Source organism: Oncorhynchus nerka, linkage group LG9b, assembly GCF_034236695.1.
Source record: "Oncorhynchus nerka isolate Pitt River linkage group LG9b, Oner_Uvic_2.0, whole genome shotgun sequence".
NCBI lineage: Eukaryota > Metazoa > Chordata > Actinopteri > Salmoniformes > Salmonidae > Oncorhynchus > Oncorhynchus nerka.
The window spans coordinates 12,613,873-12,685,012 of NC_088424.1; the positions used below are offsets into that span (position 1 = coordinate 12,613,873).

At 45.0% G+C, this 71,140-nt stretch overlaps 4 protein-coding genes across 5 annotated transcripts in view; 2 read left to right on the plus strand and 2 right to left on the minus strand.

Annotated features, from left to right (window-relative positions):
• The first annotated feature begins 28,387 nt into the window (after positions 1-28,387).
• On the plus strand, positions 28,388-32,530 carry pdca (phosducin a). Its single transcript, XM_029642382.2, has 4 exons — positions 28,388-28,529; positions 30,758-30,816; positions 31,143-31,276; positions 31,513-32,530. Exons 2-4 carry the CDS (start codon positions 30,768-30,770, stop codon positions 32,032-32,034), a joined length of 705 nt encoding a protein of 234 aa, XP_029498242.1. The 5' UTR covers positions 28,388-28,529; positions 30,758-30,767; the 3' UTR covers positions 32,035-32,530.
• An 89-nt stretch (positions 32,531-32,619) lies between these two features.
• On the minus strand, positions 32,620-41,637 carry odr4 (odr-4 GPCR localization factor homolog). 2 transcript variants are annotated; one of them, XM_029642380.2, is made up of 14 exons: positions 41,557-41,637; positions 41,047-41,150; positions 40,442-40,588; positions 40,199-40,294; positions 39,962-40,068; positions 39,730-39,766; positions 39,473-39,616; positions 39,111-39,206; positions 38,967-39,023; positions 38,268-38,399; positions 37,996-38,080; positions 34,304-34,489; positions 33,631-33,765; positions 32,620-33,409 (listed from the first exon to the last, which is right to left on the minus strand). In XM_029642380.2, exons 2-14 carry the CDS (start codon positions 41,143-41,145, stop codon positions 33,342-33,344), a joined length of 1,389 nt encoding a protein of 462 aa, XP_029498240.1. In that variant the 5' UTR covers positions 41,146-41,150; positions 41,557-41,637; the 3' UTR covers positions 32,620-33,341. The 2 variants fall into 2 exon arrangements, with proteins under 2 accessions (XP_029498240.1, XP_029498241.1); XM_029642381.2 differs by having other exon boundaries at positions 41,491-41,580.
• Positions 41,638-42,227: 590 nt separating this feature from the next.
• On the plus strand, positions 42,228-53,311 carry LOC115113914 (nucleoprotein TPR-like). The gene is made up of 10 exons (XM_065013338.1): positions 42,228-43,524; positions 43,779-43,941; positions 44,117-44,203; positions 44,442-45,687; positions 45,986-46,059; positions 49,221-49,424; positions 49,671-49,866; positions 50,285-50,754; positions 52,290-52,483; positions 52,800-53,311. The coding sequence occupies exons 1-4, from the start codon at positions 43,427-43,429 to the stop codon at positions 44,478-44,480; spliced, it is 387 nt and encodes a 128-aa protein (XP_064869410.1). The 5' UTR covers positions 42,228-43,426; the 3' UTR covers positions 44,481-45,687; positions 45,986-46,059; positions 49,221-49,424; positions 49,671-49,866; positions 50,285-50,754; positions 52,290-52,483; positions 52,800-53,311.
• Positions 53,312-67,983: 14,672 nt separating this feature from the next.
• Positions 67,984-71,140, minus strand: part of rxrga (retinoid x receptor, gamma a) — a 31,576-nt gene continuing 28,419 nt past the window's right edge. The window contains 5 exon segments of the mRNA XM_029642383.2: positions 67,984-68,485; positions 68,961-69,066; positions 69,333-69,424; positions 69,638-69,770; positions 69,989-70,118. Coding sequence (XP_029498243.2) covers positions 68,338-68,485; positions 68,961-69,066; positions 69,333-69,424; positions 69,638-69,770; positions 69,989-70,118 — 609 coding nt within the window. The 3' untranslated portion in view covers positions 67,984-68,337.

A 71,140-nucleotide genomic window follows, 5' to 3' on the forward strand; every position in this document is an offset into this window, starting at 1 on the left:
TGGACAATTGTTCATTTATGATCTAGTCAGGTCATTACATTGGTGTCAGAAGTAAAAACGTTGATACAAGTTAGCCAGCTAGCTAGCTGACTTATGTGGCTAGCTACCGTAGGTGAGAACGGGGATTGAAAATGCTTCGAGGGAATCCGAAAGTGAAGGTGGAGGTAGGGGACGATTATGGCCAAGGAGGTGCGTGTGAATGGACGTCGGGGTTCTGTCTGAGGAGATCGCCAGGGCGTCGGAGCGCAGAGGCCGCTTGAGGGAGGACGTTAGAGCGATGGCGGCTGAAGCGGGCATGAGTGCTTCGTCGACTGTATTTGCGCGGATTCTGGTGGGCGGACCGAAGTGGCGGCGTCGACGCGGCGTGACGAGGAATCTGGGGCTCAGGATGTAAACAAACATGGCGGCGCCCAGTTCCCGGCTGTGTCCGTATCTGTTAAGACCCGAAGTATTCCGGTAAGGCGGATTGGGAAGCTTTTCATGCTCAGTTTGAACTGTTAGCTCATTTTAGGGGTGGTCGGATGAAGAAAGGGCACTGCAGTTGGCTTTATGCCTCACGGATGAAGCTCTGGCCTGTTTGATATTGATTAGCCCCGAGGACAGGCATGATTATGGTGCTTTAGTGGGAGCACTGAGGAGGCGCTATGGACAGTGTGTACAGCCCGGGCTACTGCGCTCCGAACTGAGTAATAGACGCAGGCAGCCTGGAGAGCCTCTACGGGTGCTAGCTAATGACATTGAGAGCCTCTCTCGGCGGGCATATGCTCACATGCCCCCTCCGTGCAGAGCGAGCTAGCACGGGACCAGTTCATACAGGCGCTCTCCCTACGGAGCTGCGCATACAGACCCAGCTGGCTCATCCTGAGTCATTGCAGACAGCCTTGGAGATGGCTTTGGAGAGGGAGCTGGTGTGGGCTGGGGCTTCAGCTGGGGCTTTGGTGGGGGTGCAGGAAGACACACCCTCTGTGCGAGCTGGGGGGCAGAGCAGCCCGGAGCCGGAAAAGCCTGCTTGGGTGGCCGAAATGACAAAACTCATTCGGGCTGTGTCGCTACAGGCGGCACGAAACACAAGCCCTGGTCCCAGGGTCTGCTGGGGTTGTGGCCAGCCAGGCCATCTGCGCCGAGATTGCCCCATGTCCCCCAGAGCTCAGGGAAACGGCTCGGGGTCCGCATAGACCGGGTAGTGCGGACCCCTGGCTTTCTATCCCAACCACCATCATCTTCAGGAGGAGCCCACCGGCACAGACGGGAAGCAAGGCTCCACTTCCCCCAGAAGCAGACGAGGGCAAGCGGATGGAGCCTGTTGTTGTGGTGGGCCGGACCTGTGTTGGGGACTTTTGTCATGTCCCTGTCACTGTGGAGGGGGTGCCCTGCTCCGCCCTGGTGGACACTGGGTCCACAGTAACCCTGGTGAGGCCAGATATTGTGCCAGGTTGGACTCAGTGTGAGCCTACAACTGTGCAGCTCCGCACAGTCACAGGTGAGCTGGCACCCATGAAAGGGAAGGGAATAATGACTCTGACAGTAGGGGCAGGACTGTGCGTCATCCTGTGTGGGTGGCGGCTGTGCAGGACCCTTGTATCCTGGTGTTGGACTTTCTTAGGAGCACAGGCTGCCAGTTAGACCTAAATAGGGGCACACTGAGCTTCCAGGGAGGGACGGAAGTCACCATGGCCCCCCCTAATGTCACATTCACTCAACCCAACAAACCCTTTACTCCAACAGTTAAAGCAGCAGAGACTCATGGCTGCGCCCCTCCCCCACAGCTGTGTGTGACTTTTCCCCAGTCCCCCTGTCACCTACGGCGGTGTGTTACATTCCCCAGCTACCTCCATGACACAGCCCTCTGTGAGCCCGGGCCGCACCCCCCAGCCCAGCTACCCCAGATGGGAGAGGAGAGGACACTGTCAGCAGTGAGGGAGATATGGGGAGGAACTGTGTTGGTCTTGACCCTGAGCAGCAGGAACGGTTGTGGCAGTTGCTGTTTGAATTCAGAGACAGCTTTGCGTTGAGTGAGGAAGAGGTGGGTCAGACTCATCTGGTGCAGCATGAGATCGACACAGGTGATGCTCGACCCATCAAGATGCGTCCCCGCCGTATCCCGCTGGCACGCCAGGAGGCGGCAGACAAGGCTGTGTTGGAGATGCAGCGGGCAGACTTCATTGAGCCCTCAGACAGCCCCTGGGCGCGCCAGTCGTCATGGTTCCGAAGAAGGGGGGCAAGCTGAGGTTCTGTGCGGACTACAGGCGGCTGAATGAGGTAACCAGGAAGGACTCATACCCCATACCACGTATCGATGAGTCGCTGGACCTGGTTAGGGGGTCCTCCTGGTTCTCCTCACTAGACCTCCGCAGCGGCTACTGGCAGGTGCCCCTCTCCCCAGAGGCCAGAGCCAAAACTGCGTTCTCCACTAACAGAGGACACTGGCAGTTCAAGGTCCTGTGCTTTGGCCTGTGCAACGCTCCAGCTACTTTTGAGCGTTTGATGGACAGGGTGCTGGATGGCATCCCCCGACAGCAGTGTCTGGTAAACCTCGATGACATCCTGGCCCATGGCAGCTCCTTCCAGTCAGCCCTGGGGGCGCTACGGCGTGTGCTGGAGAGGGTGGCTGCCGCAGGTCTGAAGCTCCACCCCGAGAAGTGCCACTTCATGAGGAGAGAGGTGTCCTTCTTGGGCCACCGAGTGGGGAAGGAGGGGATCAGCACCATGGAGGACAAGGTAGGGGCTGTCAGAGACTGGCCCACCCCCACCGACCAGCGTCAGCTGAAGAGCTTCCTGGGCCTGGCCTCGTACTACAGGAGGTTTGTACGGGGCTTCTCAAGCGTTGCTGCTCCACTGAACCGCCTGCTGCCGAAGGACAAGGCTTTCACTTGGACAGTGGAGTGTGAGGAGGCGTTCAACACCCTCAAACGTGCACTGATCGAGGCCCCGTGCTCACCCCCTGACCTCACCTTGCCCTTTATCCTGGACACAGACGCGAGCAATGTGGGCATGGGTGGGGTGCTGGCCCAGGTGGGGCCAGAGGGGAGAGAGTGGTGGCGTACTTCAGCAAAACATTTGACAAACATGAGCGCCGCTACTGTGTCACCCGGCGGGAGCTCTTGGCTGTTGTGGCTTCCGTCAAACACTTCAAGTACTACCTGGGTGGTCTGCCCTTTACTGTAAGGACTGACCACTCTGCTCTCCAGTGGCTCATGTCTTTCAGAGAGCCAGAGGGGCAGGTGGCACGCTGGTTGGAGGAGCTTCAGCCGTATGACTTCACGGTGGTGCACAGGGCAGGGGCACGCCACTCCAACGCCGACGCCATGTCCCGTCGGCCCTGTACTGCAGACGGCTGCCGCCACTGTGAACGGAGAGAGGGACGGGAGAGAGAGCTGCGGGCAGAGGAGGGTGTCTGTGCCACAGTGTGTCGGGCAAGCGGGCCTGTCTGCTGTGAGCTGCAGACTGTCGACGTGGCTGAATGGTGGCAGCAGCAGGGACGGGACACAGACCTACAGCCAGTGCTACAGTGGGTAGAGGCGCAGGTGAGGCCACCATGGGAAGAGGTGACAGCGCTCTCACTCGCGACCAAAGGGTTGTGGTCGAAGTTTGAGAGACTGCGGCTGGCTGATGACGTGCTACAGCGGGCATGGAAGGAGTCAGCTACGGGAGAGGAGAGGTGGCAGGTGGTGGTCCCAAAAGCATTGCGGGAGGCTGTGCTCCAGAGTACTCATGGGGGGTGGGGACTGGACACTTTGGGGTCACAAAAACACTGCGCCGTCTCCGTCAGGGCTTCTACTGGGGGCAGCACAAGAGGGATGTGGAGGACTTTTGTCGCCGCTGTGACAACTGCACGGCGAGAAAGGGCCCCCCAGGCCGCTCTCATGCTCAGCTCCAACAGTTCCCAGTGGGGGCTCCCATGGAGAGGGTGGGAGTGGATGTAGTTGGGCCGTTCCCCACCACAGACAGTGGAAACCGCTGGGTGCTCACGGCCATGGACTATTTCACAAAATGGCCCGAGGCCTATGCTCTGCCTGACCAGGAGGCAGAGACCATCGTCGGCAGCCCTGACAGCGGGGATGTTCAGCAGGTTTGGAGCTGCAGAGTCCATCCACAGCGACCAAGGCAGAAACTTTGAGTCCCGTGTGTTCGCCACCATGTGTGAGAGGCTGGGTATGCACAAGACCCCCTACTCCTCTCCATCCTCAAAGTGATGGCCTTGTGGAGCGCTTCAACAAAACGCTTGGACAGCAGCTGGCCATCGTCTCTTCCAAACACCAGCGTGACTGGGACAAGCACCTGCCTATGGTCCTCATGGCATGCCGCTCCGCTGTCCAAGACTCCACCTCCTGCACGCCTGCCCTCCTCATGCTGGGGAGAGATCCGCACCCCTGCGGAGATGGCGTTTGGTCGGCCCCTGGATAGCCCTCATGTTCCTCCGGGGCCGGAGTATGCCCGGAGACTCCAGGACCGCCTGGAGACAGCCCACACCTTCGCCAGAGAGCAGCTGGTGAATGCAGGTGTGAGGCAGAAAAGGAACTATACGTGCACACCCGGGAAGGCACTTTGTGGCTGGGGAGCTGGTCTGGGTCTACAGCCCCTAAGGAAAAAAGGCAGATGCCCCAAGTTGGACAGTCACTGGGTGGGACCCTGCAGTGTCCTGGAGAGGGTAGGGGAGGTTGTGTACCGGGTGCAGCTTCCTCCCAGGGGAGAAAGGTGGCACTGCACCGGGACAGGTTAGCCCCATACAGAGGGGCCTCTTCTCCCAAACCCCAGGAACCCCCACAATTCCCCTCTCTGGCAATGACATTCTCCAGGCACCCACCCTCGGGTGCCGCAGACAAGGCTCCAGACAGCCCACTCCCCTGTCTCCCCCTGTGTCACCGCGTGGTTCCCCAGAGCCACGGACTGTATTACCCGTTCCGCTTCCTTGTCCCCCATATCCCTGCCTTCATCCCCTGGTTCCCAGAGGGGCACTCTGCGACCATCACGGCCACGCAGGCAAAGGAGACCTCCGGGTCGCTTCAGAGACTTTGTTTGTTCCTCGGGGACGAGGGACTTTGTGGTGGGGGGCTGTGTAGCGACCCGCACAGACAGCTGTGTGTTATGTGCTAGGCTAGGAGGTGGTTGTGTTGTACTGACCAGTACCCGGTGTTCGCGGGGTCCGACATGTCAATCAACCTGCTATCTGCCAATCACGGGAATGCCTGGAATGTTCTGATGCCGGGCATCCTGGTGGTTGGCGGAGTGGCGTGGAGGGGGGTGGAGCATTGGAAGTTAAGACCAGGTTCAGCCTTTGTTCTCTCTCTCTTACGTCTGGGCTTCACAAGAGAAGGTCACGATTGGCTTGTGGGTTATCTGTCATCTATTTGGCGTGTGCTACGGCCCAAACAGTAGCCTGTGTAAAGTTGGTTTAATAAACCGTCAATTCGCAAACTCAAGCCTCTGTCTGGACAATTGTTCATTTATGATCTAGTCAGGTCATTACAATAGTAAAAAAATAAAGAAAAACCCTGGAATGAGTAGGTGTGTCCCAACTTTTGACTGGTGCTGTGTAGATATATTACATTTTATGTCCTTTTTAACCAAGTACAAGATGTCAAATTACTTGAATATGGGAAAGGTGTAACAATTGTTATTGCATCAAAAGTTACTGAAATGTACCAGAAAGGCATTGGAAAGTTTCGGTAAAACATACGGGAAGTTCATCAGGTAATAAATGTGTGTAAAAAAATAAAGATTTGCATTGTTGTTAATTTGTCACAGTCCCTTCCAACTTGTCCTGTGCAGCATGTGAGCGATGTAGAGGGAAACTAAAGACACATAGACTACTTGTTCCGGAGAGTCTCAGGTTTCAGGAATGCGGTCATGAAAGCTAATAGCCCCAACCGTTCATAACCTAGAGCCAAATATGGAGGAAAAAACCTAAACTGCTCCGTTTGTCCAACTGCTAATAGCGGACATCGGAGGTTAATCACGTAACCGCGGTTCTGTGAACCAAGTGGCTCAGGCACTTTCCTTTCACTCCTCTGTCATCCTCGGGTCTGTCCCTCTGCATTAACTTTTTTTTGCAACCCTGACAGTCCACTTGCAGGCAGCGCTTCTGGGAAAGTTGCAATAACCATCTCTGAATACTGGAAGAGGCATTAGAGGGTACATGGAAAATCGCTGTTTCTCTCCTCCACAATCAGCGTTACTGCACATGTAGTAGCTGTTCAGAAATGACGAAATGATAGCTATCACCATAACCAAGCAAACCATAAAAGCGCTGGAAATGTATTGTGGTGTACATGGAGGCTACACGTTGCTGTATGTATGGACCCAGTAGCGGAAATGTGGTCCCATTTCAAAGCAAGAGATTAAACAAAATAATTTTCCAAACGATTCCAAACTAACCAATTGATTACAACATTACCCCCAAAAATGGAGGAGGCGGGAGGCAGTGGGAGGAGGTAGGGAACTGGTCTGTCTGCCCAATATAAAGGATTAAAACTAGCTGAGGAATAAAAATAGCATAAATAGGAAAGTATACCAGTTTCATTTGAGGACCAGGATTTTGCCATCCTAGCCATACAGATTGCAAAATTGTTGGGGAGAGATTTTTATTGTACCGATTCCATGGTAGAAGGTATATGAGTTGATAAATAAAACAACGCAAGATTCAAGACTTCGTGCTTTCATCTAAAATTATTATACAGAAACCTTGCCACCAAAAAAATGTTGAATATTTGGGGCATAAAATCATTGAAGCTCTGCAGATTTTGTTATGAGGATACAGAATCAATAGATCATTTATTTTGGTATTGCCCTCAGGTAGCCTGTTTCTGGTCTCAGGTTCAGGAATGGCTGAAAATGCATAGCATTGATCTAAAATTGACCCTAGAAATAGTACTGTTAGGAGATCTGGAGAGACTGGGTCAGTCAATTACTAATATACTAATACTCTTAGTATAAGTATTTATCTTCAACTCACAATCTGTGGATTGTAATTGATTAGATTGAAATTGTACGTTAAACATCACATCACAGTTGAAAGATAGATGTTGCGTAGAAATTTACATTTACATTTAAGTCATTTAGCAGACGCTCTTATCCAGAGAAATCCGAAGAGGATGACCAGCAGAGAAAAAAAGTACATTTGAATGACACTGAGAGGCAGTGTTTTTACAGCTAATACCGGTTTGCCTGATGCTGTGCAGGTGTTTGTACACATGCATATACACACACTCTCATTCAAATAAACACATACAAGAACAGACATGTACATGGAATAGTGCCAGACATACACACAAGCCTATACAGTTGGCATTACTGTTGTGATTTTAAGATGTCCTTGATGCCCTTTGTTTTGTTTTTGTTGTTGTTGTTCTTTGCATTGTTGTTTGCTGTTTTCGTCTGTTTTTTTCCTCTTTAGTTAATTATTTTGGTTGTTGGTGCATTGGGGGGTTCTTGGGGGTGGGGAATGGAATTAATTTTATTTTTTATTATTATTTTTTTCTTCATGGGGGGAGGACTGTGGTACGGGTCTCGAATGGTTGAGGGACAGCTATTGGGGAACTGTTGGGGGGGGATCTTGGAGGATTCGGGTTCACGTTCTTTTGGCCTGGTGGGAGATCTGTCAACGTGCCCTTGAGCAGGGCGTTGACCCTGGATGTTTCTGTGTGTCGCTCTGAATGGGAGTCTGTTGGATGACTGGTATGGTGTAGTTGTTGAGCGGCTTCACTACAAGTATATTGTATGTTTGGATATTCAATAAAATAAAATAAATAAAAATAAAAATATTATTTTTAAATAGTAGGTTCCCACAAGTTAATTCCATTTCCAATGAATAACATGGTCTCTTTGAAGCTATGGAAAGTTACAGAGGACCTGTTTTGCTTGGGTTGTCACAAACAAAGGAAATCCGTCAACCAAGTCAAATTGTAAACTTTCATAGTCATCTACATTTAGACAAGGTCCTTTGAGATAAGGTATGCGCTCACATCAATGACTACCTACTGCCTATTCATTAACGCTTGACTTCCTGGGAAAGCACGTGTGCCACCTTACAGTAGTCTTAAAAGACCTCGAACTTCAAATAACTCTCTATATATTTGATAGATAGGACAGGAAGTAGAGGGGACAGGAAAGACAAGAGGAGAGTATGTCAAACAGGCAGTGGGACGGATTCATTACCATGCCAACAGCAGTAGGCTATACAGTGCATACAGTGGGGCAAAAAAGTATTTAGTCAGCCACCAATTGTGCAAGTTCTCCCACTTAAAAAGATGAGAGAGGCCTGTAATTTTCATCATAGGTACACTTCAACTATGACAGACAAAATGAGAAAAATAAATCCAGAAAATCACATTGAAGAATTTTTTTCAGGATTAATGAAAAATAAAACACTAATTTACATTTACATTTAAGTCATTTAGCAGACGCTCTTATCCAGAGCGACTTACAAATTGGTGCATTCACCTTATGACATCCAGTGGAACAGTAGTGCATCTAAATATTTTAAGGGGGGTGAGAGGGATTACTTTATCCTATCCTAGGTATTCCTTAAAGAGGTGGGGTTTCAGGTGTCTCCGGAAGGTGGTGATTGACTCCGCTGTCCTGGCGTCGTGAGGGAGTTTGTTCCACCATTGGGGGGCCAGAGCAGCGAACAGTTTTGACTGGGCTGAGCGGGAACTGTACTTCCTCAGTGGTAGGGAGGCGAGCAGGCCAGAGGTGGATGAACGCAGTGCCCTTGTTTGGGTGTAGGGCCTGATCAGAGCCTGGAGGTACTGAGGTGCCGTTCCCCTCACAGCTCCGTAGGCAAGCACCATGCTCTTGTAGCGGATGCGAGCTTCAACTGGAAGCCAGTGGAGAGAGCGGAGGAGCGGGGTGACGTGAGAGAACTTGGGAAGGTTGAACACCAGACGGGCTGCGGCGTTCTGGATGAGTTGTAGGGGTTTAATGGCACAGGCAGGGAGCCCAGCCAACAGCGAGTTGCAGTAATCCAGACGGGAGATGACAAGTGCCTGGATTAGGACCTGCGCCGCTTCCTGTGTGAGGCAGGGTCGTACTCTGCGGATGTTGTAGAGCATGAACCTACAGGAACGGGCCACCGTCTTGATGTTAGTTGAGAACGACAGGGTGTTGTCCAGGATCACGCCAAGGTTCTTAGCGCTCTGGGAGGAGGACACAATGGAGTTGTCAACCGTGATGGCGAGATCATGGAACAGGCAGTCCTTCCCGGGAGGAAGAGCAGCTCCGTCTTGCCGAGGTTCAGCTTGAGGTGGTGATCCGTCATCCACACTGATATGTCTGCCAGACATGCAGAGATGCGATTCGCCACCTGGTCATCAGAGGGGGAAAGGAGAAGATTAATTGTGTGTCGTCTGCATAGCAATGATAGGAGAGACCATGTGAGGTTATGACAGAGCCAAGTGACTTGGTGTATAGCGAGAATAGGAGAGGGCCTAGAACAGAGCCCTGGGGGACACCAGTGGTGAGAGCACGTGGTGTGGAGACGGATTCTCGCCACGCCACCTGGTAGGAGCGACCTGTCAGGTAGGACGCAATCCAAGCGTGGGCGCGCCGGAGATGCCCAACTCGGAGAGGGTGGAGAGGAGGATCTGATGGTTCACAGTATCGAAGGCAGCCGATAGGTCTAGAAGGATGAGAGCAGAGGAGAGAGAGTTAGCTTTAGCAGTGCGGAGCGCCTCCGTGATACAGAGAAGAGCAGTCTCAGTTGAATGACTAGTCTTGAAACCTGACTGATTTGGATCAAGAAGGTCATTCTGAGAGAGATAGCGGGAGAGCTGGCCAAGGACGGCACGTTCAAGAGTTTTGGAGAGAAAAGAAAGAAGGGATACTGGTCTGTAGTTGTTGACATCGGAGGGATCGAGTGTAGGTTTTTTTCAGAAGGGTGCAACTCTCGCTCTCTTGAAGACGGAAGGGACGTAGCCAGCGGTCAGGGATGAGTTGATGAGCGAGGTGAGGTAAGGGAGAAGGTCTCCGGAAATGGTCTGGAGAAGAGAGGAGGGGATAGGGTCAAGCGGGCAGGTTGTTGGGCGGCCGGCCGTCACAAGACGCGAGATTTCATCTGGAGAGAGGGGAGAAAGAGGTCAGAGCACAGGGTAGGGCAGTGTGAGCAGAACCAGCGGTGTCGTTTGACTTAGCAAACGAGGATCGGATGTCGTCGACCTTCTTTTCAAAATGGTTGACGAAGTCATCTGCAGAGAGGGAGGAGGGGGAGGGGGAGGAGGATTCAGGAGGGAGGAGAAGGTTGCAAAGAGCTTCCTAGGGTTAGAGGCAGATGCTTGGAATTTAGAGTGGTAGAAAGTGGCTTTAGCAGCAGAGAGAGAAGAGGAAAATGTAGAGAGGAGGGAGTGAAAGGATGTCAGGTCCGCAGGGAGGCGAGTTTTCCTCCATTTCCGCTCGGCTGCCCGGAGCCCTGTTCTGTGAGCTCGCAATGAGTCGTCGAGCCACGGAGCGGGAGGGGAGGACCGAGCCGGCCTGGAGGATAGGGGACATAGAGAGTCAAAGGATGCAGAAAGGGAGGAGAGGAGGGTTGAGGAGGCAGAATCAGGAGAAGGTTTGAGCAGAGGGAAGAGATGATAGGATGGAAGAGGAGAGAGTAGCGGGGGAGAGAGAGCGAAGGTTGGGACGGCGCGATACCATCCGAGTAGGGGCAGTGTGGGAAGTGTTGGATGAGAGCGAGAGGGAAAAGGATACAAGGTAGTGGTCGGAGACTTGGAGGAGTTGCAACGAGGTTAGTGGAAGAACAGCATCTAGTAAAGATGAGGTCGAGCGTATTTCCTGCCTTGTGAGTAGGGGGAAGGTGAGAGGGTGAGGTCAAAAGAGGAGAGGAGTGGAAAGAAGGAGGCAGAGAGGAATGAGTCAAAGGTAGACGTGGGGAGGTTAAAGTCGCCCAGAACTGTGAGAGGTGAGCCGTCCTCAGGAAAGGAGCTTATCAAGGCATCAAGCTCATTGATGAACTCTCCGAGGAACCTGGAGGGCGATAAATGATAAGGATGTTAAGCTTGAAAGGGCTGGTAACTGTGACAGCATGGAATTCAAAGGAGGCGATAGACAGATGGGTAAGGGAGAAAGAGAGAATGACCACTTGGGAGAGATGAGGATCCCTGTGCCACCACCCCGCTGACCAGAAGCTCTCGGGGTGTGCGAGAACACGTGGGCAGACGAAGAGAGAGCAGTAGGAGTAGCAGTGTTGTCTGTGGTGATCCATGTTTCCGTCAGTGCCAAGAAGTCGAGGGACTGGAGGGGGCATAGGCTGAGATGAACTCTGCCTTGTTGGCCGCAGATCGGCAGTTCCAGAGGCTACCGGAGACCTGGAACTCCACGTGGGTCGTGCGCGCTGGGACCACCAGATTAGGGTGGCCGCGGCCACGCGGTGTGGAGCGTTTGTATGGTCTGTGCAGAGAGGAGAGAACAGGGATAGACAGACACATAGTTGACAGGCTACACAAGAGGCTACGCTAATGCAAAGGAGATTGGAATGACAAGTGGACTACACGTCTCGAGTGTTCAGAAAGTTAAGCTTACGTAGCAAGAATCTTATTGACTAAAATGATTAAAATGATACAGTACTGCTGAAGTAGGCTAGCTGGCAGAGGCTGCGTTGTTGACTATGTAGGCTAGCTGGCATTGGCTGCGTTGTTGACACTACACTAATCAAGTCGTTCCGTTGAGTGTAATAGTTTCTACTGTGCTGCTATTCGGGGCTAGCTGGCTAGCTAGCAGTGTTGATTACGTTACGTTGCGTTAAAAGAACGACAATAGCTGGCTAGCTAACCTAGGAAATCGCTCTAGACTACACAATTATCTTTGATACAAAGACGGCTATGTAGCTAGCTATGTAGCTAGCTACGATCAAACAAATCAAGCCGTTGTACTGTAATGAAATGAAATGAAAAATGTGATACTACCTGTGGAGCGAGCGAAATGCGACCGGATTGTTGAGTGCGGAAGTTCTGTTCGGTAGACGTTGGCTAGCTGTTGGCTAGCTAGCAGTGTCTCCTACGTTAAGGACGACAAATAGCTGGCTAGCTAACCTCGGTAAATTAAGATAATCACTCTAAAACTACACACTCTAAACTACACAATTATCTTGGATACGAAGACAGCAAAGACAACTATGTAGCTAGCTAACACTACACTAATCAAGTCGTTCAGTTGAGTGTAATAGTTGTGCTGCTAATCGGTAGACGGTGGACTAGCTAACGGTGGACGTTAGCTAGCTGGCTAGCTGCAGGGCAGTGTAGACTGCGTTAGGACGACGAAATACGATAATTACGCAATTATCTATGATACAAAGACGGCTATGTAGCTAGCTAAGAAGAAATTGCTAAGATTAGACAAATCAAACCGTTGTACTATAATGAAATGTAATGAAATGTAATACTACCTGCGGACCGAGTGCAGATGCGACCGCTCGCCCCAACCCGGAAGTAATATACCTTGATTAGATAAGTATTCACACCCCTATGTCAATACTGGTTAGAAACGCATTTGGCAGAGATCACAGCTGTGAGTCTGCTTAGGTAAGTCTCATAAGAACTTTGCACACCTGTATTGTGCAATATTTGTCCATTATTCTCTTCAAAATTCTTCAAGCTCTTAAAACATGTTGGTATTACAGACTCGGACAGGGAGAGGTCAAAAATGTCAGTGAAGACACTTGCCAGTTGGTCAGCGCATACTCGGAGTACACATCCTGGTAATCCGTCTGGCCCTGCGGCCTTGTGAATATTGACCTGTTTTAAAGTCTTACTCACATAGGCTGCAGAGAGCGTGCTCACACAGTCTTCCGGAACTGCTGGTTCTCTTATGCATGTTTCAGTATTATTTGCCTCAAAGCGAGCATAGAAGTAGTTTAGCTCATCTGGTAGGCCCGTGTCCATCAGCTGTATTAATTGCTACTGCATGTACGGTTGCAAGAAGAAGTATGTGAACCCTTCGGAATACCTGGATTTCTGCATAAATATGGCAAATTTATTTGATTCGATGTCCTTCTCTTTGTAGTCTGTAATGGCTTGCAAGCCCTGCCTGTCCAACGAGCGTCAGAGCCGGTGAAGTATGATTCGATATTAGTCCTATATTGACACTTTGCCTGCTTGATGGTTCAAGCATGGCATAGCGGGATTCCTTATAAGCTTCTGGGTTAGAGTCCTGCTCCTTGAAAGCAACAGCTCTAGTCTTTAGCTCAGTGAGGATGTTGCCTGTAATCCGTGGATTTTGGTTGAGGTATGTACAGTATGTACAGTCACTTTGGGGACGACGTCATCGATGCACTTATTGATGAAGCCAATGACAGATGTGGTGTACTCCTCAATGACACATATTCCAGTCTGTGCTAGCAAAACAGTCCTGTAGCTTAGCATCTGCTTCATCTGACCACATTTTTATTGATCGAGTCACTGGTGCTTCCTGCTTAAATTCTAGCTTGTAAGCAAAATTATGGTCAGATTTGCCAAATGGAGGGCGAGGGAGAGCTATGTATGCATCTCTGTGTGTGGAGTAAAGGTGGTCCAGAGCATTTTTCACTCTGGTTGCACATTTAACATGCTGATAGAAATTTGGTTAGACCAATTTAAGTTTCCCTGCATTAAAGTCCCCAGCCACTAGGAGCGCCGCCTTTGGGTGAGCGTTTTCCTGTTTGCTTATGGGGAAACAGCTCATTGAGTGCGGTCTTAGTGCCAGCCTCAGTCTGTGGTGGTATGTAGACAGTTACGAAAAATACAGATTAAACTCTCTCGGTAGATAGTGTGGTCTACAGCTTATCATGAGATACTCTACCTCAGGTGAGCAAAACTTCAAGACTTCCTTAGATATCGTGCAACCAGCTGTTATTTACAAAAATACATAGTCCACTGCCCCTTGTCTTACCAGACGCCACTGTTCTATCCTGCCGGTACAGCGTATAACCAGCTAGCTGTATGTTGATAATGTCGTCGTTCAGCCAAGACTCCGTGAAGCATAAGATATGACAGCTTTGAATGTCCTGTTGGTAGTTTAATCTTCCGCGTCGGTCATCAATTTTATTTTCCAAAGATTGCACGTTTGCTAGCAGAATGGAAGGCAGCGGGGGTTTATTCGATTGCCTACGAATTCTCAGAAGGCAGCCTGCCCTCCGGCCCCCTTTTTTCCGCCTCCTCTTCACGCAAATGACGGGTATCTGGGCCTGTTCCCGGGAAAGCAGTATGTCATTCACGTTGGGCTAGTCAGACTCGTTAAAGGAAAAAAAGGATTCTGCCAGTCCGTGGTGAGTAATCGCAGATCTGATGTCCAGAAGTTATTTTCAGTCATAAGATACGGTAGCAGCAACGTTGTGTACAAAATATGTTTTTTTAAAGTTACAAACAACGCAAAGAAACAAAAACAAAAACACAATTGGATAGGAACACGTAAAACGTCAGCCATAGAACAGCCAATGAACTCTGTAGTTGTTTTAAAATCCCTATTGACCTCATGGTGAAATGCCCAAAGCAGTTCCCTTCCCGTCCTCCAGTTCAAAAGGACGACTGCATCTTTGATGTGTCTGGGTGGTTTAATACATCATCCAAAGCATAATTATTATCTTGACCATACTTAAATATATATTCAATGTTTGATTTGTTATTGTCACACATCTACCAATCACGGCCCTTCTTCATTAACCTCTCAAAAAGCTCCCTTGTCTTTGTACTTGAATCTGTGTTTGAAATTCATTTTTTGACTGAGGGACATTATTCTGACTAAGATGTTGTATGTACTGTATGGTGGACAGAGGAAGGGGTAAGTCATTTAAACATCATGTCAACCCCTATTATTTCACACAGACTGAGTGTGTTGAATTTATGTGACTTGTTAAGCCATGTACTTCTGAACTAATTGCCTAAACAAAGGGGGTGAATACTTACGCAATGACAATATTTGAGTTATTTCATTTTTATTCATTTGAATGTTCTTTTCACTTTGGCATTATGGAGTATTGTGAGTAGATCAATGCCAACATTGTTTTTTATTTTATTTTTTACAATTCAATCTATTTTAATCCCACTTTGTAAGGCAACAAAATGTGAAAAAAGTTCATGGGGGTGTAGATTTTCTATAGGCCCTGTGTGTGCACACTGGGGGCGGCAGTACTAACTGCTATACCAGGGCTTCCCAACCCCAGGGCCCGTTTTTCACATTTGACAAATGTTTTTAGCCCAAAGCATGACGGATGTATGCCACCCCAGGCCAATCAAGGTGAGTCCACAAGGCTCTCTCACATCCTGAACTAACAATGACGGTTGTAGAAACCTATTCGTTGTTTACCTAAGACGTTGGAGCCACCTTCTTATCAACTCTATGTAATGTAATGGTTGAGTACTGTAGGCCTGCCTGGCGCAGCACAAAGACAAGAGCAGTTGGTTTTGACCACAAAAAACCTTTTAGCAGTTACCAAGGCCTCTTTGTTGTAGCGGTGTTTCAAAGTGCAAGGGACATTTTCGATTTTTACATCAACAACATCTCTCTTATCAAATGATCTTTGTCAAACACGTTTGTATATTGCACCATCCAATAACCTGTACTCTTAATTTAAAAAAAATATATATATATATTTATTTATTTAACCTTTGACAACCCTACTGTCCTCACTTTGAATATCACAGCTGCAAAAGAATCTGACTAAGAAAATATTTTTCTTAGTCATCAATCAGAAAAACATCCTGTACACACACACACACAGGCCTGTGCGACCACATGCGTGTGTACACACAAACACAAAGACTCGCATGGAATGGGAAATCTGTGAATAACATAAGGACGGCGAATAACTTCAGTTACCAATGCCTCTTTGTTGCAGCGGTGTTTCCACGTGCAAGGGAAAATTTTGATCGCTCTCCAGTCACATTCATTTTAGGATTTAAGATATGGGAATACTGGGAGGCATGACTCTTAGCCAAAGGCAGCATGACCTATGGAGCAGACACAAGCAGTGAGACAACAGACTCTCCTGGCTCTTGTTAAGAACACCCATACTGTAAAGTTGGTCCACAGTCTGGAGTTGTAGTTGAGTGAGGGGGTTGCTGAATATGGAAGTGGGGGTGGTCGATGAATCATGTCTAAACCAGAGACATGAAAATAAAGACCAGTTAGACCACCTGTTCCATATGCCGTCTCTGTCTGGGAATAATGAATCATGAAGAGGTCACACATTCACAAACCTGACCAATCACTGGATTATTAATGTTTGGATTATTTAGTATTAGTATTAGTATTAGTATTAATGCTTTGAAGATGTCATCGTCAGGCTGTTGGAGTTGAAAGAGGCTCTGGAGATCTCCAGCATTTTCCCCTTTGCTTGTTAATTTTCTTTTTGTGTCTAGACTTGACAGTTCATGTAGCTTTTGAATTCTGATTATAGAGTTCTGATCATGGAATTCCGAACGGGTCATGCATCTACACCTACATTTAAATGTGTCTACCGTGTCCACAGTGTGTCTGGGTTCTCTTTTCCCGTGCTATATTCAAATGCAAGTATGCATTCTACAAATGGTGGAATAGGCAAAATATGATAATAACAGAACAACAACTGATGGCATTAGCTAACTACTCTATCTAACCTCTGAAGCTAGCCAGCAAACTAGCAAGCAATGCTAATAGGATTGCAAACGGGATAACTCTAGCCAAACAAGCTGGCTACCAATTATGAGGCCAGCAAACACATTCCTCATACGCTAGGAGCGTAATTGGTGGGCCGCCCCCAGGTGGTAAGGGTAGGTAACAACACATCTGCCGCGCTGATCCTCAACACAGGGGCCCCTCAGGGGTGCGTGCTCAATTCCCTCCTGTACTCCCTGTTCACCCATGACTGCATGGCCAAGCATGACACCAACACCTTCATTAAGTTTGCCGACGACACAACAGTTGTAGGTCTAATCATTGACCACAATGAGACAGCCCATAGGGAGGTCAGAGACCTGGTGTGGTGCCAGGATAACAACCTCTCCCTCAATGTGATCAAGACAAAGGAGATGATTGTGGACTACAGTAAAAGGAGCACACCCCCATTCTTATCGACAGGGCTGTTAGTGGAGCAGGTAGAGAGGTTCAAATTCCTTGGTGGTGTCCACATCACCAACAAACTATCATGGTCCAAACACACCAAGACAGTCATGAAGAGGGCACGACAATGCCTATTCGCCCTCAGGAGACTGAAAAGATTTTGCACGGGTCCTCAGATACTCAAAATTCTACAGCTGCATCATCGAGAGCATCCTGACTGGTTGCATCACTGCTTGGTATGGCAACTGCTCAGCCTCCGACCATAAGGCACTACAGAGGGTAGTGTGTACGGCCCAGTACATCACTGGGGCCAAGCTTCCTGCCATCCTGGACCTCTATACCAGGCGGTATCTGAGGAAAACCCCAAAAATTGCCAAGGACTCCAGCCACCCTAGTCATAATCTGTTCTCTCTGCTACCGCACGGCAAGCGTTACCGGAGCGCCAAGTTTATGTCAAAAAGGCTTCTTAACAGCTTTTACCCTCAAGCCATAAGACTCTTGAACAGTTAATCAAATGGCTACCCAGACTATTTTTATTGTCCCCACCCCACCACACATTTTTACGCTACTGCTACTCTCTGTTTATTATCCATGCATAGTCACTTTACCTCTACCTACACGTACATACTGTAATACCTCAATTACCTCGACTAACCGGTGCCCCCCGCATATTGACTCTGTACCGGAACCCCATGTATATAGTTTCGCTACTGTTATTTTATTGTTGCTCCTTAATTATTTGTGATATTTCAAAACAAAAATCTTTAAACTGCATTGTAAGGGCTTGTAAGTAAGCATTTCACTGTGAGGTCTACAGCTGTTGTATTCGGTGTATATGACAAATTAAATTTGATTTGATTTCCTCCAACATTATAATGATAAGGTGCCTCTGGTTCTTGTAGGGTTCTTCTCTGATTGGCTGGTTATTGTGTTTTGTAGGGTTCTTCTCTGATTGGCTGGTTATTGTGTATTGTATATTTCTTCTCTGATTGTCTGGTTATTGTGTTTTGTAGGGTTCTTCTCTGATTGGCTGGTTATTGTGTTTTGTAGGGTTCTTCTCTGATTGGCTGGTTATTGTGTTTTGTAGGGTTCTTCTCTGATTGGCTGGTTATTGTGTTTTGTAGGGTTCTTCTCTGATTGGCTGGTTATTGTGTTTTGTAGGGTTCTTCTCTGATTGGCTGGTTATTGTGTTTTGTAGGGTTCTTCTCTGATTGGCTGGTTATTGTGTTTTGTAGGGTTCTTCTCTGATTGGCTGGTTATTGTGTTTTGTAGGGTTCTTCTCTGATTGGCTGGTTATTGTGTTTTGTAGGGTTCTTCTCTGATTGGCTGGTTATTGTGTTTTGTATATTTCTTCTCTGATTGGCTGGTTATTGTGTTTTGCAGGGTTCTTCTCTGATTGGCTGGTTATTGTGTTTTGTAGGGTTCTTCTCTGATTGGCTGGTTATTGTGTTTTGTAGGGTTGTTCTCTGATTGGCTCGTTATTGTGTTTTGTAGGGTTCTTCTCTGATTGGCTGGTTATTGTGTTTTGTATATTTCTTCTCTGATTGGCTGGTTATTGTGTTTTGCAGGGTTCATCTCTGATTGGCTGGTTATTGTGTTTTGTAGGGTTCTTCTCTGATTGGCTGGTTATTGTGTTTTGTAGGGTTGTTCTCTGATTGGCTCGTTATTGTGTTTTGTAGGGTTCTTCTCTGATTGGCTGGTTATTGTGTTTTGTATATTTCTTCTCTGATTGGCTGGTTATGGTGTTTTGTAGGGTTCTTCTCTGATTGGCTGGTTATGGTGTTTTGTAGGGTTCTTCTCTGATTGTCTGGTTATTGTGTTTTGTAGTGTTCTTCTCTGATTGGCTGGTTATTGTGTTTTGTAGGGTTCTTCTCTGATTGGCTGGTTATTGTGTTTTGTAGGGTTCTTCTCTGATTGGCTGGTTATTGTGTTTTGTATATTTCTTCTCTGATTGGCTGGTTATGGTGTTTTGTATATTTCTTCTCTGATTGTCTGGTTATTGTGTTTTGTAGGGTTCTTCTCTGATTGGCTGGTTATTGTGTTTTGTAGGGTTCTTCTCTGATTGGCTGGTTATTGTGTTTTGTATATTTCTTCTCTGATTGGCTGGTTATTGTGTTTTGCAGGGTTCTTCTCTGATTGGCTGGTTATTGTGTTTTGTAGGGTTCTTCTCTGATTGGCTGGTTATTGTGTTTTGTAGGGTTGTTCTCTGATTGGCTCGTTATTGTGTTTTGTAGGGTTCTTCTCTGATTGGCTGGTTATTGTGTTTTGTATATTTCTTCTCTGATTGGCTGGTTATTGTGTTTTGCAGGGTTCTTCTCTGATTGGCTGGTTATTGTGTTTTGTAGGGTTGTTCTCTGATTGGCTCGTTATTGTGTTTTGTAGGGTTCTTCTCTGATTGGCTGGTTATTGTGTTTTGTAGGGTTCTTCTCTGATTGGCTGGTTATTGTGTTTTGTATATTTCTTCTCTGATTGGCTGGTTATGGTGTTTTGTAGGGTTCTTCTCTGATTGGCTGGTTATTGTGTTTTGTAGGGTTCTTCTCTGATTGGCTGGTTATTGTGTTTTGTATATTTCTTCTCTGATTGTCTGGTTATTGTGTTTTGTATATTTATTCTCTGGTTGTCTGGTTATTGTGTTTTGTAGGGTTCTTCTCTGATTGGCTGGTTATTGTGTTTTGTAGGGTTCTTCTCTGATTGGCTGGTTATTGTGTTTTGTATATTTATTCTCTGATTGGCTGGTTATTGTGTTTTGTATATTTCTTCTCTGATTGGCTGGTTATTGTGTTTTGTATATTTCTTCTCTGATTGTCTGGTTATTGTGTTTTGTAGGGTTCTTCTCTGATTGGCTGGTTATAGTGTTTTGTATGGTTCTTCTCTGATTGGCTGGTTATTTATGTTTTGTAGGGTCATTCTCTGATTGGCTGGTTATTGTGTTTTGTAGGATTCTCTAAAATGCTGGTTATTGCGTCTTGGAGGCTTCTTCTCTGAGTGGTGTAACTCATACAGTAGAGCAGGTTGTGTTCAATGGTTTCTCGTTCTATGCATTTCTCACATTGCCTTGTGTTGTGTTTCTCTGTGATGAAGGTAGTAATTAAGTGTGCAGTGTCCTACTCTTAGTCTTTTGAGGATGATTTTTGCTGTCTGTTTTCTCCCCTTTGATATGTGCTTACTAATGTGTGGATGGAATGCAGGCGTCTCCTTCTGTCCAGTCTTTCTGACATTTTTCAGTTTGGTTTGGGATTTAACTTCACTCTTGCTCATGGGGACTGTGATGTTTAGATTTGAATGTAGGGCGTTTTTTGCGGTTTCATCTGCTGTTTAATTTCCACCGACTTCCACATGTGCCGGTACCCATGGAAAGGTAATCCTGGTTTAATGCTGGATCCTGTGGAGAATTTCAAGGATTTCATATGTTAAATCCTGTTACTGTTGTTGTCTCTCTCCAGGCTTTGTAGTGTTGATTTTGAGTCAAATGATCCCTCCGGGTTTGGATTCTTCCACCACATGTTTAGGGCCAGGATGCAGGCCATTAGCTCTGTTGTGAAAAGTGATACATGGCCTGTTATTTTTCCCCTGGTTATGTTGAGCTTTGGGATTGAGTAGGTTGCAGCATTGCCTGTTTTTACTGATGGGTAGTGGGAGTTTAGGTATCCCTCTTGTCATTTGTCCTATGGTCACTTTATCCTTTCCATCCTCAATCATCTCTAGTAGTGAGAAGTCAACCCTTGGAGAGGGGAGAAGCCATGTTGGGGGGATAGACAGTGAGAGTATTGGACTGAGGTGTAGGTCATTTATTCCGAGTTCTCTAGTCCACTGATCGGCCTTCCAACCCAAAATTGGGCATTACTAATTGAGCTGTGGATGGCCCTAAAGGTCTGAGCTAGGCCCTCAGCTTTTTAATCCTCCGTGCCTGCTGTCTTGTTTCCCCATTTAATGGCTGGAATTCCTCTTGGTTGGTGTATTTGGTCCAGCTGGCTTTGGAGAACCTCCAGCGCATCACATGGGGATCTTCTGACTTGTTCCAGTCCGACTACTGTCGTGAAGTGACTTTCATTAATCTGATGACTGTTATTTATTCAAATCAAATCAAATGTATTTGTCACATACACATGGTTAGCAGATGTTACTGCGAGTGTAGCGAAATGCTTGTGCTTCTAGTTCCGACAATGCAGTAATAACCAACGAGTAATCTAACTAACAATTCCAAAACTACTACCTTATACACACAAGTGTAAAGGGATAAAGAATATGTACATAAAGATATATGAATGAGTGATGGTACAGAGTGGCATAGGCAAGATGCAGTAGATGGTATCGAGTACAGTATATACATATGAGATGAGTATGTAAACAAAGTGGCTAGTGATACATGTATTACATAAAGATGCAGTAGATGATATAGAGTACAGTATATACGTATACATATGAGATTAATAATGTAGGGTATGTAAACATTATATTAAGTAGCATTGTTTAAAGTGGCTAGTGATATATTTTACATCAATTCCCATCAATTCCCATTATTAAAGTGGCTGGAGTTGAGTCAGTGTGTTGGCAGCAGCCACTCAATGTTAGTGGTGGCTGTTTAACAGTCTGATGGCCTTGAGATAGAAGCTGTTTTTCAGTCTCTCGGTCCCAGCTTTGATGCACCTGTACTGACCTCGCCTTCTGGATGATAGCGGGGTGAACAGGCAGTGGCTCGGGTGGTTGTTGTCCTTGATGATCTTTATGGCCTTCCTGTGACATCGGGTGGTGTAGGTGTCCTGGAGGGCAGGTAGTTTGCCCCCGGTGATGCGTTATTCAATTCACTAACTCTGTTTAATTGTTACCCGATTAAATTAATAATGTAACAATTAAACTCATTAGTAATTTGGGGCACCACGGAAGAAGTTGTTTAACGAATTACCATCTCCCGAATTAAACCCAAGAAGATATATATATATATATATATATATATATATATATATATATATATATATATATATATATATATATATATAATTTATATATCGATAGCAGTCCCTTATTAATCATTACCTCATATCAGTTCTCATTCTGAACAGTAGTAACATTCTTGGATCTGCAAGAACCCAAGCCTTTGCGGATTATTCAGTACTACACAAATTGGTTTAATTATTTATCTACTTAGTAACTAAATAATAACACAGAATACACGTACACGAGACAAAAGTCCCTAGTGGACTGACGAGATATGACAGCTTGTTACAACATAAATTCTGTGGGTGAGAGAAGTCTGGTCATCGTCAGCCGTTTGCCAAGCTGATCTGAGGCCTTGGATCCTCAGCCAGGAGAGTCATGACACTAAATAGAACTGGGTAGTGGTTGCTGCCCATTGTTGTTCATTTTAATACTTCCCACCTGCATAATCCTGCCAGCTCATTGGATGCTATAGTTAAATCTAGGCATGTTGCCGTGTTTGTAAAAGTGTTGTAGCTTGTTACTGAGCTGTCGTTGAGGCATGTTGGATTCTGAACTTCAATGAGGTTTTCCACATTTCTGCCATTGGTATCTGTTATGCTTCCCCAGACAGTGTTATGTGCATTAAAATCCCCATTCCCCACACCAAATAATTGTTCCTATGTTTGTTCCCGTCACCTTTTCTAGCTCCGTCTGTGAGAATGGGAGACACGGGTTGTAGATATTTACTACTGTTGGTGCCTCTATTTTAATCAGACTTCCATACTCGCATTCGTTTCTTAATTGAAAATGTAGATGTCTGTGTGACAGGCCATTCCTGATAAAAGTTGCACACCCTCCCCCTTGTCCACTTTCTCTATCCTTCCTTTATCCCCTCATATCCCATTATGTTAACGTTTAATCTTGGCGATAGCCATGTATTTCCTGGACACAGATTAGGTCTGGTTTTGTGTTGATTTCCTCTGTATACACCTTCCCTTCTTATCCGTGTGCTATTAGGCTTCTTGCATTTTCCATTGGAGGATGTGGAGGGTCATTATCCTGTGTCGTTGCGGTGCCTCGTCTGGGGTTTGGGTCTATGTTCTCCTATGGTTTGTGATGAGTGTGCTCCTGTGCGTAAAGGGTTGTAGTATTCTTCTACGACCTGTTTTATCATCTCAGTTCTGGCTTGTCTAAATACCTCCCAGTAAAAGAGACTATCAGCCGTGTGTCTTCTCGGTCCTGGTCTTGTTAAAGCTAAGTGCATGTTATTATTTACGCTGGAAGGCTCACAAAGGTCAGTTTATGTTACCTGTACTTGACAGTGGGGCTGCGTGCTCTACTCTACGGACCTCCTCTGCATATGACACACTTTCAGTCACCCACCCCTATACCGACGCTTTCCATGATGACACATTCACTCCCTGACCAATCAACTACTTAGCGTCTCATTAGCATGGACAGACATTAGAGGAGTGACTAATGGGAGGTATTTAACATTAAACATTAAATCATTCTATCATTCTATCATTTGATAACACAGTGAGCAAGCACATCCTCCCTTATCTACTACAAGCACCTCCCTCTACTTCCTTCCACTACCATATAAGCCAGCAGGCCTGTTTGCATCCAGACCCTAGGAAAACACTATGCAGATGCCATAGGAATATATCACACACCATTTACGTAGGCCACAAGTCTCCTGTCACAAACCCAGACATCTGACACACACAAAGAGCTGGAGATTCCCACAAGTTAGCAGATGTAAAAAAATAAATAATCAAAGGTCACACCCTACTATCGGAATAACATAAAAAGTAAGACAATACAAGGTGCCACAGTAATATCATAACATCAGACCATCCTTTGCATGTGTATGTTTTGTATTGTTGATAAAGTATCAAATCAAATCATTTAAAATAACATCAGACCTTTTGATGACTTGTGACACCAGGAATTACAAATGAGAAAAGGAAACATTCACGTTCCTTGAATGAGTTACGCAATGAGGCAAAAACAACAGCTGTGGTTTGTCTTGTCATAGAAAGGTCCCATCTGTGCTTGAAAGAAGTAGAGAAAGGGAGAGCGAGTGAGTGGGAGAAAGAGAGGTAAATTGTTTTTTAAAATGTCAGTGAGGGAGAATAAAAAAGGAGAGTGTGAAAGATAGACAGGTAGAAAGAGAGATTCCCACTGAGGGGTGACTGCATTGCAGTGCTCTGTCAATCACCCAGGCCCTATCAGCAGATCATCAGCAGTTCACCAGCAGTTCATACACTGGACTGTGAGAACTGTGCCTGGCTGTGTAGACAAACATATCACACACGTATGTATTACCTACACTCACCGCTGAGGTATCTCCAATTTCCTCATGCCGAAGTCTGTGGAAGCCTGAATAATTCTCAGTTGCTACATGACAATTACACACACCAGTGACACCTATTGTAGACACCTGTATGGAGAAGGTGACAGGATGGTGACAGTGTAAGGTAACCAGGCTATTCTGATCAATACAAAACATCAACAAAGAAATACTTGTGGTTAATGTGTGTATCCTGGAAATCAACCAGGAAGGGACATATAATTCAAATGCGTTACGATCTGAGATATGCGCATCAACAAATTGTATATTTTCAAGACAATCTGGTTGTCCTCCTCTTCATCTGAAGAGGAGAGGCGAGAAGGATCGGAGGACCAAAATGCAGCGTGATATGTGTTCATCATGAATTTTAATAAAGAAAACACTGAACACTGAAACACTATACAAAAAACAGTAAACAAAATAACAACCGTGAAGCTAATGCGAGCAGCGCTGAAACAAGCCATCAACATAGACAATCACCCACAAACAAACAGTGCAACCCAGGCTACCTAAGTATGATTCTCAATCAGAGACAACAAAATGACACCTGCCTCTGATTGAGAACCATACTAGGCCGAAACATAGAAATAACCAAATCATAGAAAAACAAACATAGACTGCCCACCCCAACTCACGCCCTGACCATACTAGCTATTTTGTTATGGAGAAAATCACAATGTCTTCCCACTAAAATCTGATTATGAAGTAGGAAATTTACTCATTGAACATTTATCAGCAAAATGATGTAATATGTCAAACCTGTCATATTAAATATTACTACAGTGTTATTAGAAAGCTAGTAAGAAAACCCCGAGCAGTTGTGCTTAGCTTCCACTGACAACGTTTTGGAAGGCTTCCCCCTAGTAACTTTCCACCCGCCTCTTTTTCCCCCCACATCTGTTTCCGATGTTATTACAGCAACATGCCGGTAAGCAATGATCCTGTATGAAAACCATCTGTAAATCTGCCGTGTGTATGTAGACGTTTGTCCAGGTCTGAGAGAGCAGGTCCCAAGACAGTGTGAAATAATTGCCAGTGACAGATTTATCAGTATCCGACTGTTTTGAAGAAAGCAATACAACTTATGCTATTCAGGTTTGACAGCCGTAATGGTTTTGGTTTGAATTGAGGTCAAATATATCTATTTAAAAAAAAAAATCCAATCCATTTCTGGGCCTGAGGATTACGCCTGGTCTTAGGCAAGACGCAATCGTTATCGTCTCGACCACCATATACTCTGCATCCCATTCACATGAAAGGATCTGTGTGAGCCACAGCGAAAATGAGGGCAACAGTTTACGCCAACAGAATCTCTCATAAATGTGACTGGGTGGTAGTTAGGTGGAACCTGGTATGAATCATGTGTTCTAGGAAGGAAATTCAATCTGAACTAGATTAGTTAAATTCATCATATAATCAACTATTTATTTTGCCCTGCAATGCATGTGTGATACTGTGATTTAAAGAAGGATTGGGGAAATCATTTCCCAGAGGCCTAACAAAACACATGCTTACTGACTGCATATAGAATCATTCTATTCTAATATAGGACTAATCCGTTTCCCACGATACCCAATAATGTCTAATCACACACCCGTGCAATCAATCACGGTCCCAAAGAGGGAACAGCTCATTTAAATCCTTCTATTATCCCTTCAATAGATTTCAAAAGCAAGTCTGGCAGAGTCCCTGTACCACTGGTTCACATTGACTCATAGACACCAGGCACCAGTCCAATGTCACTTCTGCTACTTACGCCAATGTGGTCTCATTTGAACCATTCGTAACCATTCGCAACCTCTGTCACCTTGTTACAGTAGGTTATGTTGTTCCATACAGACAGTTGTGATTCCTCTTGTAGTTCTTGGTGATTCACAGACTTTAAATGTTTCGTCAAATCAAACGTTTGGACTGTCTTTCTTTGCTCAACTTTCTGGATTCAGTACGTGTTATGCTTGGAGTTGAACACAAAATTGCAGAAGTGAAAATGTCCATGTCGGCTGTTCTGGGAAACTGTTAAAATTGGGGGTGGGGGGGGTTAGAAAACCGAGGTTGCCATGGTGATTGTGTAGCTTTTTGCCATGTCCATTGTGTGAGTGAATCCAACTATGCTTTCGTGAGTTTCCAGAATAAAAAACCATGGTAGTGTTTGCCCAAATATCCCAACATGAAAACAATGGCCAGCAAGAGAGTTGTAGCAGGCCCGATCATTGTAGCCTGGTCCCAGATCTGTTCGTGCTGTCTCGCCAACCCATATGGTAAACTGACAATAAACATAAGGAGTTGACAAGACAGCACAAACCGTTTTGGGTCCAGGCCATCTTGACCTTGTAAGAACCCACTCTGGAAGTGGTCTGACTCTGCGTGCTTCTCAGATGTTTGCAGAATGTTTGCTTTACTTTACATCAACAGTGACGCAGTGACACAACCAGAGAGGATTATTTGGTTGAGCATGTTCATAAGATGAAAATAAACTATTGTGACGTATCCAGCCGGGGGCTGTGTTGACGATATTGTGCTTTTGTAACACACTCTAAACTATGCATGAGAACATGTCCTTGTCTTCTATGACTGACTTATGTCACTGTTGGCAAGGTTTCCCTTTCATGGCCCTGGCAAGTTGGGTCTTGACTCTGTGGTCATTATTGTCCTATTCTGCAGGTGTCTCATAGCAACATGAAGGAAATATATAACGAGCCGAAACAAGATATCGACGTGACTTAACTTCTGCATTCCCCACCGAGCAATGCTGTACAGGTGCCTTTGTTCAGCTTTTCACCCAAGGCTGATTTTGTGTCATAATTCATTACCACTATTATAAAGCATTCAAGGGTTCAAACTTATCCCAGCTCTGCCTACAATCGCTGTTTTAAAAAATATATTATCTTGACACTTTTGCCACCTAGTGGAGCAGTTAATGGGGGAGGTTTGGATTATCTGCTCATGCAATACATTCACTTGTCTTTGTGGTCACTCCTGGGGCCCCCGTGATGATAAGTGGAACATTCCTGACCTGTGAGGGCTGTTTAGATTTCTGGTCCCAGCTATGAGGTCAGAGAAAGGGGGGTGCAGCGTCATTTCCCACATCCCCCTTCATTTTGCAATCTAAGTCCGTGTCTTTTCACTGCTGAGTAACACTGACATATACTGTCACATTCACTTTTTAACGGCAGATGGGGTGACGAAGTATAAAATTGGGAAATTCCATTAAAACCTCACAGGGTTTTTTCAATTCGATTTCTATATCCTGCATCCCTAGACTTTCTTATCTTTCGCAACTCAAGAGGCAGAAATCCTGTATGTCACCGTGCCAGGTACTGACTGACTGGGTTGTAGGTGATTAAATAAATCTTTTTTTTTGCCTTGCATTTGTACTAAAAGCATGCCTTGAAACGGCAACTTGTAATCTACATGCCACGCCTGTGGTATCAGTCATTTCACAAAATGCATGGAATGTAATTAGATTCCTACTTGCTTATATCGACTGGGTACAATAAAGGCCAGACAATTTCCTGTTTTCCGTTCTAGATATTGCAAGAGTGACTGATGGACGAGCCTGCCCCTAACTGACCATATCTACAGAGTTTTATCTCCACCTAGTGTTGACTACTGCTCTGGTCATTTGAAATGATTGGTTTCAGATTTTACTTATCTTAATCACCTGAATCTGAGCTCTAATCCCAGAGTAAAGAAACACGGTCCTTACACCTGTCGCACAACCCAGTGACGCACAACACACACTGTAAGACCCTATAAGCCTTTTAAACCTATGGATATAGGCACGCAGCCAATCTGAGGTAGTGCCGTTCTTGCATGGTGTACAATAGGCCTCCACGATGTAATTTCTGCAGATTGAACATTATGAATGGATGTGGCCCATACTGCAAAAAATGTTTTAATGACAATGCATGTCTAGCATATCATATACATTGAGAAAAAGTGCACATCACATACCGACAGAAAATCATCTACACCCCTCAACCACCCCGCTGTTGCTCTCTCCATGTCGCTCTCCCACAACACATATACTCTTCTCTGAGCAGGTCTAATTCCTAATCCTATTATACACGTCACCATAGGACATGGGAGAGATGTCACTATGATGATATCGATTATTAATTCACGTCTAATTCCACACAGCCTCCCCCAGCTGTCTTCAGACGAAACCCATTCCTACGCACCGGCAACAACGAACCTGGTCAGGACTATAAGGAGACTAACCTGCGAAGAGGAAGTGCAGCGAACCACACAGGTAAGCATAGCTGCTGCTATCGTTTGATTATTCAGTCATATTGATTCTACTTGACAGAGCAGTGGAAGACGTGGTCTAATTCTCCACTTGGATTTGAGGGAGATCAACTACGAATGAAAGATTTGATGAAATCTGAAGTGATCGTCCATAATGTTAGAGAGGACACATGTGGGAAACATTTGGCCTACTCTATTCTGTTTCTGTAGAGTGATTTCAACATTTCAAGGTCATGTCACCAGAGCAATTACAAGACAACATCAGGGGTCCATAATCACAATTCATGCCAACGTCATGGGAACCACTGAAATGCTTTCTCTGTGCATGTACTGTATACCTAAAGACTATTCTGTAACTTACTGTGGGACAACACCAACTTGGAGGACAAATGAGCCTACAGTACTGGGAGTTTACCTTGGACACAATGACAACGTGCAAGACACACCAAAACACCGGGAACAAAAATATATAAACGCAACAATACAGATATGCATCTGTTGGTCACAGATACCTTTAATAAAAGGTAGGGGTGTGGATCAGAAAACCAGTCAGTATCTGGTGTGACCACCATTTTCCTCATGCAGCGCAACATTATCTCCTTTGTATAGAATTGATCAGGCTCTTGATTGTGGCCTGTGAAATGTTGTAATCACTCCTTTTCAATGGCTGTGTGAAGTTGCTGTGTGAAGTACTGTCGTACGTGTCAATCCGGAGCATCCCAAACATGCTCAATGGGTGAGATGTCTGGTGTGTATGTAGGCCATAGAAGAACTGGGACATTTTCAGCTTCCAGAACTTGTGTACAGATAGATCCTTGCGACATGGGTCTGTGCATGATCATGCTGAAACATGGTGATGGCAGCGGATGAATGGCACGACAATGGGTCTCAGGATCTCGTCACGGTATCGCTGTGCATTCACATTGCCATCGATAAAATGCAATTGTGTTTGTTGTCCATAGCTTATGACTGTCCATACCATAACCCCACCGCCACCATGGGGCACTCTGTTCACAACTTTGACATCAGCAAACCAGTTGCCGACACGGCGTCATACAAACTGTCTGCCATCTGCCCGGTACAGTTGAAACCAGGGTTCATCCATGAAGAGCACACTTCTCCAGCGTGCAAGCAACCATCGAAGATGAGCATTTGCCCACTGAAGTTGGTTACAACACCGAACTGCAGTCAGTTCAAGACCCTGGTAAGGACGACGAGCACACAGATAAGCTTCCCTGAGACGGTTTATGACAGTTTGTGGAGAAATTCTTCGGTTATGCAAACCCATAGTTTCATCAGCTGTCCGGGTGGCTAGTCTCAGACGATCCCGCAGGTGAAGAAGCCGGATGTGGACGTCCTGAGCTGATGTGGTTACATGTGGTCTGCGGTTTAGACTATTTGGACATACTGTCAAATTCTCTAAAACAATGTTGGAGGCGGCTTATGGTAGAGAAATGAATATAAAATTCTCTGCCAACTGCTCTTGTGGACATTCCTGCAGTCAGCAAGCCAATTGCACACGCCTTCAACTCTTGAGACATCTGTGGCATTGTGTTGTGTGACAAAACTACACATTTTAGTTGCATTTAATTGCCCCCAGCACAAGGTGCACATGATTATGCTGTTTAATCAGCTTCTTGATATGCCACACCTGTCAGGTGGATGGATTATCTTGGCAAATGAGAAATGTCTATTAACAGGGATGTAAACACATTTGTTCAGAGATTTTGGGGCAGGGTGTCCTATATCACAAAGGGTTGTCAGGATTAGTAAGACTTCGATTTGACGCATTGTTTTGAGTTGGCCTAGGAACACAAGACACACACTCTGAAGCATAGGCTTGTAAAGAAGCTTGTTTATGGCCTCTTCAGATGCTACACCTGAAGAGTTGCATTGGCTCCTCATCCAATCCCTAGGCTTTGGCTTAGTGGTTATGTGTATCATACAAGTGGCACGTTGTCATCTTTATGTCCCAGCTGTGTCACACACGCAGGCCCATGAATTAACACAGTCTTAGAAAACCCTAAGTATTAGACCTAATCATAATCTGATAATACTGCTTCAACCTGGCTCCCTCTGAATGTCTCTGACAATCACAACATGCTGCAGTGTACAGTACACCGACGAACCAATGCAAAGCTACGGTTTTGTTACGAGCCAGTCTCTTTGACGAAATGGTGATAAGAAAACGGTTTCCATTGCTAATCTTTAGGATTTTGTCTCTTCATTCAGAAGGTTCAGTATGTCAAGCCCAACACCAGCTGAAGATGAGGTGCCAGCAATCCAAACAGGTGACACGTCATCAACTGTCCACCCTTTTCGTGAACTCTTTATTAGGTCCACTGTTTATCATCTAAACTTCAATTGAAATGAGAGTGAAGTCTGTATGAACTCTCTTTCTGATGCACAGACTTTTCTCTGTTAACCTCTGTTCTTGTTTTCACCTGTTGATCGACCCCTCTCAATCCATAGAATTACAAATAGAACACTATAATAGAGTTTGACATTTGTAATGCATCTTTACCAGTATGGCTGCCGTTATCAGCACATTCTAGAGATGTAGTTAAATGACATCAGCCTCTCTAGTGTATTATACATGTCTCAATTCCTCTGCAAGGCCCCAAGGGTGTAATCAATGACTGGAGGAAGTTCAAGTGTGAGGACCAGGACACCCCTCCCAGCAAGAAGGCGCTCCTCAGACAGATATCCAACCCCCAGAGCGATGACGTCCACGACAGACTCAACCGCAAGGTCAGTCAGCGTTCAAACACAACCACAAGGTCAGACACTAAGAGACTTGACCAGGCATATGTCTAGCAAAACTCTCGTAAACACTCGAGATGTGTTTACGTGACCTATTTTGTACCCATAGAAATAAAATGACTAGAAGGGACTTTTCCATTCAAGTCAATTCTACTTCTATGTTTCAGCCCCCATACATAATATGCATGAGCCTTGACTCAGCCCCTATCACTTTTTCTTGACAGATGAGTGTCCAGGAGTACGAGATGATCGCAGAGGAGGATGAGAAGGGCCTGCGAAAGTACCGCAAGCAGTGCATGAAGGAGATGCACGAGCGATTCAGCTTTGGGCCAACGTTTGACAGCGTGGTGGAGCTGGACAATGGCGAGGCCTTCCTGGAGGTCATTGAGAAGGAGCACCGGCTCACCCTGGTAGTCGTCCACATCTACAAGGACGGAGTCAAAGGTTGCGAGGCGCTCAACTCCTGCCTAGATTGCCTGGCCACCGAGTACCCCAGCATCAAGTTCTGCCGCATCGAGGCGGCCGCAACGGGTGCAAGCGAGCGCTTCTCAGACGACGTGCTGCCCGCCATGCTGGTTTACAAGGCAGGGGAGCTACTAGGAAACTTCCTGTCCATGACACAGCACCTCAGCGAGGAGTTCTTCGCTGCCGATATCGAGGCGTTCCTCAATGAATACGGCCTCCTGCCCGAGAAAGAGTTTGTGGCCTGTCCTGATGAGGAGGAGGCAGGTGTTGAGGTGGAGTAAGGTTTTTTTTTATATAGGGAGTCAGTGACAGTCAGTGCACATTTCTGGACCCATTAGCCTACTGTAAATGCAATATTTTTAAACAGCCTCCAGTCAGCTTCAGTTTACCACAGGCAGTGTCCATTAACTTGAGAAAAGCTACAGATTTCAAACAGACATTATTAGCTCAATATGTATCACTACGAAATGCTTTTTTCTTTTCGTTTTAACCATTGTATTGGTATATGATTGATAAGTATATGACAACGCAATCTTTGTGTGAGGTTGTGTTGGCGTCACAGTATGTGATCCGGTTAGAGTAATGCACCCCATTTTATGGTTGGAGTAATGCACCCCATTTTATGGTTGGAGTAATGCACCCCATTTTATGGCTTAGGTTTGTTTATCACCATTGGCCCAATGTCATTGTATTTTCTGCTATATTTTCACGATGTTTGAAATCTAAAAGGGATAAAGTGTTAACCCCAAGTCAGTCATTAAAAGCAGTATTTCCCCATGGAAGTGTTGGTTGGTTTCTCTGTCTAATCGTTTTACTACTATTAACTAACATCATTTAACATGAATAGAACACACACCAAAAGTGAGTTACTTTGAACGGACTTCTTTATTCTGCTCAATTCCGTCATAGATGAATACATAAAATACAGTATTTGCGATATTAAGGCCAAGCATGAACGATCCTTTGGGAGGATCAAAGCATAGAATCTGCCAATCATACCAAGCATAACCATACAAGACCATACCGTAGGCCTAAGTCATTGCAACAAAAAAAAACTATGTTGAATCCAGACACTCTTAAGCACTTCTGACATGTCCGTTGTTCGCTGTGCCAGCACTGTGGTTGAGGAGAGGTTCGATTACGGTTGGCCTGAGGCAATATGTGAGGACAGAGACGAAAGTTTAGGATTGGCACACATCAGAATATCTGTTGATGACTGAATGAACTGAACAACAAAAAGCGGGTCCATTTTCCCCATAATATGAGAGGGGAATTTTGAATATATGGCATTAGACATACTTTCTGAAAGACATTAAATCATACGCTGTTTCTTTGTGAAACCTTTTTACAACTGAAACAAAATAAATCAAAACTAACTGTATTTATTTATTTTTGTCTCTACACAATTCTGCTTTACAATTCATATGAAAAATAAAATGTTGAATTATCAATACCAAACATACAGCTTGCATATACTTTTATAATAACCATGTCAACTCAATTTCATGAAAATCTATTTAATCAAGCGATTAAGTCACTGAGCATAACAACAGCTCTCGTGGTGTGTGTGTGTCCTGTGCCTCCACCGTTAGTCGCTCAGGTAGATCAGCGAGGTGCCTGTTGCTAGGAGAGCGATTGCGGCTGCCATGGCAACACCTACACAATGACACAAAGGTATCCGGGTGGGTGAAGAGAAAGCCATGCTACATACCTGATGCTGATTCATATTTTGGGTTAGGTGTTAGGTTCACATAAAACCACAAAGCTTCCTGTACACGCCTTTACATACGACAGAGCCAGGTGTTTTTTCTGACCATTGTACCTCCTGATTTCTGACGAAATGGCTGTTTGAAGAGAGTATTTAAAAAAGGACATACCAGCGTAATATGTTTTGTGGCTTTTGTGGGCTTCAGTGGGATCTTCAGAGAGTGTCTTAGGACGAGCGTCAAGGGTAGATTTAGCCTTCAGGTTCTTCTGAACAACCGTGTTCTTTAGGTCAATCGTAGGAGCTTCTAAATATGAGACATTTTCACCATACAATGTCAACCTTACACTCAATTGAAGACAAATAGTAGTATGGAAAGTATAGAAAATGGAGATTCAAAACTCAGTTGAGGAAGCTAAAATAATCCATATGATACAACCGATTAACCAACATAACAAGAAAATAGCATTTGTTTGAAGAATGAGTAATGACAATCATAAAATATGGGTCTTTCCTCACATGACCAAATAGAAACAGTTGAAAATAAGGTTTCCCCATAACATTGTGTGTCCTGGTGGGGAAATATGTTACCATTTAGTCATGCAGGTGAGTAAAGAAATATACATTCTTTCGGTGTGATTGTATGCATCTCAGGCTAGTGATAACAACTCTGGTTCCGGTTGGAATACCTGTTTCATTCCTCATAGGGAGTAACTAACACTTACACAATGGGCTTTAGTGACTCAAACCAGGTCACTGGAAGATTACAGGTGATACTGTAGTAGTATACAGTTATGGCCGCCTGCTACATTGACCCCTGACCCCTGGTTATTATGATAAACCACCTGGGACGGCCTCCTGGGAGGTGTCTATGCTGTCCTCGGGTGTCTCCCAGTCCAGCATCTCTTTGAGACGGTCACTCACATCGGACACACACTCGTCAGGGAACATGTAGTCACACACACACAGGCTCATTCCGGGCACGGGGGCAAACACTCTGCGAGGGAGCATCTGCTGTACACCGACTGACCCTGCCGAAGAGAGGAGAGCAGAACAATCATTATGTACACTTAGCTACATATTTAATAGGAATAAATGAGTCATTGTTTTGTATTTGATTTGTCATTGTTTGGAGGTATATACAGTACCACTCAAACGTTTAGACACACCTACTCATTCAATGGTTGTTCTTTATTTTTACTATTTTCTACAATTGTAGAATAATAGTGAATACACAAACTATTAAATAACACATATGGAATCATGTACTAACCAAAAATGTGTTAAACAAATCAAAATATATTTATATTTGAGATTCTTCAAAGTAGCCACCCTTTGCCTTGATGACAGCTTTGCACACTCTTGGCCTTCTCTCAACCAGCTTCACCTAGAATACTTTTCCAACAGTCTTGAAGGAGTTCCCACATATGCTGAGCATTTGTTGGCTGCTTTTCCATCACTCTGCGGTCCAACTCCTCCCAAACCATCTCAATTGGGTTGAGGTCAGGTGATTGTGGAGACCAGGTCATCTGATGCAGCACTCCATCACTCTCCTTCTTGGTCAAATAGCCCTTACACAGTCTGGAGGTGTGTTGGGTAATTGTCCTGTTGAAAAACAAATGATAGTCCCACTAAGCCCAAACCAGATGAGATGGCGTATCGCTGCAGAATGCTGTGGTAGCCATGCTGGTTAAGTGTGTCTTGAATTCTAAATAAATCAGACAGTGTCACCAGCAAAGCACCCCCACACCATCACACCTCCTCCTCCATGCTTCACGGTGGGTACCACACATGCGGAGATCATTTGATCACCTACTTTGCGCCACACATAGACACGGCGGTTGGAGCCAACAATCTTAAATTTGGATTAATCAGACCAAAGGACAGATTTCCACCAGTCTAATGCCCACTGCTCATGTTTCTTGGCCCAAGCAAGTCTCTTCTTCTGTCTATGTTTCAATACCATGACAGAGGGTATCACGTCTGCTGCAGACACAGTTGATTAGCTTATTTACAGAGTCAGTTGTTCGAATGGATCTAGGAGTGTGTTCATGTTTCCAAGTTTCAAACATGTTCTCAAATGCCAATAGAATGGCAGCAGCAGTATGAGAACCAGCACATTCTTGAGCATACAATACGGCTTTCCTCAGTACTAATTTTTTATTTTACCTTTATTTAACCAGGTAAGCTAGTTGAGAACAAGTTCTCATTTACAACTGCGACCTGGCACAGATACAGCAAAGCAGTGCGACAGAAACAACAACACAGAGTTACATGGAATAAACAAGTGTACAGTCAACACAATAAAACAAAACAAAAAAGCCTATATACAGTGTGTGCAAATGGCATGAGGAGGTATGGCAATAAATAGGCCATAGTAACAAAGTAATTACAATTTAGCAGATTAACACTGGAGTGATAGATGAGCATATGGTGATGAGCAGATGATGGTGTGCAAGTAGTGATACTGGTGTGCAAAAGAGCAGCAAAGTAAATAAAAACAATATGGGGATAAGGTAGGTAGATTGGGTGGCTATTTACAGATGGACTATGTACAGCTGCAGCGATCGGTTAGCTGCTCAGATAGCTGATGTTTAAAGTTAGTGAGGGAAATGTAAGTCTCCAGCTTCAGCGATTTTTGCAATTCGTTCCAGTCACTGGCAGCAGAGAACTGGAAGGAAGGGTGGCCAAAGGAGGTGTTGGCTTTGGGGATGACCAGTGAGATATACCTGCTGGAGTGCATGCTACGGGTGGGTGTTGTCGTGACCAGTGAGTGGAGATAAGGCGGAGCTTTACCTAGCATAGACTTGTAGATGACCTGGAGCCAGTGGGTCTTGCAACAAATATGTAGCGAGGGCCAGGCGACTAGAGCATACAGGTCGCAGTGGTGGGTGGTATTTAAATAAATAAAAAATGTAACCTTTATTTAACCAGGCAAGTCAGTTAAGAACAAATTCTTATTTTCAATGACGACCTGGGAACAGTGGGTTAACTGCCTGTTCAGGGGCAGAACGACAGATTTGTACCTTGTCAGCTCGGGGGTTTGAACTTGCAACCTTCCGGTTACTAGTCCAACGCTCTAACCACTAGGCTACCCTGCCACCCCTAAGGCGCTTTGGTAACAAAACAGATGGCACTGTGATAGACTGCATCCAATTTGCAGTATTGGAAGCTATTTTGTAGATGACATCGCCAAAGTGGAGGATCGGTAGGATAGTCAGTTTTACTAGGGTAAGTTTGGCGGCGTGAGTGAAGGAGGCTTTGTTGCGAAATAGAAAGCCGATTCTAGATTTGATTTTGGATTGGAGATGCTTGGTATGAGTCTGGAAGGAGAGTTTACAGTCTAGCCAGACACCTAGGTATCTGTAGTTGTCCACGTATTCTAGGTCAGAACCGTCCAGAGTAGTGATGCTAGTCGGGCGGGCGGGTGCGGGCAGCGAACAGTTGAAAAGCATGCATTTGCTAGCGTTTAAGAGCAGTTGGAGGCCATGGAAGGAGTGTTGTATGGCATTGAAGCTCGTAGCAAGAGCGACATCGTTGATATATACAGAGAAAAGTGTCAGCCCGAGAATTGAACCCTGTGGTACCCCCATAGAGACTGCCAGAGGTCCGGACAACAGGCCCTCCGATTTTACACACTGAACTCGATCTGCGAAGTAGTTGGTGAACCAGGCAAGGCAGTCATTTGAGAAACCAAGGCTATTGACTCTGCCAATAAGAATACGGTGATTGACCGAGTCGAAAGCCTTGGCCAGGTCGATGAAGACGGCTGCACAGTACTTACTTTTATCAATGGCGGTTATGATATCGTTTAGTACCTTGAGCCGTGGCTGAAGTGCACCCGTGACCAGCTCAGAAAGCCAACATCATCCACGACAGGGAACGGTTGATTGTCAAGGGCATCGAATTCCATTATCTTGCCGTTAATGGATTTCACCTTTGAGTTGTCGTGCTGAAATTTTCGTACTCTTTCAAATGACTGCTTGACTTGAACTTGTTTAGTTGTTGGAAGTGTGTGCTTAGTATTTTTCTGCTTTTGATCTGTGCAGAGCTGTATTTTTCGTGGCGTAATTACATCCTCTACCTACGTTATATAAGTATGCACGTCCGTTTTGACATCGGTTTTGCACATCGGCGTTAAACTAGACATCGGGATGATGCCGATGTTGGCATTTTTTGCAAATATCGGCTGATTCCAATATGCTTACCGATATATTGTGCATTATTCCATGTGTTATTTCATAGTTTTGAGGTCTTCGCTATTATTCTACAATGTAGAAAATAGTCAAATAAAGAAAAACCCTAGTAGGTGTGTCCAAACTTTTGACTGGTACTGCACCTCAATGCTGTTATGTAGGAGAACAAGTGGGACAGTGAGTATAGCAACAACCAGTGAATGGTCAACAGTGCCACCTTGTGGTTTATCTGCATAGCTTGCTAAGCACACTGACAGCACTGCAGTTCAGTTCGGTTCCGTCAAGTAATACGAACAATATTTATCTAACCCCCAAGCTAAAGTAGAGAACGAATACTGTGCCTTTGTCCTCTCCCTCCATTAAAAGATCTTCCAGGAACATCTCCACTCTGCTAGAGACCGTGTTGATGACATCTCTCTTGATGACCTATCAGGACAAGGCATGAGAAAAATGTGAAAGATCGAATGTATGCGTATATCCAAATAACCTTCAGTTGCTAAGAGCTGGATGGTGTGCAAGATCTGGTTTAGAGAAAGTTCTGGTTGCCAATGTCCTGTATACGTGTGTGTGTGTGTGTGTGTGTGTGTGTGTGTGTGTGTGTGTTGTGCAGTACCTCTGTAGCGTGCTTGGCTCTGGGTTTATTGCTGTGGAGGTAGGCCCTGCAATGCACCATTCCCTTCAGGGTGAGAGACCCACTGCACACCTTCACAGACGCTGTCAACCTCCGCTCTGATTGGGGTTCCGCCTGAGGCGAGAGATGACCGGATGTTATATACACAACATAGAAATGAATAGAACGGGATTGGAACCTGGCATTTTAACCGGTAAACTAATGGATACACAATGGCTGACTGGTATTGTGATGTAATCATTTCCATGTTAATTTTGAATGTTCTATCAACTGATGCTAGGGTTACCATGGTAATGAAGAACATTCATTTAAATGATGCCAACTGATGCAATGTGGCTCATGCAATGTAATGCATTTTTTGTAATGTCAGTTGAGTTGACTCAACAAATCACAGCACAGATTAAAGGGTACACTTCCTGCTTTTACTTCGTGCATTGCTCCTATGGGTACACTCGCAATGGCTGCCAGTCCAGCCCATTTTGTCATAATTGACTTGAATGGGCACGTTTGTTCTATTCAATCTATGATACACACACACGAAATTAGGCACACACTCACAGAAGCATAAACACACAAACAAACGCACAGGCACACACAAATCAACTTCAGAAAGGAAAAACTCTGAGCCCTTGTTATAGGCTACAACAACAACAAAAAACTCCCTACTAATGATATTCTTACCATCGGGATGAGGATCTGGGCTCGAAACGTCTGCTGAACAGCCTTTGCATTCTTTTTCTGAGCAGAAAACATAGACTTGTTAAAAGCCGTGATCTATTTCTATGAGCGACATCGTGCCACCCAAAAAGGAACGCTGCGTTTTACCTGCCCCCCCAGTAGCTCCACCTCGCCAGGCATCGCGTCGCCATTGATGAGGCAAAGCCCATCTTCAATCTGCTTCGCCCACTTTTGAAGTCCCTCCTGAAATCACACAAAACCAAAATGATTGGTTCCACTAGAATTGCCATTTCAATCTACTGTCCTGTTTGAGAACGCCAGATTCAAAGTGAGCTCCGCTAAAGAAGACCTCACCAGGCATTTCCTTAAATGTACTGTTGTTAATCTCTCACATAGTGACGTAATGCTGACAAGCTTAATACGGGTGTTATAAGCGCTCCTATGGCGCTTCATAAGGGTACCATAACAATGCATTTACACGTAATTAACACCCAATATAACCCACTCACCTTCATACACTTTTCCATGTCCTGTGGTAAGACATGCATCTCTAACACAGGGAACACCAGGTTCAGTCCCACTGAGCATGTCAACAATGGCCAGGAAGTACACACCCCCGACTGGTACTTCCAATCAGCAGGCTTGGCAGAACTCTGAAATCACCAATCAGAATGCAGTTTCTAGGCTGAATATGAATACAGAAAAGAGCAAGTAGAGGACAATTGACCGCTTAAAAAAGGCAATACTGTCACACCTATGAACTCACCTTGGGATCTCGAACATCATATGTTCTGCAAACGACTCTGAGAGAGTGGAGTTAAAGGCGTTTTCCAATGCTAAGGGTTCTCCTTGTATTAAGCACACAACTCGGCAAAGGTGTCATCCCATTTACTACGGACTATAGTGAAACCACTGTTCATTGTTTATTGTCTTTGGGCAGCAAACAGATGATGCAATTGAGAGCAATTTGACCCATCAGTTGGAGCGGTTAAGGATACTTCCTGGTTTTGGAGCAGATGTGAAGTGTAACCTTCTCTGTTACGTCCTCCTCTGTTAGACTCCAAAGCCGTCCCTTGGATATATGCTTGTCCACCGCAAAGATCAACTGCAAAAGACACACTAGTTTAAACTAGAGGCCCATTTTCTATCAATACAGTTCCTGTTATAAATATGTATGATCTCTATCAAAAGGAATACCAACAATCTTGCCTCAGCTTAAGTTTGTGTCGTCTTACCCGTCTCAATGTATTTTGAGCCTCTTTCGACAGCTCAGGTGGGGTGACGAGAAACACACCAATAACTGACATACCTCCCGGTAACATCCGGGAGACCTTCAGAAAACATACATTATTATACATTATGACAGAGTGAGATTGAGATACAAGTGATTGCTCACAATGCTTAGACTGTGTAATGTTATGTGAACCAACTAGAAGACCTGATGTTTTCATAAAATTTGCATTATCCTCATTATCTACCTGTCTGGCATGCTCGGTGACCCACTCCACGTCCAGGTGTTCCAGTGAGTTCCCAGCTCCCCTGCTGACCGACGGAGACCCCTGTCCCTCTGTGTCCTTCTGAGGTGTCCTCACAGCCAGCACCACAAAGTCTCTCTGGGACGAACTCTGCCAAAAGAGACAAGAATGTCCTACTTCGGACCAAGAGGTGTTTCTAGTCACGTGACCTAAATAGGAAAAACTCAAGGCCCTCTGGAAAAAGTAGGCAATATTTTGGTCAAATCGGGCTGTGAGGGAAAACACCTGGGTCGTTTTCAGTAGACACCAAACAGAAGACAAAAAAACTGACTAAAACCTGGGGTGTATTCATTTAGAGGAAGACCGTAAGCAAACAGTTGCAAATGTTTTTGCAAAGGAAACCATTTACTCCAAACTGAAAAGTGTAAACAAAAATGTGTTCCTATTGGACAAATTCTGGTAGGTCCCTCACTGTTTGATTCAGTTTAGTTCTGTTGGTTGCTAGTGACTATACCCCTTGCAAAACGTTTTGCTACAGTGTGTACTTGTAGTGAATGACAGGAGACTGGTTTGTTGCATGTATAAGATCCATGATGAGTGAACCTTACCTGGCCAATGAGAAGCCCTGTGACACAAGATGCACCTGGTACACTGAGATTGGACAGATATTTCTCCACCACATCCTCCACTATATAGCCTCTGCCCATTCTGACTACAGGATAAAGAGGGGAAAGACAAGGACTGCACATTAACGTTCCATCATGAAGATGTCAAGTGATGCTCTGCAATGTTATATTCAAAAGTCGTCAAACACAACAACAACAAAATCTAAATAGCACGGCAGAGTATTTAAAATAACTAGTGAATTGGTTTAGCAGAACAACTTGACACAGAAGCTCATTTAGCTAGCTAACGTTACCGTTAGATAGCTATATATTTCACCACAGCTGTTAGCGAGCTAACGTTAGCTCACTAGTTAGCTCAGTCTGGCTCAGTGGATGGATAACTTGGCTTTCAAACAAAACCAAATCCTAGAGGTTTGACAATCGCACCGTTTTGTGTTATGGTTGAATCTTCAAATCACTCAAATGTAGGCTTAAATTCGTTGTTATAGCTACCAGATTGACGTGAAAGTTCACTTCATGAACAGCTCCAGCAGCAGATAAATGTTGATACGTGTGACGTCGCTTGAAATCTACGTCACTGCACCCGAGGAAGATGATTGGACCATATTATCAAAGCTACTTCTGATTGGATGATACTTAGGGTATGATCGTAAATTCACTGTGGAGTGCCAGTGTGCTCTGGGCAAACGTAAATTCAGAGCGTTTCTCTCTTGGAACGTACACTGGAAACTGTGGCTGAGGAGTAAGGGTTGACCCGAACGTTCTGTCCTCACAGCGGAGGTCAAGCAGCCAAGCTAACTGGCTAAAGTTAGCTATCTTGCTAGCTACTCTCAGACACAAATGAGAGAACACCTCACTCTGACCATTTTACTCGTCCTATCAGATCTGGTTAGGCTGTTTTCATGATATCCATAGCGTTGGTCACTGTAACTGTGCTGCTGGCAAAAATTTAATTATGTTTTTTTGCCGACGTTTACTAACACCGCCATATTCAACGGGTGTTGAAAGTTCTTTAATTAATCAGTTATTCTGCGCTCTGGCACACTGACTAGTGTGCTCTGAAATAGGACTAGCTAGCCAGAGTGAATTTACGAACGCACCCTCAATCTCCTATAATGTTATTTGTCGCTTATTGATAACGTAGGGTTTTCGGAACGGCGTGATAGAGTTGAGGGGTAGGATGGGTGTTGTGCTGCGTTCGTTAGTTAAAGAGGGGATGGCGTATAGTGTATTGGAGATACAGAAATTGGAATGTGTGGGGTATAAACTATGTAGGAATAGAGGTTACATTGTTTAGGTCATTTATACAACCCCTGAAAACCTCTCATGTTACCACAGTTTGAAGGGATGTATAGGGAGGGGTGGGAAGGTTATATGGTGTGGTGATATTAATGCCCATAATGAAATATGGGAAAGTCGGCATGAAGATAATCATGGGAACATAGTTGAAGAATGTATTGATTACAGGGGATTAGTATGTGTTAATGATGAGAGGGGGACGAGAATCAATGTACAGAGACATACTTGGGTTTGACATTGGTATCTGTGGCGGTGGCTGGGAGGTGTGAATGGGAAGTGATGATAGAATCCACGATAGGGAGTGATCATTTTCCGGTTCGATGTAAGGTCAATATGGGTGTGTGTATGCAGATTAACATGAGGTGGTGCTTTGAGTAAGCTAACTGGAAGGCAGAGTGTGATGAGGAGAGTGGGTAGATATTCAGGTCCTGTTGGGCCGTAGGTAGCTAGTTTCCTTATTTTTTAAAGCTACGAATGGCAAATTTAACGTGGTTCATTATGGATTTGACGAACCTAAAAAGGTTTCAATTTGATAGGCCATTGTGGAGGGGATTTGCAAAGGATTTAAATGGACACCAAAAATCTGATTTCCTGATTTATCAATAACTCGGCCATCTCAAACTAAGTCAAGACATGGGTCTATACTCCTTATTTGGTGTTATTTGGATGATGGGTTATGATATGTTTTTCAAAGGTTTTCCAAAATGTTCAAGATGGAGGAAAATCTATCCTGACAGACCTTATGGGTCCTTGAGGCAAATGTGTTCAGTGTGAGGAAAGAGCCTACATCAAAGTTTTACAGCACCACCTATAGGCCAATCAGTGCCAATCTTTTTGACCAAGTTACTCATGGCCTCCAGTTTCACTGTGAACCCCTAAATATTCAGTTAAGGAAATACATTTCCCACATTTTGTTATTGCATCAGGCATTTTAATTCACTGTACACTACCTACCTCTTTAACGAGCATGTAAATACACAATTTTTATGACGGTGATCGAACGTCGTTCCGGTTGAACGACTCCTTCACCAAGTACAAGAAGGAGAAGGCGGAAAACGACAAAATGCTGAACGAGCAGAATGTCAAGCTCCAAGAGCATCTGTCTGAGGTCCCCTTCCAGAAGGCAAAGCTCTCCACACAGCTGGGGTTCGCCTCCAAGAGGTAATTTAATACAACTTAAACCACAACCGGGCAATAAGAAAAATCCAATGACAATACTGATGTGAATGCTCAGCATTGCTTTTTCAGTACTCCACCCGACTTATGTTGGACAATTCCGAGAAAATATGGCTATTGATCTTTTACCACTTTCCCTATTCGAATGCACTGAACACACCCATCTCATACATCTTTTTTAGGAAGAAGTGTCCATCTGCTGAAGTAAATCAAACCAAGTTTGTCTTTCTCTCTGTCAGGTATAAGATGCTGCAGGAGAACCTGAACGGCTACAGGCGGGAGATTGCCGAGCTGCACGAGAAGAGCCAGAAGATGGCCGCCACGGCTCAGAAACACGAGCAGAACATCCACACCATGACCCAGGACCTCTGGGCTGCCTATGAGAAACCGACCGTGTCAGAGGTAAGGGGTCAGGGGTTAGGGGTTAGGAGGTCAAGGTTGGGCCAGGTGGGGATAGTACAGTTTGGATGAGGAATGTAAGGAGGAAGTAAGTCAACTTTGGCCTTTATGATTGACAAGAATTGAGTGCAAAATCCTTTCTCCTCCCCACGTCCTCTCCATTTCCTCTCTCTATCAGCAGTCCAGACTGAACCAGGAGAAGGGGGCCATGATGGCTGAGCAGTGCAACCAAAACCTACTGCTGACCAACCTCAAATCTATCCAGGTACACACACACACACACACACACACACACACACACACACACACACACACACACACACACACACACACACACACACACACCTCAAGTCTGTTTCAGGTACACACACCGCACTGCTCTTACCCAAGTCAAGTCTAACACCAGGCACACACAGACTCTCCCCCCCCATTTCAAGTCCAATACACCCTTCCCATAATTGTTAAGAAACCATCTCCACCCCTGCCTTGCTCTTGTCCCCTAGCTGACGATGGAGTGTACAGAGAACCGGCTGAGGAGGTAGAGCAGAGGCACGTGCTGGGCCGCAACCAAGAAGTACAGATACACTCAGCTGGAGGCCCAGTGGTCTCTGTACCAGAAGACCAAGGAGCTGTTGAAGAACGCTGAGCTGCAAGCGAACCTACTGAGGCAGCAGCTCAGCCACACTGAGAAGCAGAATCGGGGTCAAAACCAGGGCCTGCAGGGTCAGTGTTCAGGTCGGGGTCTAGGCCAGGGCCAGACCAGCTCCAGGGTTCCCATCAGAGTGCCACTCGGAGGTAGGCAGTGGCACTGCGAGCTGGGTTCTGTTGGGGAATCTCAACAGTATGTGTCATCCAATCAAAAATGTATGGCTGAGACATTTCAGGACAGCAACTGTTATTGCAAATGCATTAGGACTTTACATTACCAACCTTCTCATTTTGAAAAGGCTTTTTCTGGCCTCAGACGGTTTCATGTTACCACTACATCGCATTCTCTCTCTGGTTTGTCTTCATGTGGTTGTGTTTGAAGCTCTGGTGACTGGTCCATCTCCGACCATAGCTAAATCCCAGTCCCAGCCTCTACCTGTCCTTCAGCGAGGAGGGTAAGTCCTCATCGAGAGCCTGATCGAGAGCGAGGGGGGCAAGTCCCAGGAACAAGTCCTGGAGATCATCAGGTAGTAGATGGGGATAGGACTTTGCTTACTGTGCCAACTCCTTTACAGATCCAGTACTTGATACATGGTTGTGCTGACCTGTAAAAGATGTGTGTTATTACACATATATTGCTTGTGATTGTATGTATGTATTTATTCACCTATTGGTGATGCTGTGCTGTTGTTTGTTGAGGTGTAAGACAAATTATCTGAAAGGGACACACAATAAATAATAGTGATCAATTATACTAAATCTGCGGTCATCTGAATTTCCTGATTGCAAAAGTAATACCACACTAAGACGTTATACACCACGGACGGTTTCCCAGACTAGATTAAGCCTAGTTCAAAAAAGTATTCTACATTTTAAGCATGCTTTTAAGTCCAAGACTAAGCTCCAGTACTTTAGTGAGTAAGCAGTTTGTTAAACCTGCTCTGACCTTTCCCTCCTGCAGGTTTGTGCGTCGTGAGAAGGAGGTCGCAGAGACACAGTTCGAGGTGGCGACACTGCGCTACAAACAACGAGTTGAACACCAGGACCGAGCGCTGAAGGAGCTACAGGAGAGCCTCAATGCAGAAAGAGGAACAACTACAGGTGAGACTTGAGAGGAAGAAAGACATGAGGCTTTTGAGCTGCTGTCGATATCGGGGACAGTGGTCTGAAGTCATTGCACACACAGCTGGGGTCTGTAACTAAATAGTAGTTATATGCTTGTAGAGATAGCGCTGGCAATTTTCCTTTGCATTAAAACAGGTGAAGTTGTTTGTTGTCATGGTGTAGTTTGTTCTGTAAAATTGGCCATTGACCTCTGATGATGTGCTTATTTTGCCCTGCTGTTTTGCATTCGCGCACCAACTCTCCTCTCCCCTGTTTCCCTCTCTGGGAGGGCCAGGAGGAGAACAAGAAGCTGCACTCTGAGAGGGAGGCCCACCTCAAACGCATCCAGCAGCTCTCTGAGATGGCCAGGTCAGTACACACACCTCACAGAAAAAAATACTTATCACAATTTGTATACAATTCTTTATTTTTATAAAAGACAACCAACATTATCAAGCTTATAGTGTAACAGTATTTTCTAAACCGAAGAGGATTAGGTAAAGCATCACTATGTTAGCTACATGAAGTAGCTAAGAGAAAACATTTACTGTAGCCAAAGATTATAGGGTCCCCTAGGAAACACTGACCAAAACTTTGGTTCCTACCATGTCACAATAACTCCCACTGGCATTTTCATTCGTTCTCATGTCAAACAATACAGTATTCAAAGTGCCCACTATTATATTTTAACAATATAATTAAAATAATAATTCTATTTCCATAGTTCCAACGGTTCAACCAAGTGTTTTGATCTAAATCGCAAGTCAAATCGCAATTTCAACATTTGGTTAAAAATCAGGTCTAGATTTTTTGCCAATATTGTGCAGCCGTATGTGGCAGTGTGGAAATGATCTCAAATGAGTGCAGAAAATGCAGGAAATTATTTTTGGTTAAAGTTAAACAGTATAAAACAATCAGAATGGAGAAAGACCCATTTAAATCATTTAGAATGTTTAGTGCATTCGGAAAGTATTCAGACACTGACTTTTTACACATTTTGTTACTTTAGAGACTTATTCTAAAATATATATATATTTTTTTTAATCCATCAATCAATGCACACTGTCCCATAATGACAAAGCAAATGCAGCAACGCTCCCCATCCAACCTGACAGAGCTTCAGAGGATCTGAAGAGAAGAATAGGAGAAACTCCACAAATACAGGTGTGCCAAGCTTGTAGCGTCATACCCAAGAAGAGTCAAGGCTGTAATCGCTGCCAAAGGTGCGTCAACAAAGTACTGAGTAAAGATTCCGAATTGTCAAGGCCGTCGAAAGAACTAAATCAAAGCGCAGCTTGGTGAGCGTATATATTCCTTTTATTCAGGATGCCGCCGACAAAAACACTACAAAACACCTGTGACGCTTAATGGCTATTTGCCACAAACCAAGTTAACTTCCCACACTGAAAGGAGGGAAAAGGGCTACCTAAGTATGGTTCACAATCAGAGACAACGATAGACAGCTGTCCCTGATTGAGAACCATACCCGGCCAAAACATAAAAATATAATATCATAGAAAACAAAAACATAGAATGCCCACCCCAAATCACACCCTGACCAAACCAAATAGAGACATAAAAATGCTCTCTAAGGTCAGGGTGTGACATGAATAGTAATGTAAATGTGATATTTCAGTATTTGATAAAAACCTGTTTTTGCTTTGTCATTATTGGGTGTAGATTGATGAAGAAAAACATTTATTGTATCAAATTTAGAATAAGGCTGTAACGTAACAGAATGTGGAAAAAGTCAAGGGATTTGAATACTTTCCAGTCATACTTTATCAAAAGCCTTTTCAAAGTCGGCCATAAATACCATGCCTGGTTTCCCAGATTTTTCATTTTTCATGTTCTATTGTTTCCAGTACTTGTCTTATATTATCTCCAAAGTATCGTCCATGTAAAAAAAAAACTGTCTGATTTAGAATGAATAATATCCGACAATACCTTTTAAAATCCATGTGCTATTCATTTTACTAGAATTACACTGAAGTGTAAGAGGCCTCCAATTCTTTAAATGGACTGGATCTTTATATTTACCACTTGGGTCCTTTTTCAGTAATAATGAAATCCGACCTTGTTGCGTGTTTGATAATCTACAGTTTATATAGGAGTGGTTAAAACACGCTAAGAATGGTTCTCTGAGTGTGTGTTAAAAAAGGTTTGGTATACTTCCACTGGTATGCCATCCAACCCTGGAGTGTTCCCCAGCCTTAAAGGCTTTAATTGCATCAAGATGTTCCTCCTCTGTAACTTGGCCTTCGCATGAGTCTTTCTGTGCAGATGTTCATTTTACATTATTAATAGAAAAAAAATCCGTACAATTAACTTCGGTTAGTGGAGATGGAGGAGACAAACGAAAACATTCTTCAAGTACTTTACTTCCTCTTTCAAATTATCATTTTGTGAGTCATGTAACAAGTTTCAATACATTTTTTGGGGTAGCATTTCTATGTTGAAGATTGAAAAAGAATTTGGTGCATTTTTCCCCATATTCTATCCAGTTTGCTTTATTTTTATAATATATTACACTTGAATGAGTTCCTCCATTGTTTTTGTTTTTCCTCTAACTTTTCTCAGCCTCTATGATACAATCAGTATTGCCATCTATCTGTACTGTTAGTCCTTCCGTTTCCTTTGTTAATATGGACTCTTTTGATCTAAATTGCTTTTGTTTTAGAGATGAGTATTGAATTGCATGGCTTCTAAAGGCACAGTGTCCCATACACTTAAGTGTCCCATGTACCTATGTTATGTTGGAGGAAAAAGTCAGTTATCAATTCTTCTGTCCTAATTCAAAACAAGTTATCACCCATTGATTACATTTCCAATATCCTTGCCCACTTGGAAAATCTGTAAGAGTAATATATATGCCAATTATTTGATGGTCCGTGGTTGAAATTGTATTTGTATGTTTCAGAATTACCATGTTAACGAAAGGGTCAAAATAATAGATGTACTGTGCATCAAGTAAAATCTGTTTCACATTGAAACCATTAACAATGGCAGAGTTAAATAAATAAATGCCATTTAGTTGACAGTTTTATCCAAATCGACTTAGTCATGCGTGCATATAATTCTCATATGGATGGTCCCAGCGGCAATCAAACCCACAATCCTAGTGTTGTAAGCGTCATGCTCTACCAATTGAGGCACAGAGGAGTTTAAATTTACTTTAATGCAAAAAATGCAAAAATCACCCAGATAAGTTGTGACATGCAATTCTCCACTCACTCTGTTTCTATGTGTCATTTTAGAATGATAAAACACACACACACACACACACACACACACACACACACACACACACACACACACACACGGGTTGGGAACAATTCATTCAGTTTCCAAGTCAAATTCAGAAACCGAATCGAAATGCAGTAGTTAAGTAGGCTCAACTCGACTATAAACTCAATTATAAACTGTCCAGGAGATTTCTGTCCAAAAGATTTTTGTCCAGTAATTTTCTAGTCCAGAATTCTCCACACTTCACTCTGTACATACTCTGTACTTACACCCCTCCTCCATAGGACCAACGCGTCAGTGACCAGAGCCCGGTACAGAACCTGAGGGAGACCATGTGCAAGGTGACCACCGAGAGGGAAGCTACCAAGAAGGAGCTGGACGCCAAGAACCTGGACATCCAGGAGAAGGCCCAGACCATCACGCAGGTCAAGATGAGCGGCCGCCGTTACAAGACCCTGTACGAGACGCTGTAGATGCAGCATGACAAGGTGTGTGGGAGGGTGCGGTGGGGGTAGTGTTTGTGTGGCATCGTGGATTTGTGTGTGTGTGTTTGCATGCCTTTGTGTACATTTGCTCATCCTGCATGTTTGAACTTGTTTTAAGCTGTACATGCACTTGCTGTATCATGCGTGTGCAGCTACAATGACAGGGGCCAGTCAAACCTTTACTGACTGACTAATTCTGTTCCATTCTAATGCTATGCTCCTCTCCCCCTCCCATCCATCTCTTATCAGCTGGTGGCAGAAGCAGCAGCCAAGCCAGCCCAGGAGGAGGTGCAACAGGCTCAACTGCAGGTCCAGCAGGCTTAACTGCAGGTCCAGCAGGCTCAGCAGGCCTCGGACCAGGAGATCCAGAGCCTGAAGAAGTCCCTCAGCCAGGCCCGAGATCACAATCAAAGACCTGGAGGGACAACTGGAGGACGTACAGGAGGTACTAGTAATGTACTTTATGTGTATGGAGCCAGTGCCTCCATAGAGTCAAGTAAAGTTAGCATGCAGAAGGTAATTGTAGACCTACACAGTATGTTTGGAGCCATTGAAGTTGCTCGTTAGAGAACCATCCGTTATGATCAGATAGGTACTGTCATATTGTCCATATCAAAGACTAAAGTTATGAACCTTTGATTGTAAAAAAAAAAAGCACTTTTTTTTATAGAGAAGGGGCATGATTGTTTGTCATGGTTATTGTCCACCCTGGTTCTAGATCATCCCTCTTGTCTTTTTTACTGTACCTCATTCACCATACATCATTACAAAACAATTGACCCCCAAAAGCCCCTCTAATGACAGCAGCAGGCACATATGTCTCGTATGGATGAATAAAGTATTCTTCTCCATCAACCTGTTAGACGGTGAGTGAGCGCGACATGGAGATGGGGCGTCTGAAGCAGGAGGTGACCCTCCTCCCGGAGCAGTCTGCCCAGGCCCAGGGGGAGGTGACCGGGCTGAGACAGGAGGTGACCCGCCTCCCGGAGCAGTCTGCTCAGGCCCAGGGGGAGGTGATGGGCTGAGACAGAAGGTGACCCTCCTCCCGGAGCAGTCTGCCCAGGCCCAGGGGGAGGTGATGGGCTGAGACAGAAGGTGACCCTCCTCCCGGAGCAGTCTGCCCAGGCCCAGGGGGAGGTGACCGGGCTGAGACAGGAGGTGACCCGCCTCCCGGAGCAGTCTGCCCAGGCCCAGGGGGAGGTGACTGGGCTGAGACAGGAGCTGCAGGAGAAGACGGCCCCGGAGGAGCCGCTACGGCAACAGATGGCCGCCAAGGAGGAGAAGACCATGAAGGCCTCCATGGGTTCCAAGCAGAAGCTCAACCAGCTCAACAGTAAGTCACAAAGCTAGTTGGTTATATTGTCTTATGCACAATGAACAACATATAGTGGTATTAAACAACTATTTTGGCACACATTTGTCAAACTATGCAACACGATGACTTTGACCCCTACTGTATGGATCTCCTTATGTAGGGAATGAATTCGTGTCAGTCTCCTCAAACATAGCCGTCTGGCTGTTTGTGAATGTTTATATACTGAACAGAAATATAAACGCAACATGTAAAGTGTTGGTTTCATGAGCTGAAATGACACAGACGCCACAGATGTCTCAAGTGTTGAAGGAGTGTGCAATTGGCATGCTGACTTTAATTTATTTTATTTAACCTTTATTTAACTGCAGGAATGTCCACCAGAGCTGTTGCCAGAAAATGTAATGTTAATTTCTCTACCATAAGCTGCCTTCAATGTCGTTTTAGAGAATTTCGCAGTACATCCAACCGTTCTCACAACCTCAGACCACGTGTAACCACGCCAGCCTAGGACCTCCACATCCGGCTTCTTCGCCGGAGACCAGCCACCCGGACAGCTGATGAAGCTGTGGGTTTGCACAACCGAAGAATTTCTCCACAAATTGTCAGAAACCGTCTCAGGGAAGCTCACATGCGTGCTCGTCGTCCTCACCAGGGTCTTGACCTGACTGCAATTTGGCATCGTGGGCAAATGTTCACATTCAATGTCCACTGGCACGCTGGAGAAGAGTGTGCTTCACGGATGAATCTCATCACGGATGAGTGCCGTCTGGTGGGGTTATGTTATGGGCAGGCATAAGCTACAGACAATGAACACAATTGTATTTTATCACTGCTCATTTGAATGCACAGAGATACCATGACAAGATCCTGAGGCCCGTTGTCGTGCCATTCATCTGCCGCCATCACCTCATGTTTCAGCATGATAATGCACAGCCCCATGTCACAAGGATCTGGACACTATTCCTGGAAGCTGTAAATGTCCCATTTTTCTGTGGCCTGCATACTCACCAGAAATGTCACCCATGAGCATGTTTGGGATGCTGTGGATTTACTTGTAAAACAGCGTGTTCCAGTTCCCACCCATATCCAGCAACTTCGTACAGCCATTGAAGAGGAGTGGGACAAAATTCCACAGGCCACAATCAACAGCCTAATCAACTCTATGCAAAGGAGATGTCACGCTGCATGAGGCAAATGGTGGTCACTCCAGATACTGACTGGTTTTCTGATCCACGCCCCTACTTTTTTTAAGGTATCTGACCAATAGATGTATATCTGTATTCCCAGTTGTGAAATCCATAGATTAGGGCCTAATGCATTTATTTCAATTATATGAACTGTAGTCTTTGAAATTGTTGCATGTTGCGTTTATATTTTTGTTCAGTGTATGTCTGTCGCATGTTTTTGTAGTCCAGATTTAAAGAAATGATTTGAATGATGTGAGAACTATCTGGGATATTTGTGTCATGACCTCTAAGATATATTTAGATCATTTGATTCAATTAAGTATGTGTGTGTGTGTGTGTGTGTGTGTGTATCGGTGTGTGTCCCAGTTACAAAGGAGCAGCTGGCCAAGGAGGTGGAGGATATGAAGCTGCAGCGGGAGGAGCGGGTGGAGCGTCTGAGCTCCCTCAAGTCCCGGTATGAGGGCCGTCTCCACCTACAGGACCGAGAGATCAGGGAACTCAAAGACCACCCCATTTAACAACCTCAGAGGGACGAGCCCCACGACCAGGGTAACAATAAGGTACAGGCACTGCACACACACACACACACACACACACACACACACACACACACACACACACACACACACACACACACACACACACACACACACACACACACACACACACACACACACACTCTCTCTCAGTAGAGAGCTCTAGAACAGAGGCAGGTCAGCCAGAGGACTAACCAAGCTGCAGACAGGGGATGGTAGAAATATGTCTGAATCATACACACTTAAAATAAATACTGCTTTGAAATCAAAAGTAAAAAATAACGGACACGTACCCAACTCTTAACACCATAGTTTGTTTCTCCCGTTTCTTACCAAACAGTGGTTCTTCCAGCTCTTCAAAGCAGCCCCCCACCCCAACCGCCAACATCAAGCCCACCCCGGTGTCGGGTGGTGCCCCCAGTAAATCTTCCCCGATGCCTGGGAGCAAGTCCACCCCAGAGCCAGCATCCGACCCATGGTTCCCGTCACGGTGCCCACCCCCACGGCCACTGCCATGCCCCATACACAGTCTGACAGCCAGGAAGTTGAGAGGAGTGGCTCGGTATTATTGATTCAGCATAAGGTGGTATACTGTCCCCAGGGCAGCAATAGATAGTATACTGTCCCCAGGGCAGCAATAGATAGTATACTGTCCCCAGGGCAGAAATAGATAGTATACTGTCCCCAGGGCAGCAACAGACAGTATACTGTCCCCAGGGCAGAAATAGATAGTATACTGTCCCCAGGGCAGCAATAGATAGTATACTGTCCCCAGGGCAGAAATAGATAGTATACTGTCCCCAGGGCAGCAACATACAGTATACTGTCCCCAGGGCAGCAACAGACAGTATACTGTCCCCAGGGCAGCAATAGATAGTATACTGTCCCCAGGGCAGCAATAGACAGTATACTGTCCCCAGGGCAGCAATAGATAGTATACTGTCCCCAGGGCAGCAATAGACAGTATACTGTCCCCAGGGCAGCAATAGACAGTATACTGTCCCCAGGGCAGCAATAGATAGTATACTGTCCCCAGGGCAGCAATAGACAGTATACTGTCCCCAGGGCAGCAATATACAGTATACTGTCCCCAGGGCAGCAACAGACAGTATACTGTCCCCAGGGCAGCAATAGACAGTCTACTGTCCCCAGGGCAGCAATAGACAGTATACTGTCCCCAGGGCAGCAATAGATAGTATACTGTCCCCAGGGCAGCAATATATAGTATACTGTCCCCAGGGCAGCAATATATAGTATACTGTCCCCAGGGCAGCAATAGATAGTATACTGTCCCCAGGGCAGCAATAGATAGTATACTGTCCCCAGGGCAGCAACAGACAGTATACTGTCCCCAGGGCAGCAATAGACAGTCTTCTGTCCCCAGGGCAGCAATAGACAGTATACTGTCCCCAGGATGCCGTATTGTGTAAAATTCATCTTTCACTTTCCATGCTGGGAAAATAAACAGTATAGAAGTGAATAGAAACTTCAGGCAGACGTGTGTGACTTAGTGCCTGCCGTATCAGAGTCCGAGACATGAGTCCTTTCCTCTGCTTCCAGGTGAAGGGAGCAGCAGCACCACGAGGCCTTGCCCATGGCCATGTCTGAGAATTACTACAGTCTATCCCTAGTACCACTACCAACTTTTCCTTCTCTACCTCCTCCATCCCCAGCCTCAGGCTGGACCTACGTCAGGGTTGCCTGCCCCAGTCCGTTCCGCACTGCCCCCCTGCCCCCAGTCCTCTACATTCAGCCTCCTGGTCCTGTGCTGGGCCTGGGACCCCAACCCACACAGGTAAGAACCTCATCCAGAAAAACATGGGCTTTCAGACATAGATACAGATATTCAGATGTAACCTGTACTAACAAGCTTGATATTCAAATACAATACTCAAAATGTACTCTGAATCAGCTGTGCAAAAATGTTTTGACTAATTTAGTGTCCTTGTGGTTGTTTATCCCACAGAGGCTGTCTGCAATTCAGGAGTGGCTTCGGGACAAGTCTCTGAATGTCCTTGAGTGGCCCAGCCAGATCTCTGGAGAGACCTGGAAATATCTGTGCAGCAACTCTCCCCATCCAACCTGACAGAGCTTGAGAGGACCTGCAGAGAAGAATGAGAGAAACTCCCCAAATACAGGTGTGCCAGGCTTGTAGCGTCATACCCAACAAGACATGAGGCTGTAATCGCTGCCAAATATTCAGAGTAAATGGTCTGAATACTTATGTAAATTTGATATTTCTGTTTTTTATTTGTAATGAATTTGCAAAACATTCTTAAAACCAGTTTTTGCTTCGTCATTATGGGGTATTGTGTGTAGATTGATGAAGAAAAAACCCAGATTTAATCCATTTTAGAATAAGGCTGTAAAGTAACAAACACTGTATTTGTGTTTCTCATACACACTTTTACCTCCTCTCAGTACCAGTGGTGAAGCGTCAATGGATAGCCAGGCTGAGATGGACTCTGTCCAGCCGTCAGACGATGCCAGTCTTTCTTCCACAAGCCAGGAGCCCACCTCCAGCTCGGCCGGTCAGTACAGCTTTCCCTCTTTCAGAGTCTCTCTTTGTCTCAAACTCTCCCACACACTTTTTCTTTTCAGTCTCTCTTTCTTGTTCCCTTATCTTAACCATCTCTCATCCCTGCTTACAACCTATTTCTATCGCTCTCTCTCTCTGTCTCTCTCACACTCTCACTCTCACTCTCTCTCGACAGCAGCAGTGTGAAGGCCAAGCCCTCCGGCCGCCCCATTGCCCTGCACTCTCTGCCCATGACGACAGCCAAAGGACGCAGGCAGCCGTCTCCCCAGAGGAGATGAGCGTTCATCCCCATTGACTTTTTAAGTCTTGAAGCCACTTTTAACCCAGAACAACATGGTATGAGTCCATTCAACTAAGGCAGTGGCATTGCCACCGCAACTCTTACGTCATAGAAACACACGGCACAACAAAGTAGATGAGAAGCTTTTTTTTTATTAGTCTGATAAAGCCAGAGAAAGTAAGCGACACAAAGGACACATTGTATACTTTTGTTTGGCATGTCGGATTACATGTGACACAAGGATGGTTGGAGCAGGGTTGCGGTCATGCAAGAGATATTTAAACCCCCCTGGTGTGGTCTTAACGTGATGTCTTGTCAAACGTTTTAGCTGATGTTTGAGTTCAGAATGGTAGCTATTTCAATGCACATCAAAACAACATTCAAAGAAGCTCTAGTGAGCCGAGCTTAAGAAACACAATGGAGAGTTATAAACTTCTTGAAGTGGCAATTTTGGATGATGTCTAATGGCTCTTCTCTTCTCACCCCTTCCATTCAAGGTATGGGCTTGAAGACTCCCATTCGGTAGAGGAAACCTACCCTGCTAATGATGTCATCGTGGACTGCTCCATTCCCTTACTCCCAAGTCTCAATCATAGTGTCTTAGTCTAATAAAAAAAATCCTACCAATTTGTGATCGTAAGAGAGAGAGAGCAATGGTTAGATTCTTTCTTCCCAATTTTGTATCAGCAGATACCATGTGCTTTAAAAGTGTACATTTTATTAATTTCTTTTCAAGAAGAAGAATTGTTCTGTTGCTTTTGTTTTCCTAATATGGAAAAAAAGAAAATGGTTGCCAAAGGTGTGCTCTGTGCGTTGTTGGTCCATCCATAGGGAATGCTCTAGATACACTTGAGCCACTTCTTGATGGAGTTTTGGCGGGGATCAGCATTGGCTGGTTTGGCCAGAGCAGGCAGATCACCAGAGATCTTGATGTTGAAGTACAGAGCTAAAAAAAGGGAATAGTGTTCGTGTTAACATATTGACTTAAAGTTTTACCAGACCCTTTTTAAACAGAACAGCTGCAGTTGCACAGGATATTTAAGAATTGCATGTCAAGGCAATGTTTACGCATCTGACAAATACAGCAGAATATATTAGTAATACTTCATTATCGTACTGGATCATGACTTGTTTATTTTGGACTGGTATTTTCTGTATAAGGGTCTTTCTATAAATAATGGGGCCAATGTCTGACATTGGGTTCAACATTTCAAAATGGTTTTAAATAAAAAAGATTTTCATGCCATTCCACATGTGTACTTAGAGGAGTACAAGTGAATATATGCATGTTGGCCCATAACTCCCCCCTACATCAACATAGGCCTAGGATAATCCTTTAAAGGGATACTCTGAGATTTTGGCAATTAGGCCCTTTTTCTACTTCTCCAGAGTCAGATGAACTTTTGGATACCATTTTGATGTCTGTGCCCCGTATGAAGGAAGTTTGAGGTAAGTTCCGTGAGCCAATGCTAACTAGCGTTAGCGCAATGACTGTAAGTCTATGGGTATTTATTAGCATGCTAGTATATCAACTGGACACCAAATGCGCATCCAACAAGTATTATGCATAATTATTGAACCACGTTAAAATGACCATATCAATTTATGTTTTACGTATGAAGGTAAGTTGACCCTTTCGGGTTAGAATCTTTCAATTTTGCAGTGCATATATTGTTTTGGATTTGTGTGCCCATTAACTGTTTTCACCCCATAACGTAAGGAGACACAAAATGTGAAGTAATTACACTGCATGTCTGAGATCTCTATACCAAAAACTGTCCGACTGCTAGATACAGGGTTCAAGTTCATTAATTTAACTGATTAATGCTTAATATATGACATGACGACAACTTACACTGCCATAAATGCAAGGACCGAAAAGTAAATGTTTCATGTCACATGACTTTGGACAAATAGTCAGAACACCAACCATGATAACGGTTAAACATAGGTTTTAAATCAACTCGTGAATTTGATTGAATCCTCACTGGTACCCGAGTTTCTGGAAAGACCCATAAACAGTATTTTGCTGATGTAATAGATATTTTGGTTTGTACAGTACATCGTGAACATTGTCGAAGACTTACGTCCAGCGAAGAGGAAGTAGTCGTATCCGTCGGCCTTCTTGGGGCTGGGGACAGACACCGCTGAGGTCACTGAGGAGGGAAAGCCTTTCAGAGCCAGCTTGATGTTGATCTCGGCTCCCAGACTCATCTCTGTTTGGCGAGCGTGGCGTTTCTTTGCGCTGGGCTTGGATTTCTTGCCACAGACAGTGCTACTTCCAGCATGGTACGAGTATTTCTGCATGGTGCCTCCTGTGGGAGAAAGAAATGGATGTGGATTGAGTATAGCGAACTCATTGGTGTAACTCATCATGTTAAGCAATGGGAGTAGGTTAGGTAGTGGTAATCCTCAAGCTCTCCTTTACCTTTCTTGAAGAAGTAGACAGACTCAGGCCTCCTCCTGGTAGCAGGCACAGGCAGGGCTGCAGTGATGGTGCCAGTCAGACCATGAAAACCAGAGGCAACAGATTTGGGGTAACCAGGCTCCATGTTGCCATTGTCCATACTCCAGTAGTCATCACCCTGAGATGGACAAGATATGGGTACATTATATAGGCTATACGAAAAGGATCTGTGTGACAACATCCCAATCCCATCGAAAGTGTTTAGGTCATTAGGTTCCACCTAGGCATCTCCACTACCCCAACCCACTGAGCTTTTCCCAGGTTCTAGGTTTTTCCCCCGGCAGTTCTACAGTACCTTGATGATGTAGCTCTTTCCCTGGCAGTTGGTGCGGGTGAAGGCACTGTCGATGGGGGAGGGGATGCCCAGCTCCTCTCTGATGTTGTGAGCTGGCCCATGGTCCTTGGTGATGGGATCTATGGTCCAGAAGAAATGACCTGGTTGGGGGCAACAGAACCGCAATCATTAGGAAACGATTTATCAAGTAACTTTAGGGTTTTAGGGTTTTAGGCTACAGATTGTTATGCTATTTCAGGAAAGGAAAGTAGCAGACAATTATTCATATTTTTTTTTTGCTGCTTTGGAAAAGCTATTGGACCTTCATAAGTATTTGATCAGTAAGTAATGAGTGAGATAGGACAGAGCTAGCCACGAGCTAGGCCACTATGCTCCACACACACACATACCCTTGAAGATGAGAATGGTTCCGTTGGCCAGAGTGGTCAATCCGTTGAGGGGCAGGTCACTGCAGAGGTCTGGGTTACTGTCGGCATCTAGAGTAAAGAGTTCACGTCCGTGTCGGGAGAAGCCATTAAAATTGTGAACAATGTTTAATGTTGTCATTTACTGTATAATATAATAAGTATAACTTACTGTTTAATTGTTAAATACCTACTTGACACTGATTACATGCACATTAAATCAATACTCAATTGATGCAGTAGACATTATAAAGGTTACTGATGTAGAAACACAACATAGTATCCAATCTACAAAGCATTCCTACCTGGTAGACCTGTGTTGGGGTTGTTGTAGCCTGAGGACTTGGTCATTTTTGCCGTAGTGCTGGGGTCTTTGAGTCCCAAAGCCTTGGCTATGTCTGCCAGAGTGATGGGTTTGTTGGGGTCGTTGAGCCCCAACGCCTTGGCTATGTCCACCAGAGTGTTGGGGTTGTTGGGTCTTTTAGGGTCATTGGGGTTGTTGACCCCCAAGGCCTTGGCTATGTCTGCCAGAGTGCTGGGGTCATTGAATCCCAAAGATGTGGCTATGTCTGCCAGAGTGATAGGTTTGTAGGGGTCGTTGAGCCCCAAGGCCGTGGCTACATCTGCAAGAGTGTTGGGGTTTCCGAGGGTTTTAGGGTCGTTGGGGTTTTTGAATCCCAAAACCTTGGCTATATCTGCCAGAGTGATGGGTTTGTTGGGGTTCTTGACCCCCAAGGGCTTGGCTATGTCTGCCAAAGTGCTGGAGTCATTGATACCCAAAGCCTTGGCTATGTCTGCCAGAGTAATTGGCTTGTTGGGGTCGTTCAGCCCCAAGGCCCTGGCTATGTTTGCCAAAGTAATTGGGTCATTGGGGCTGTTGAGCCCTAAGGCCTTAGCTATGTCTGCCAGATAGCTGGGGTTCTGGGGGGGGTTAAGGTCTTTGGGGTTGTTGAACCCTAAGGCCTTGGCTATGTCTGCCAGAGTGCTGGGGTCTTTGAGCCCCAAGGCCTTGGCTATGTTTGCTAAAGAGATGGGGTCTTTGGGGGTTTTGAGCCCTAAGGCCTTGGCTATGTCAGCCAGGGTAAAGAGGTTGTTGGGGTTTTTGAGCCCTAAGGCCTTGGCTATGTCTGCCAGAGTGATAGGTTTGTTGGGGTTTTGGAGGGGTTTAGGGTCATTGGGGTTGTTGACCCCCAAGGCCTTGGCTATGTCTGCCAGAGTGATGGGTTTGTTGGGGTCGTTGAGCCCCAAGGCCTTGGCTATGTCTTCCAGAGTGTTGGGTCTTTTAGGGTCATTGGGGTTGTTGACCCCCAAGGCCTTGGCTATGTCTGACAGAGTGCTGGGGTCATTGAATCCCAAAGATGTGGCTATGTCTGCCAGAGTGATAGGTTTGTAGGGGTCGTTGAGCCCCAAGGCCGTGGCTACATCTGCAAGAGTGTTGGGGTTTCCGAGGGTTTTAGGGTCGTTGGGGTTTTTGAATCCCAAAACCTTGGCTATATCTGCCAGAGTGATGGGTTTGTTGGGGTTCTTGACCCCCAAGGGCTTGGCTATGTCTGCCAAAGTGCTGGAGTCATTGATACCCAAAGCCTTGGCTATGTCTGCCAGAGTAATTGGCTTGTTGGGGTCGTTCAACCCCAAGGCCCTGGCTATGTTTGCCAAAGTAATTGGGTCATTGGGGCTGTTGAGCCCTAAGGCCTTAGCTATGTCTGCCAGATAGCTGGGGTTCTGGGGGGGGTTAAGGTCTTTGGGGTTGTTGAACCCTAAGGCCTTGGCTATGTCTGCCAGAGTGCTGGGGTCTTTGAGCCCCAAGGCCTTGGCTATGTTTGCTAAAGAGATGGGGTCTTTGGGGGTTTTGAGCCCTAAGGCCTTGGCTATGTCAGCCAGGGTAAAGAGGTTGTTGGGGTTTTTGAGCCCTAAGGCCTTGGCTATGTCTGCCAGAGTGATAGGTTTGTTGGGGTTTTGGAGGGGTTTAGGGTCATTGGGGTTGTTGACCCCCAAGGCCTTGGCTATGTCTGCCAGAGTGATGGGTTTGTTGGGGTCGTTGAGCCCCAAGGCCTTGGCTATGTCTTCCAGAGTGTTAGTTCTTTTAGGGTCGTTGGGGTTGTTGACCCCCAAGGCCTTGGCTATGTCTGCCAGAGTGCTGGGGTCATTAAGTCCCAAAGCCGTGGCTATGTCTGCCAGAGTGATGGGTTTATTGGGGTCACTGAGACCCAAGGCCGTGGCTACATCTGCCAGAGTGTTGGGATTTTGGAGAGTGTTTGGATCTTTGAGGTTTTTGAATCCCAAGATCTTGGCTGTGTCTTCCAGAGTGATGGGTTTGTTGAAGTTCTTGACCCCCAAGGCCTTGGCTATGTCTGACAATTTGCTGGAGGCATTGAGCCCCAAGGCCTTGGCTATGTCTGCCAGAGTGATGGGTTTGTTGGGGTCGTTCAGCCCCAAGACCCTGGCTATGTTTGCCAAAGTGATTGGGTCGTTGGGGCTGTTGAGCCCTAAGGCCTTAGCTATGTCTGACAGATAGCTGGGGTTTTGGGGGGTTGGGGTCATTGGGGTTGTTGAACCCTAAGGCCTTGGCTATGTCTCCTAGAGTGCTGGGGTCTTTGAGCCCCAAGGCCTTGGCTATGTTTGCCAAAGTAATGGGGTCTTTGAGGTTTTTCAGCCCTAAGGCCTTGGCTATGTCTGCCAGAGTGAAGGGGTTGTTTTCTTTTTTGAGCCCTAAGGCCTTGGCTATGTCTGCCAAAGTAATGGGGTCGATGTTGTTGTACCCTAATGCCTTGGCTATGTCTGCCAGAGAGCTGGGGTATTGGGGGGGTTTAGGAGCGTTGGGGTCGTTGAATCCCAAGGCCTTGGCTATGTTTGCCAAAGTGATGGGGTCATTGGGGCTATTGAGCCCCAAGGCCTTGGCTATGTCTACCAGAGTTATGGGGTTGTTGGGGTTTTGGGGAGGTTTAGGGTCATTGGAGTTGTTGAACCCCAAGGCCTTCGCTATGTTTGCCAATGTGATGGGGTCCTTGGGGGAGTTGAGCCCCAAGGCCTTGGCTATGTCTGCCAGAGAGCTAGGGTTTTGCTGGGGTTTAGGGTCATTGGGGCTCTTGAACCCCAAGGCCTTGGCTATGTTTGCCAAAGTGATTTGGTCATTGGGGGAGTTAAGCCCCATGGCTTTGGCTATGTCTGCCAGAAGGATGGAGTTCTTGGGGTTTTGGGGAGGTTTAGGATTGTTGGGGTTGTTGAACCCCAAGGCCTTGGCTATGTTTGCCAATGTGATTGGGTCATTGGGAGTGTTGAGGCCCATGGCCTTGGCTATGTCTGCCAGAGTGATGTGGTTCTTTAGTCCCAAGGCCTTGGCAATATCTGCCAGAGTAGGGAGCAGGGGAGGTCCAGACAACAGGGCCAGGGGGCCAGCGTTACCTGCTGAGGCTCCACCCTGACTGGGCATAGGCAAGCCAGTGGATGGGAAGTTAGCAGATCCAGGTAGCTGACCAGTGAAGGAAGGCAGGGCCAAGGGAGTGGTGGCCATGGGTGTAGGGAGGAGGAGGGAGATGCCCTCCAAGAGACTGGTGGCTGAATCACTCAGAGCTTCACAGGAGGTAAGATGAAGGATGTTAGAACACGTACATACAAACAAACACAAGCTGGCATACAAACTACTACACAATGCATCAGCTATCAGAGAAAACTTTGGATTTCTCCTAAGTCTACTGATATGCATTAAGAACGTTGCCCTTGTCGCTCGACTACTTCAAAACATAAATAATAACCAGCCTTTCTGTCACTTTCTCAGACAATACTTTAACCAAACACTTTGCCATATTGTATGTTTCACAATTGTATGAGCTCTCACCATCCATGACAGTATCTGGGGCATTGGAGCTGGGAACATTGAAGCTGTCAGTCAGAGGGTAGAAGTCAGGGCTCAAAGGGGAAGCTGGGTCCTCAGAGAAATGAGAATAGTCACTCCGGCTCTTCGGGCTGCTGGATCCAGGGTAAGGGCCGTTGGTATCTGTGTGAAACACACAAACTGGTTACAGGAATCCACGGGGGTAAACCTACCATAGAAGAATATAAAACAATGACTGAGTCTAGCATGTTGGTAGCTGTTGTTCTTAATCAATCATGTTGCTCAGCACAAGCTCCTTGTCTACTGACAAAGTTCTCAATCTCTTCACTTCTCTTTTGCCGTGTTCTGACAGTGTCAATGATGGACAAGAGCACCACCGATAGCCTACACTTACCATAGTCCTGAGTCTCAGGGAAGAGGTCGGATGGAGAAGGGTATATGGTCTGGCTCTGTTCTGAAAACACAACAAAAACCACAATAAATCGAACAACGGTTGTGTACTGAGACGCAGAGGGCGTAGAGATACACATGCTCAGCCCCTGGAAACTGTTGCAAGTAACAGTACAATTATCGCTTTTTATCTCATCTGACCTCCATACACCAATAGCTAGGGTTGGGGAGTAACACATTACATTTAGAAAGTAACCTACGCAACCCTGCCAATAGCCTAAAGAGGCCTGTTATGGGTTACATTCTCACATGCAGTCACTGATTAGCCCATGTAACCAAATGGAGGATAGCTGCTCTTCCAGCCCACAAGCATTGCCTTGTTTAAATTATTTGACGATTGACACTATTGTTCCCTCAGTCTATTGTAGGATTCTGAAGCCTTTCTATGCCATTGGTCATCACACAGCCAATGGAAAGCCCTGAGTTTTTCCTGGCAGTCATACGGTCAGTAGAAAATCAGGGCCCCATCTAAAATGCACAACATGGCAGGTACACACGTACCTTGGCTGCTTTCCTCGCTCTCGCTGTTTGAAGGTTTCTTGGTAGATTTGAGACTCATCAATTCTGTCTCGCTGATGGATTTGTTCTTGGGAGGCACTGTTGAAAATTCATTGCAATAAGCTAATGTTTCTACTGTTTAAAATGGCCCACTCTAACCTAGCATCCAGAGACTGTTTGGCCTACAGTATAATCAGGGTACACAAGATCTGTTGAATCATGCAGTTACTTTGCTACAAAGACAAAGATAGTAACTGAACCTGTTGCCTTTTTCTTGGCATCGGGCTTGATCCTCTGAGTTGGTGGTGGAGTTGTAGTGGCATCTAAAACAGAAGAAAGTATTGTGATATTTGTGATTTTTTTTTTTTTTTTTTACAATTAGAACATGGGCCATTCAATTCGACCCATCAACTCACTATTAATAATTGACTACATAGGCATTGTTCTTTAGGCCTGTTCTCTGTGGGACAGACGAATTCAATTGATTATTGGTTGCATTGTACTGGTTAAGTTGAACTAACTCAGATATCATGATGAAATGTGGATATTCTGTAATTAGTATTTTCGTGAAGATAGTTGTTGTTCCTACCACAGTGGTTCTGGTAGTCACGGCAACAGGTGTCATAGCGGACACAGCCTGGGTCACACTCACAAAGCCTGCCTCGTCTGAACGATTCACCACACCTACCACTGCACGACTCACCTGCAAGAGAGAAGAAATAGACCATGATATTCACCAACACACACACTTTGGTCCTGTTACCTACACCATTGATGGATGACTTGGGGATGAGCTCAGAAACAACAATCACTGTACACGAAAAAAGGTCCATAGCGACTTACAGAACTGTTGACATTGACAGTGTCACAACATATTCAGCACATAATGTGGCCCCTGTACCAGAAAATGGCTTCTTACTTTGAGCAGCAGAGAATGGCAAAAGAGCAGCGCAGGTCACCACCACGAGGGCAGCCAGCAGCGATGATGCAGTCATCATGAGTTTCAGTCTCAACTAGAATAGAGATACAAGCGCATGAAATACCTTTCTTTGTCCTTTCTAGGGGGGAAAAAAACATCTTCCCCTTTGATTTTATTCATAACGGAGTGTTACAAAGTTACATTCCAATGGTCCAACCATAACTAAACAAGAATGCACTCTCTTCACATATTCTTCTTCATAGGTCCCTGAAATACATATAAATAATTATAAGACTATAAACTGAAAATAAGAGAAAGCCAATCACCTTCACACAAGTCAACTCCAGTCAACTCACCTTGCTCTCCCTAACTCCCAATGGCCTTTATATAGTGTGAACGGCTGCTTTTGGAGTGACAGCTAGGGCAGGACATTTTTAATTAGTCCAAATACAGCCCCAATTAAAACCACAAAATGATGCAGAGACCTCCTACGCACTCACAGGAAGTAGAACTAGACTGGCCAGGCGTGTTGAGGCGTGCTATAAAAAAACTGGAAGAGCATCTGTGGCCATAGACAACGATGACATCACAGCGAGGTGACGAACTTGCATTTACAAGGGTCCCCAAAAAACACACCACGTTCCTTCTGTTAACCAGACCTGCATGGTTGTTCCTGCAACTCTGTGCGGACTCTAACAACTACACGTTTAATTGGTTGCTATTATCTTTATTAAAGTTCGCCAAACAACCTCAGATGGTTAAAATGTTGGATTTTTCTCATGTGATTCACAACGTGGTCGGACCGCAGAACGTGGTCAAGCTTTCACTCTCAGGGCTTGAACATTAAACCAATATGATAATACTGTATTAAGCAACAGAAAGAACAGATGTAGATTCTTTACGTGATATTTTAACTGTATTCTTTGGCTGGAGTATAGTGTTCTTTCCAGTAACTCACTGGAACATGATGCGCCATTACTAGGCAAATTCAAATCCTCTATAATGTGATAATTGGGGTCCTGAATTTGTCCTGACCACGTGAAGTGGGCTCTTAAAGTTTGTCCCTTGCCAGGTCATCTGGTCAGGAAAATCTCCCGGACCCAAGTGATAATGTAGCAACTGAATTGTGTGCTATGACTTGAACGTATATAATTTAGCACACCTTTATTGTGGCCTTCATCTCTCTCAGAGTAGGTCTTATGTACAACACAAGATCTTCCAGTCATTTGGTCTTGCCACAATAACAATGAGAGGCGTACCCCAACACAGCAGTTACTCTCACTACCATCCGTGATTGGAAAAAACAAGTGCTAAATAAGCAGCGGCTTCTTTGTGAGGTGGCCGACCTCTTGACGCTTGTGGAGCGTTTGGAACAAAAGAGTCCATTCAAGATTGAACATTATTCTCTCCTGGTTCTGTTCTGAGGTAATGTCTTCTACCCCTCCTACGAACATGTTGTAGACATTATTCAAAACGTCTGTACGAGGCCATACGTTTTAAGAATGAAAATAGGGAGCGCTTCAAAGAGCACTCTTAAACACACCCACACTCTACACACATGCTTTAGCACATGCTCTTGGCTTCACATAAACACTTGCCTTTAACCAAAAACAACAATCTTTAATTCCGAATTGTGTATGAGTTGACAAGATCTAATAAGCCTAGACCCAACAGCGGCAGGTTAACATATGAAAGACGCTGAATGCTACAGATTGTTGACCTCAAAAGGACTGATTCTCTCTTGTACTTTTTTTCTATTTTTTTAAATATTTTTTTTATACAGATTTTGTCTCTCTCTAGTCAGCAGGAAGCAGATTGTGCAGGTCAACCTTTCTACCCGTTCTTGATTATGGTGATACTACTTGTCAAAGTGCAGCTGCCGTTGTTTTCATAGCTCCCTTCGTTTTATCACAGGAGACAGTTTTATGACTAATCACTGTATTCTTTACCAGAAGGTTGGCTGGACCTCGTTGAAGTCACCTAAATCACACCATTACGCTCCTTTTGTTTACGAAGCCCTGCTCCCACAGACCTCCGACTTACCTGACATCACTGTTAAGATTTCAAATCATAAGTTACAAAAACCTGTTCACAGGGTTGGAGACTGGAGACTCCTTTGGTGTCTAGGGAGTTAGATAGATCAGCCGTTGGCTTCCTTGCGCCTTGCGTGTGGAATGATCTACAATGCCTTTTAAAATGGGAGGAATTGGTGCTTCTAGGGCATTTCAGACGGTTGTTAGGGGACCTTTATACTGGAAAAGGTGTCTGTTTTTTTATGATTGTGTTTTGCTTTTCGTGTATTGTTGTGTATAATAACGTGTATTCTATTGTGTATATGAATGTGCTTCTTGATGTGTATTGTGGTGCTATACAGGGCTTATCTGGAAAAGAGACCTTGGTCTCAGCATTGACTCCCTGTCAAAAAAACAAAGAAACAATTCAGAGTCTTGTAAAAGGTGGTCTGTAGAAGCTGTGTGTTGGAGGGCTAATTAGGCTATGCTACCCAGCTGCCTGCTTACCGACAATATTTTTTAAGCTGTCCCAGAGTTTTAAGTCTGTTCAGCCTCCAGACCACAGGAACACTGGCTGGCAAGGCATCCAGAGCTTGTCATGACGTCTGTCTCGGTCCGCCTCTGGACTGGACTCACAGTAGTGGGTGAGGTGAAGGTCACAGGCTCAGCCCATTGCTTCCTGTCAATCTGAATTATCCAAGCTGCTATACTTTACAGCACCGTTCAGTGTGGCCTGTGTGTCTGCCTTGCTGGTGGGCCATGAGTATTTCCTGACCTCGTGACACAACCGTGAAAAACTCTGGACCCCAGCTTATAGCCTATTTCCATGTGACCAAGGTCAGCAAAATGGTCCTATCTAAATAATATGGCTGGCATTTGGCCATGACGATCAAGAAACTAGTCTTAGATCAGTAGTTATAATTCAGAGGGACCTCTGTATTTCTGTATGGGTGGCAGGCGACCTATTGGTTAAGACGGTTGGGCCAGTAACCAAAAGTCTGCTGGTTCGTATCCCCTAGCCCACTTGGTGAAAAATCTGTCGATGTACACTTGAGCAAGGCACTTAACCTTAATAGCTCCTATAAGTTGCTCTGGATAAGAGAGTCTGTGAAATGTGGCACTACTCTTGAAAGAAGGATTTCACTACGACCTTTGAAATGTATAAAATACTCATGTGTACTGTAGTCTACTTGTGAAACAAAGGAGATGAGCAATGTTGTGACGAAATATTATGTACCTTGCATGTTGTAACTTACAAGAGCAGTAGTTAGCGATACGTGTCCTTACTTTGTGTGTAACTCAGACTGTTTATGAGACACCTCTCTAATTTCAGAAGAGTAATTAGCTAGTATTTTACAGTTTCACTAATGAAACACAAATGGAGGTATGGCAAGTAGGAGAGCTGTTGGTTGGTCCACTGGCGTTATAAAAATCAACTGGGGTTCCATGTGTTACTACTGTTTGGAACTTCCACGCATTTCCCATACTCATGCTTTCCAACGCTGCTTGTGCTCTCTTTTGATAGGTTACTTCACAAATGCAAAGGAGATTTACGATAGGACGCCGCACATGATGTTACCGCATACCATTGACTTTATTAAAAGTGTATCGCATTAAAAAATAATAAAAAAACAGACATCTGGATTATTTTGAAGGGTAAGGTTCTGTTCATAAACTCTGCTGGGATCCTTCTCTGCCACACATGTGTGTATAGAATGTGAGTTATTTAGTCGTGTTCTCTTTTCTAACTGAAATTCAAATCAAATCAGATTGAGGTTAAGAATAAACGTTGAAGGCGAGGCACAATGACTTGACATCACGTTCAAAGTCATCTTTTGTATTTTATTCCCACAGACATTCTATGCTAGTGACACTGTATTTCATACTATTCATCACTGAATAAAATAAGACTTCATGTTGCATTCAGTTGTTGCTAGATCTGATAATTAATACTCTTCTATTTACAACAAAAAAAATCCTTCTTTAGAATTCACCTTTTACAGTGTTGCATTTTCTTAAAATACCAATAGGAACATTTATTTTCACATTATTAATTGTGGTTGGTACAAAATATGCAAGTTAAGAACTCTCAAGTTTGATTTCATAGCAGTTGCACTCTGGGGTAAGGGTAGGGGATCTGGGAATTGGGTTCAGGGGGTATTTACAATGGATACAACTCGTGTCATGTGATCTGGTGCGGCGCTTCAAGCATTTCCATGAGGAACGTGTCTATGGGCGTATCTCCGATCAGCTTGAAGAAGAAGAGGTGCTCCAGACACTTGAGGCCGATGGAGCGCAGTGCAGGCAGACGCAGCAACAGCTTGGCAAATCTGACCGGGAGAGGAGATAAAAGATACAATTACTCTAGTCTGGGGTGTCATTTCAGAGCCTATTCATGATTTTTAATGGTACACACAAACCATAAAGATGAATTTTGACATATCATCTTAAAGTGGAGAAGGAATATGAAGAAATTAGAGCCTCTATTTAGTTTCTTTCAACCAATGGAGGCTGCTGAGGGGAGAACGGCTCATAAAAATGTCCTGAAACGGAGAAAAGGAATGGCATCAAACACCTGGAAACCATGTTGGATCTATTTGACACCATTCCACTAATTCCGCTCCGGTCATTACCACAAGCCCGTCCTCCCCAATTAAGGTGCCACCAACCTCCTGTGCTTTCAACAGCTGCATCGGAAGAGCCTTTGAGTGAGACATGTGATACTGCTGAATGGCTGGACATTAGTGTGCATGATCGAGCGTGAAAGGAGCAGACACTAAAATATGCTGACGGCGTGAGACTGACCTGCCAGGCTGCTCTGGGTATCTATGTTTAGTGTAGGACTCCAGCGAGGCGTACACCTTCTCTCTCAGGGCCTCCACCTCTGTAGGATTAGACAGGCCCTTGGCATCTGGAAGCAGAGAACATTCATAGACAGGAACTTACTCTTGTGCACACAGTCTATGTCAAACACGGCATATCTTCCTGAAGTGTGATTGTAATGAGTTTGTAACACATGGTGGCTGGTGACTTAGAAAGTTGAAATGATGTTGGGGGGGGGAAACGGATTGGCCTATTGGATGAATATCGTGACTGCTCAAATGAACGAGGGTGACCACTCTCCTCTTCCTCTCCGGATGAGCCTCCTCTGTTGTATTCCTCGTTGATTGTAGTTACCTGGGTTGAAGAGGACGATGGCTCGGAGGCAGCCCAGCTCAGTCTTGTCCATCTGCATGTCTTTCATCTTAGACACCAGCTCCGTCAGCACTCTGAAGACCACAACACGGGAACAAAAGACCATGTCATAGGAAAAAAAACACTATTCAGTACAGACATGTCTACTGCTGTAGAAATACCAGGGCTAGATGTTTAACCGTGTTACAGAAGATGACGCTATAGTGTCGGCTATGCATTGCGGTCTATGGTATCCATATTCCAAACGTCAAGGAGTATCACTGTTGACAAAGGTATTCTTCTCGGACCTGTCAAAGATGGAGCCCACTCCTGCGCTGTGGGCGCTGCTGCGGTGGACGTGGAGGCCCGTGGCCAGGAGGATCCCGTCCTTCACTGTCACAGAGCGATGGGAGAACGAGGCGATGAGCAGCTCATTCCAGCCTGACAGAGAGAGAGATGCACAGTGGTTAACTGGTTAACTGGGATTGTGACTAGAACAATGTACTCGTCCAGAGGGGTGAGGGCGTGTCTTTGTAATAGTAGGTAATGGGTGGGTGACGCTAATGAAACATACTGTTTTACCGCCGCAAGTAAAGCACTATGGGAAGTGAACATGCATGGTGATCTGGTTGGTGAGCTGTGCTGTAGCTGGAGTCTACCTGCTCGTAATAAGATGACCTGGTCGTCCAGGGGCAGCTCAGAGAAGTGGGGGATCCTTTTGGCCCACTCCACCAGGGTGAATAGCTGCTTGTCTGCTGCCTGGCAGATGTTGGTGACCGGGTCGTTCATCTGTTGGATAGACAGACAAAGACACACATGTAACATTCAGTAAATCGACTATGAAAGAGGAAACGGAGTATAGATGGAACAAATGTTCTTTTATAACATTTACTTCATATGTGCTTTCGAACGTGTTTTTCTGCTAAGCGACATATCGGACACACTTGTTTCATACCGAAAAGCACTATGTCCAGAGCCACGTGTTTAAAGAGTATTATGATCCATTTATATGACACTCTACAACATTCTATGGCAGCCATGTTAGCTCCCGTGAATAATATAATCGGGAAGTGGAATACAAGAATGGACATGTGGTCAGGGAGTTTGTCAACCAACTATGTCAGTGCTGTTTGCCAGTGCTGTGATAAGATATTGTGTGAAACAATGCATTTGAAGAATTGATCTGCACTGTGTTTGTTAGCTAGCTAGCCAGCCAGTTGTTGAGAAATGATTCCATACATTTTTCACAGCCATACACTGGCTGAAATCAGTTAATGATAGTTGTAAATGCAAATATTGATATTGTATCATATAATAGCACTCGGAGCTTTCCAATTAAATAAAAATGTAGAAATGTATGGTCTGTTTACATGTAAAAAAATATATATATATCTTTTTTTATAAACCCGTATAAACTGTATTTAAAATTATATGATAATATTTTAGATTGACACTAATTATATTACACAATTTCTGATACATGAAATGCCTTACTTTTATTTTCCTGCATAAGTAAAATCAGGATTATGCATCTACTGCCATTCATAACAATAGACTGGTTTGAATTTCCCCCTGACCAATATGGCTGCCATTTTCACAGCATTCTGGAACTTTGAGTAATGAGCATTATGATGCATTTATACATGACACTGCACAATTCTGTCAGCCATGTTATCACCCCATTAACATTACATGGGGAATATTTTTTAAAAAGCAATGTAACTGAATATATAGAATTATAACAATATTCAAAATTCTAAAAGTTAGCCCAACACGGAAAATGGCGGACGGAAGACAGGGTGGTGTGGCAG

Coding starts and splice junctions, on each gene's coding strand:
- pdca (XM_029642382.2), top strand. CDS start 30,768: ATGTCAAGCCCAACACCAGCTGAAGATGAGGTGCCAGCAATCCAAACA. Junction 30,817..31,142: donor GGTGCCAGCAATCCAAACAG/GTGACACGTCAT, acceptor TTCCTCTGCAAG/GCCCCAAGGGTGTAATCAAT. Junction 31,277..31,512: donor ACGACAGACTCAACCGCAAG/GTCAGTCAGCGT, acceptor TTTTCTTGACAG/ATGAGTGTCCAGGAGTACGA.
- odr4 (XM_029642380.2), bottom strand. CDS start 41,145: ATGGGCAGAGGCTATATAGTGGAGGATGTGGTGGAGAAATATCTGTCC. Junction 39,767..39,961: donor ATCTGCTCCAAAACCAGGAA/GTATCCTTAACC, acceptor CCACTCTCTCAG/AGTCGTTTGCAGAACATATG. Junction 34,490..37,995: donor AATGGAGGGAGAGGACAAAG/GCACAGTATTCG, acceptor TCTCTTCGGCAG/GGTCAGTCGGTGTACAGCAG.
- LOC115113914 (XM_065013338.1), top strand. CDS start 43,427: ATGCTGAACGAGCAGAATGTCAAGCTCCAAGAGCATCTGTCTGAGGTC. Junction 43,942..44,116: donor AGAAACCGACCGTGTCAGAG/GTAAGGGGTCAG, acceptor TCTCTCTATCAG/CAGTCCAGACTGAACCAGGA. Junction 44,204..44,441: donor CCAACCTCAAATCTATCCAG/GTACACACACAC, acceptor CTTGTCCCCTAG/CTGACGATGGAGTGTACAGA.